Below are 60,948 nucleotides of genomic sequence, written 5' to 3'. Positions count from 1 at the left end.
AGCAGGTGAATGGATAAATTGTGGCTCATCTAGACAATGCAGTATTCAGTTCAGTTCAGTTGCTCAGTCGTGTCCAACTCTTTGCAACCCCATGGACTGTAGCATGCCAGGCATCCCTGTCCATCACCAACTCCCAGAGTTTACTCAAACTCATGTCCATTGACTTGGTGATGCCATCCAACCATCCCACCCTCTGTTGTCCCCTTCTCTTCCCACCCTCAATTATTCCCACCATCAGGGTCTTTTCCAACGAGTCAGTTCTTCACATCAGGTGGCCAAAGTATTGGAGTTTCAGCTTCAGCATCAGCGCTTCCAATGAATATTCAGGAATGATTTCCTTTAGGATGGACTGGTTGGATCTCCTTGGAGTCCAAAGGACTCTCGAGTCTTCTCCAACACCACAGTTAAAAAGCATCAATTCTTTGGCACTCACCTTTCTTCATAGTCCAACTCTCACATCCATACATGACTACTACAAAAACCATAGCCTTGACTAGATGGACCTTTGTCAGCAAAGTAATGTCTCTGCTTTTTAATATGCTGTCTAGGTTGGTCATAACTTTTCTTCCAAGGAACAAGTGTCTTTTAATTTCATGGCGGCAAGTCACCATCTGCAGTGATTTTGGAGCCCCCCAAAATAAATTTTCCACTGTTTCCCCATCTATTTGCCATGAAGTGATGGGACCAGATGCCATGATCTTCGTTTTCTGAATGTTGAGCTTTAAGCCAACTTTTTCACTCTCCTCTTTCAGTTTCATCAAGAGGCTCTTTAGTTCTTCTTCACTTTCTGCCATAAGGGTGGTGTCATCTGCATATCTGAGGTTATTGATATTTCTCCGGGCAATCTTGATTCCAGCTTGTGCTTCTTCCAGCCCAACGTTTCTCATGATGCACTCTGCATATAAGTTAAGTGAGCAGGGTGTCAATGTACAGCCTCGACGTACTCCTTTTCCTATTTTATTGGGAGCTGCGTTAGGCATCACTGACAAAATGGAGGCATGGCCCCCAGCCCCCTCTCCTCATTGCGCAGGCACGGACCCGGGATTAAGGAGTTAAGCCTTGTAATTCTGACTTGTCTTTTCCTCTCCTCAGCTGAGTTGACTGAAAAGGAATATTAAGGTGCTTATTGTTCTTGAGAGGAGCAGGAGAAGGCACAAAGCCTTCTGCAGGTGTGCTCAGAAAATAATTCATAAAGTTAATCATTGACATTTGTTCAAGGACTTTTACAAAAGAGTGTTCCAGGATGAGCACATAGGCTGTAGCTTGAGGCCATGGGAGGGATTGCTATCTGAAGCCTATTTGTGAGGAGAATGTTTATGGCAAAGGAGTTTACTGAATTTAGGGCTTAGAAATAATTAAAACAGTTAGAAGTTAAAGATTTAAGGAATGTTATAAAGTTAGCATATTTTACTACAGCTTATAGAAGTTAGAAATTTTTAGAGATACTAGGAGTTTGTATATTGTCACCCTGTTTATTTAACTTCTATGCTGAGTACATCATGAGAAACGCTGGACTGGAAGAAACACAAACTGGAATCAAGATTGCCAGGAGAAATATCAATAAACTCAGATATGCATATGACACCACGCTTATGGCAGAAAGTGAAGAACTAAAGAGCCTCTTGATGAAAGTGAAAGAGGAGAGTGAAAAAGTTGGCTTAAAGCTCAACATTCAGAAAATGAAGATCATGGCATCCGGTCCCACCACTTCATGGGAAATAGATGGGGAAACAGTGAAAACAGTGTCAGACTTTATTTTTCTGGGCTCCAAAATCACTACAGATGGTGACTGCAGCCATAAAATTAAAAGATGCTTACTGCTTGGAAGGAAAGTTATGACCAACCTAGATAGCATATTCAAAAGCAGAGACATTACTTTGCCAACAAAGGTCCTTCTAGTGAAGGCTATGGTTTTTCCTGTGGTCATGTATGGATGTGAGAGTTGGACTGTGAAGAAGGCTGAGCGCTGAAGAATTGATGCTTTTGAACTGTGGTGTTGGAGAAGACTCTTGAGAGTCCCTTGGACTGCAAGGAGGTCCAACCAGTCCATTCTGAAGGAGATCAGCCCTGGAATTTCTTTGGAGGGAATGATGCTAAAGATGAAACTCCAGTACTTTGGCCCCCTCATGCGAAGAGTTGACTCATTGGAAAAGACTCTGATGCTGGGAGGGATTGGGGGCAGGAGGAGAAGGGGACGACAGAGGATGAGATGGCTGGATGGCATCACCGACTTGATGGACGTGAGTCTGAGTGGACCCCGGGAGTTGGTGATGGACAGGGAGGACTGGCATGCTGCGATTCACGGGGTCGCAAAGAGTCGGACAAGACTGAGCAACTGAACTAAATGGAACTGAAGCAGGCCTATAAAAAGAATTTTATTGATGGAAATGGAGAAAGGGATAAAAATGTTATTTAATAACAGTAAAATAAAGAGGCTATTGTTTTCCTTCTTCTATTTTTATTTTACTTTTTGGCCATATTGTGTGGCCTGCAGGATCTTAATTCCCTGACCGGGGATAGAACTTGTGTCGCCCTGCAGTGGATGCATGGAGTCTTAACTACTGGACCACCAAGAAAGTCTCTCCTTTTTAATTATTAAATGCCTAATATACGTACAAATTCTTTCTAAAAAGACCTTGAAACTTCAGAGAAGAAAAATGGTCTATCCTTGGGTTTAAGTGATAGAATAAGTGCATTCTGGTTTAATAGCATTCCAGAGAGGAAATATTTAGGGCTTTTACACAGTTCAATATTTGTCAACAATGGAGATGACTGACTAAAGAATATACAAATATAACCTGCATTTAATGGTATATTATTCAGAATAGGTGTTTCTCAGACTGCGTGTGGAATATCAAGTTTAAGAATACTTAGCAATATGTAATCAGGAATAAAGAGGACGTGGTAAGGGAGAAAGAGGTGTGTTAGGCGGCTGCAGCTAGAAGAGGGACTGAATTTTGTGATGCTCTAGAGAACAGAACTAGGGAGGCAAACTTTAGTTTTAACCATAAAGAAAAATTTGACCTCTTTGCAAAGCACCTAAAGAATATTAAAAATGGCCTTGCTCTCAAAAAGCTGTGGTCCAGTGATAATTTTGAAGAATCAAATTAAGTAATGTACATGAAAGTACTTTTAAAAATGTCAACTGTGATATATGTGAAAGTTGCTGTTGTCTCCCTGAATTCTTTTTCTCAAAGGAAGTGTGTGAAAGTGTTAGTTGCTCAGTTGTGTCTGACTCTGTGACCCCGTGGACTGTAGCCTGCCAGGCTCCTCTGTCCATAGAATTCTCCAGGCAATATACTAGAGTGGGTTGCCATTTCCTACTCCAGGGAATCTTCCCAACCCAGGGACTGAACCCCAGTTTCCCACATTACAGGCAGATTCTTTACCATCTAAGCCACCAGGGAAGCCCATTTTCTCAAAGCAAATAGATGGAAAAATATTAAAGAAACAAACACCAGAGGGCATTGTGGTAGCGTTTAGAAAACAATGACAGTCCAAGACATTTGAAGACAGTTACTATCTCTTAAGAAATCTTTTTTTTTCCTTCTAAGAAAAAGTGATGGTATTGCTTTTATTCAGGTATTATTCACCCTGTTAACTGGCATTTTTAAAGATTTCTAATTATTGCAGGTCACAATATCCTTAAAAAAACACACCTGTGTATCTTACTATGTTAGAGAATACAAACCTTTACCTGGTGGATTTTTCATTTCATATTTTTCTTTTGGAGGAGTCAAGTTCCATTTCAGTTTTGTTTCAGTGGCTTTGTGCCCTAGAAATACTATAACTTGTATTGCCCCTGGTATTTCAAAAAGTAACATTTTAGGGAATTTTCTGGTGGTTGGTCCAATGATTAGGACTTGGAGCTCCCACTGCTGGTTAGATCCCACAAGCCAAGAGGCACAGCCAAAAAAAAACCCGGTAACATTTTAGAGAGGGATGAATTGAGAGTTTGGGGCTAGCAGATGCAAACTATTATATGTAGAATGGATAAACAACAAGGTCCTATCGTATAGCACAGGGAAATATATTCAATATCCTATAATAAACCATAATGAAAAAGAAAAAAATTTTAAAGTAACATTTAAAAAGTAACAGATGACTATTAGAGCCCTCAAGAAAACCATACAGTTGTCAGTAGTTTGCAGATTATTTTATATGTCTCTAAAGTGCAGGTTTTAAATGGAAGTTTTCTGCATATTAGCAAATGATTTGTTGTTGCATGATTTTTATTGTTTCTGGAATATTCTGTAAAAACAGCATTATTTCTTACTTTAAGAGAGAGCTATTTGGGTAACTTAGACATTAGATGCACATTTGGGAGAATTATACTATTTAAATTCACTAGGAATTTCAATTGGGGACCTGGATGAGAAAAAAGTCCTTTGCTGCTAAAGGAATGATAATGGTTAAGACTTAAACCCCATACGTATCATCCTGAGTTTTCACTGATTTCATAAATATTCCCAGCATCTTTGTTAAGAATAATGAGACTTTTTTTGTTTTTCAAATCAAAGAAGCAGATGTGGAAAAATAGAAGACTGATAGCGGCAGGGATGGTGAGCATGAGTGTTTGGAGAGAGAGAGGGAAACTACTGCTTCACAGCTTAGTTAATTGTTATTAACCTAGTTATTAATTTTACTAATTAACTTTATTATTTATTATAGTTAATAATTAATAACTTTATTAATAATTATTTATTAACTAATAAATAATTAACTTTATTATAGTTAATAGTTTTAATTAATTAATATTACTAATTAAAAATAATATTCCTAATGGCTATTCTAAGTTATTAGAGTTAGATGTTAGATTTGCGTTTCTCTATATAGGAAAAAAAGAGAGGTACAGAAATGTTTTAGAAAAATTTCATTCAAAAGGTCTAATACAAACTATTTGGAGACTTGTTGAAGGAGGAAAGAGACAGAACAGGCTCCATCTTGAAAGCAGGACTCCATCTTGGGCTGGACTGTAGACTTTGAACTATATGCCCAGTATCTATGGAAACGACATACCAACTGGAAAACCAGACCCCCCCGCCCCCATAGAAGAGCCCCAGGGCTCGTACCTAGACTCTCCATCGCCTGAAAGAATACCCTAATTATCTGTGTAACCAAATAGAATCATAAATTCTATTATGCTTATTGGGGTATGACCACAGGCCTATTGATCATTGTTCACTGTTAACTACCTAGGCTTACAGCTACAGCTAAGTCACTTCAGTCATGTCCGACTCTGTGCAACCCCATAGACAGCAGCCCACCAGGCTCCCCCATCCCTGGGATTCTCCAGGCAAGAACACTGGAGTGGGTTGCCATTTCCTTCTCCAATGCATGAAAGTGAAAAGTGAAAGTGAAGTCGCTCAGTCGTATTCGACTCTTAGCGACCCCATGGACTGCAGCCCTCCGGGCTCCTCCGCCCATGGGATTTTCCAGGCAAGAGTACTGGAGTGGGGTGCCATAAGGTATCTGAATCACGGGTTAACTTTGATTGCATCTTTCTTTTCATTTGTTCAGACTAGTTTCAGGGAATTTGGGGAGGCAGGTTTGGGCACGTACACTTAGGGTATGTAAGATTTTCACAAAGACTGGTCGGGGTCCTTGGCTAAAAAGAGACTCTGCCTTGGGCCTGCAGGTGTAATAAACTACACCCCACTATCTACATTGTCCATCTGAGTGAGTTTGTTTCCTGGAAAGCATGGCTACAACATTGTGAGGATAAATTTTGGTATCAGACAAAATGTATCCATTGAGCATTTCTAATAGAAGTGTGGATTCAAGGATTTTTCTACCTTTAAGGAGTTTACCAACATAGACTTGAAAATAACAATGGAAGAAGCTGCATGTGGTAAGATTTCACTGAAGACATTAAGAGCCAAAGATCAGGGAATAAATACAGCTTTGTGGCTGCCAAGATCTGAGAGGAGGTGGGTCTCAAGCTAGACCTAGGAAGGACTGAGGAAGCCAAGGAGAGGAGGGCAGGGCATGAGGAGAAAGAACAGAACTAACGTAGGGAATAGCATGAGAAAGGCCAGCCACACATGGGGTGCATCCTATCCCCCACAATGCCAACAAAGGGAGCCTTAACTGGTGGATTAACTGGCTGCTATTTCTAATGAGAGAGAATTTAAATAAACAGAAATATAAGTTTCTACTTTGAGATATTACTACCTTCCTAGCCAAAGCTTCAGAGAAGTTTATCTTCTCTCAGAGTTCAGTGTGTGGTAAACGTTAAAACAAACAAACAAACAAACAAAAACCCCAAACTGGTAGATTTCAGAAATTATCCTAAACTGAGAAATAGTCTTTGTTACTCTGATCTGAATTATTACCTATCTTAAACTGTCCATTGTAAAATCTGTTAGTATAACAGTTTGAAAACTCTCATTTTGCTTTTCATATTAATCTTATTGTCTATTATGTCTTGCAACTATTTATAGCTCTATTTACATTTATAATAAATACATTGTTCTTTGTCATTTCTAGTTGAATATAGAAAATAGATTAATATAAATTTTTAATAGATTATTTAGTACAAATTTAGTAAATAGATGTTCACATTGTATGTTGTGATAATTCTTAAATAAAAAAGGGGTCTTATTTAATAAAAATGGAAATTAGAGAGTATAAATATATTTTCTTTAAAAAAATATATATTTATACACTCATTTATATAGTTTCTGATATCCCACACTTGTGATTATAGTTTGCAGTGGTGAAGTGGAGCTAAGAGAAATTAACAGGTATTAAAATTATTTAGCAGCTAATTAAGGAAGAGTATGACTGAGCGACTTCACTTTCACTTTTCACTTTCATGCATTGGAGAAGGAAATGGCAGCCCACTCCAGTGTTCTTGCCTGGAGAATCCCAGGGACGGGGGAGGCTTGGTGGGCTGCCGTCTATGGGGTCGCACAGAGTCGGACACGACTGAAGTGACTTAGCAGCAGCAGCAGCAGCAGCAGCAGCAGCTTGTTACTTATTGTAAATTGTGTTACATATATGATGTACGTTTTAAAGATATCTATATCTTATTGTAGTCTACATATCCATAATGATTTTTTTTCTGGTAAAAAGATTTTTATTATGGAAAAATTAAAACATATACAACAGTAGAGAGAGCAGTATAATGAAACCCCATATATTTATCACCCCACCTAAAAAATTATAAACATATAGACAATCTAGTTTTATTTATGACCCCTTCATTCCCCACTTCCAGCTCTCCAGAACTAGTTTTAAACAATGCCTAAACATCCTATGACTCTCTTCATAAACATATCAACTATCAAGGTTATTTAACATAGGAAATATTGATATATTGGGTGTTAACTGTAAATATCTGTTTAAACTCATGGCTATCATTATTCATCATATCAGGTAACGGATTAACTAGACAGGTTCAGATTTAGTTAGCTAGTATTCCAAATTCTTCCTGGTGTTGTCAAAAGAGCAGGACTGTTCGAATGCTGTTAATAATAATAAAACAACAATCAGTATAATTTTCATGGTAAATTTCACCAAAATCCACAATTAATTTTTTTTGTTTGTTTCAAGATTTGGTTTAATATTTCTGTATAGTTACCTACTTCGCTAAGCCTAATTTCTTTTATCTTGTCACCCACTTCCATTCATGACATTACTAATATTTCATATGGTGTTAGTAATCTGGGGAAAAATTGGAGACCCTCACTTGACTCTGGGCAACGTTCTTGTTGCCCACTGATGTTATAGAGAAGGGGGGTAACTGTTCTTGGCTCTCCTGTAGCTTAGAGTAAATTGGGCATCAAAAAAACGAGTGGCTGATGTGTTAGAATGCTGCTTTCGGAGAATTCAAAGATTTCTACTCCTTCAATATATAGAATCTTCTCCTGGACCTTACTGTTGGAGCTGTGAAATCCCTGGCATCAGCAGGTTGCCATCCTATGTACTGTTTTCACCCAGGACCTGGAGCTACACCTTCTGATGGAAGGAGAACTTCTGTGGCCTTTCCACCCCATAAGTCAGGGCCATTGGACCTTAAGAGGCCAACTGGGTGTTGTGTTCCCTCCACTACCTTGCTACTACCAGTTGGTATGGCAGAGGGTCTAACCTCAGTTGTACTTCCTGTTCCTGTATGGCATCAGCATACCTGGATGTATCAGCATCCTTGGGGAGGCCCATCCTCTGCCTTCTCTTTTGCCACCTTTCTAGCTGTGTGGGCAGTCAACTGGTTTTCTTGGTGAGCCAGGGGGAAGCAGGAGACCTCCATTCAGGTGGTCTACCCCTCTGCCTCCATTCTACCACTGATTATCAGGCCTACATGGTATAGTGTGGCAGCCTTGCCCAGGTATTGGTAAAGTAGTACAACATTTTCCATTTTGCTGCTACTTAGCAGTCCTTGTGGATATATGCCATGACTGAGAAAGAGTGCTGGAGAAGCAATGAATGCCAGTAAGGCTCTAAAGTGAAAGTGAAAGTTGCTCAGTCATGTCCGACTCTTTTTCAACCCTATGGACTGTAGCCTGCCAGGCTCCTCTGTCCATGGAATTCTCCAGGCCACAATACTGGAGTGGATAACTGTTCTCTTCTCCAGGGGATCTTCCCAACCCAGGGATCAAACCCAGGTCTCCCACACTGCAGGCAGATTCTTTACCATCTGAGTCACTAGAAAAGCCCAGTAAGGCCCTAAATCCTAATCTAACTCCTAATGTGATGAATACTACTTACAGGGTTATTGAAATTGTACAAGATATTGTGGGGCTTACACAGTCTAAGTTATTCTTTGTAGCTTAAAGAATAATGCTTATTTTTCCTTTTATTATTTTTTTTTCCTCTAGAAAATCTTCACTTTGCAATAGGTAGGAAGTAAAGCAACTTTATATCTGTATGAATTAGTTTCAGGTTAGCTCCTAACCACTGTTAGGACCCCAGAAAAAGACTGAGTGAAGTCAAGATATTAGGAAAAGTGTGGACAGGGAGAGACCCTGTAAAAAGGAAGGGAGGAGAGCCCAGAAAGAGCAGGGAGTGGGAAAGGGACTCATGAGAAGGAGCAGAATGCAGACAGTCATAAAACGAACTCAAGGATCCCTGTGGGAGGGTGGCTCAGCCAGAGCCCACACATTCCGCCCCTGTGCTTTTGTCATTCACTGGACTTCTGCTCATGGATTTCTTTTGCAGAAAGAGCTCTGCAACTTTAAAATAGAGGTCTAAAAGCAAGGGCTATGACAGATAGTTATGGTTACTGTCAGTGCCCACAGATAATTAGAAACATTTGGAAAAAGAACTACCTCTACCTAACTCTTAAAACACCACCATGTGTGCAATGTTACAACTCCATTGTAGGCATGATTTTCTGGCAGAGTCTACTGCCTCCTGGAAGAGCAGAGGCCTTTGCCCACCTGTAGAACTTGTCTGACCTTGATGTCTCTCTCATTGGGCTTGCCATTACTCTTTATACAGAAGATGTCTTCTGTGGCCAATTCAATATAGCTCAGGGGTGTCCAGGTCTCTGCCTTTGACATAGTTTGATGTATTTCTTGTAGTATTCTGGATTCAGATCTTCATCCATAGGCTCCTTCTGTGAGTGTTTTACAGGACTGGATAGCTGCATGTCCAACGTGAAGGCCTCAGGGTAGAGGTATATACACTTTCACCCACTTGATATTGAATGATATGCTTGGTAACTGAACTGTAGGGAACTCGGCCATCCAGGTGCTCAAGCTGCTCTGTGGTCTTGGGAATTTCTTGTTGCCTCATTTCAGTCAGATAAGCACAGCTTGTGTAGACTTTTTACTTTTCCTCCATCAGCTGAGTTTTTGGAGGAGAGTCAAATCTCTCATAGTCTTGATCATACCACTGCTTATAGATATAGGTCTCCCTATCATCCTCTGCCATCAGGGCATCAGAATCCATCCCCTCTCCAAGGCCTAGTTTTCTGACAGAACTTTCTAGACCTTTACTTTGCTGTGGATGTGTGAAAAGCTACATGTCCTCACATTTGGCTACTAGGAACAGGTCCAAGAAGTCTGATGTGATATCATCCAGGTACTGTCTGCATTGAATGCACTTCAGAGGGTGGTGCTTGGAGGACACCACTGTTTTAGTTTGAGCTGTTTTTTCTTTTTCTCAGTTGGGTCTTTGGATGTAGTTTTGCATAGCTTCTCCTCTCTGCTGGCACTTTAATCTTGGACTTCCAGTTTCCAGAACTTTTCACCCTTATCTTTGTAATGAGAAACTTGTGATTTTACTCTTTCAGGTTATTTTTCTCCAGGTCTCTGGCAGCCAGAATCTTTGGGTTGTCTTCTGTGTTTCTTTCCATCTTTCTTATCTCCTTTATCCATTTCAGCCTGAACTTCTGGTTCTGTGTGGCTCCTCCTTAGATTTCTGTTTAGGTATTGGTTCTTTGCTTGACTTCTAAATCTCTTCATCTCTTTGTTCTTCCACTTCCAAGTATGTTTATGGGTTTTACTCTTTCTGGTTCTTCTGCAGCAAGTGATCTAGCAACTGGTTCTCTGGATGTGACTTTATGTCTTTTTTCCTCTTGGTTCTTTTCTTCTTCATTGACAAAATTGTCCAGTTTTGGTCTTTCAATTTCTTCCTCAGGTCTCCTTGTGAAATGAGATGTGATGGTGGTCTGCCTGCTAGTTTGCCTTATAATCCTGGGTGGGCCTAAACTTTGTTTCTCATCTGACTTGCTTTTTCTAGGTATACAAAGTTTAGAAACAAGATTGGGGGACTTGTTTTCCTCTGCTGTTCTCATTCTGCAGTCTTTACCACTTGTTTTCTAGACATCCATTCACTTCCCAACTGAAAGCCTGAGTTCTGTTCTCTAAGGATAGATCTTTATATAAAAAGGATTTGATTTTACCCAAGTAGCCCTCCACTGATAATTCTTCTTTATGTAATTTGCATAGTCACATAACTGCTTCTTTATTTCTATTTGCAGAAATTCATGCAAGAGATTCAGTTTCTTCTTCACACATTCCTTTTCTGTTAAGCTATCTGAAAACACAGGGAGTCTGCTCTCAAACTGCAAAGAAAATCATCTTCACCTCACTCAGCAGGGATGATTTCCTTTTTTTTTTTTTAATTGAAGTTCCTTTTGATATGTTGCAATGAACACATTTGCAAATTAGGAAGTTCATGTAGTAGAGATATTTTCTCAGGTTTCTTCCCCAGGAAATATCCTGGGTCTTCATACTGTGGACCTATTTCCTTCTTTTGCAACATTTATTCTCTGCTTCAGATTCCTGTCATTTAACTGTATGGTTTTCCCCTGCCTCTTTTGTGATATATTTTCTTTTTGTTGCCTGTTTGCATTTTCTCTGTTCAATACTGTTCCTGGTGTTTTGTCCTTTGCTCCCATTGACCAATGCTGTGGTTATTTTAACCAAAATCATTGATCCTAGTCTTGCTCCACAGTTACTAGGGATCCCATAATTGGGACACTTTTATAAATCAGTTCTTAGGGTCTATGCCAAGAGAGGACAATATAGCTGAAATTGTAGACTTGAATTACTTACAGGATACCAATGACAAACCTAGAAAATGAGAGAGTTGGGACATCCTTGAAGTATTGGACATCTGCCCCCAACTGCTCACATTTTCATGGTTTTCATTTGAATCTGATAATTAAGGGCCTGGAGTGGGCCTTCTATGTCAATTGCAGACCACAATGATTCCAGATCTAGGGCAATAATGTACCAAAGGAACCTGACATTATAATCTAGAAATCACTCTCTCTCCAGAGTAGCCCCAACTGAGTTAAAAATTGTTTATGAAGGGGAAAATGTATGTCAGTTTATACCATCACTCTATTTTGGAACAGTGTATGGAAATCAACTCTGAATATTCATTGGAAGGACTGATGCTGAAGCTGAAGCTCCAATACTTCGGCCACGTGATGTGAAGAGCTGACTCATTGGAAAAGACCCTGATGCTGGGAAAGATTGAGGGCAGGAAGAGAAGTGGGCGACAGAGGATGAGATGGTTAGATGGCGTCACTGACTCAGTGGACATAACTTTGAGCAAAGAGAGAGTGAGTTAGTGAAAGAGAGAGAACTTAGCCAGAGACAATGAAAGACTGTCTGGGAGATAGTGAAAGACAAGGGAAGCCTAGTGTGGTGCACTCCATGGAGTCGTAAAGAATCAGACATGACTTAATATACTCCATGTATATTATGGAGATAGAGTAGGAAGATTTTCTCTTTTCCAAATGACCACTATTTAATCTTTTAAGGGTTTTAAGTACTTCTGATAATGTGGAAAGTGTCAGAAAAGACAAACTGGTTAGTTTTCAACATCAAATGAAAATAGAATCATTGTAAAGATTTTTCAGACTGCTCACTCATCTGGTAATTTACCTTTTTCCTTGGTACATTAGGTCAAATGCCTCATTGACTTTGTCAAAAGGTAGGGTATGGGTCACCAATGCATCCAAATCCAATTTCTTATTCTTGTAGTCAGCAGCCAGTTTTGGAACAGAAGTGACACCTTTCCAACCTGTAATTGCCGAAAATGTCAAATAAACACATGGGTCTTGACATGAAGGGATAGTTTAACCAGTGTTTGTCAAATGAATGAAATTTTTAGGTCAGATATGGGTTGTTTTAAATAGATTATCCCCCTGCCATCTTTATTTATTTATTTTTGTATTTTTAATCTATTAAATTTTTTTAAGAGAAAAATTCAAGATTATTTTCTATTTTTAGATAAGGAATTATCTCAGTTTGATCCAAGTCTACCTTTTGTTCCCCTATGTTGGTCTATTTTAATGTAAAATGAATTTCAATTTGCAAATTACAGTTATCCTTCTATAAAAATTCTGTTTACTTTCAAGTAATCAACAGAATAAATAGCTTTCATATAGTCTTCAGATATGTTCTAGGCACTCAATATTTTAAAAAAATAATTTTTCTTTCAGTAACCTTCATTATGATAATTTGAGTACTGCTATGAAGAAAAAAGAAAACAAAAACTGACCACCAAAGCTGGTTCCAGTTAGAGTACGGCCCATTAATAGCTCCATTGCAGAAACATTCAATCCATTGTCACCAACGTTTACTCCAATGATAGTGCATACTCCCCAACCTACTGTTACACTGTCCAGGGCAGCTCTCTGGAAGGTCAAACAAAAAAAGATTAGCTGAGTAGGTCGAAAAGTAGAACATGAACTGCAATGTGGGTATGTTCAATGCTTCAGGGAAAATTTACACAATTCTGCATTATGACCTTATGGTCATAATATAGATTGAGACTTACGGCACTTATGTTCTGTTTCAGATAGCACATCCAATAAAATTCTGAACATCATCAAAAATGATATTTAAATGAAACGAAACATATTTTACTCTGTTTAATACCACAGTTATGCTGAACCTATAGTGTATTTCATTGTATGTCAAGAAAAATACACATACATGAAGTTAAGGAAAGATCTATAGATGATATTGTAAACTCGAATCAACAAGTTTTTGACCATTTACAATGGAATATGCAAAGATATTTGCAATTCCAGAGGCTTAGGATCCAAATTAAGTCATGAAGAGAGAGTGAATAAGTAAATATGAGGCATATACTGGAAACTTAATAGATCTCATTGTAGGATAAATTAAAAGAAATGCTATTTAAAACAGAAGACAAAACAGTTAAACAGAAAATGATAGTGGCTGCTGCTCATCAAACATTTCATCTGCTTCCCTATAGTTTTTAGCTCTCCTGCGGTTACATAGAGTCACGTGACTAGTTCTGGGCTACAGGCTACAGTGATGTGTGCCATTTCCTGGCCAAAATGAAAAAGCCAGTGGGCAACCTGCCAGCTATCCCTTCTGCTCTAACAACCCAGAGAACATCGTGTTAAGATTGTAAAGCCATGAATTAGAACTTCCTTCATAGTTAAGTCATTACATGGAAAACAGGGACCCAGAGGATTTGCACTGATCTTTGCATGAGACAAGAAAAAATATTGTTATCTTAACCACTGCAGGTTTGGAGTTAATATGAAATGCCAAGATTGAAAACATAAATAAGTTTAAGAAAAATATAAACTTGTGGATGGCCATTTCACATAGAAGCCCTGTGGTGTAGTGGAACATTTAAAAATCTTTTAAGACTAATGTTATAGAAGAAAAGTATAATTTACCCCATATCCTTTGCCATGAGTGCTCAGTCACTTCAGTCATGTCTGACTCTCTGTGACCCCATGGACTGTGGCCCGCCAGGCTCCTCTGTCCATGGGATTCTCCAGGCAAGAATACTGGAGTGGGTTGCCATTTCCTTCTCCAGTGATAAAGTATGAAGTGAGTGAAGTGAGTAAAGTGAAGTCGCTCAGTTGTGACTGACTCTTTGTGACCCCATGGATTGTAGCCTACCAGGCCCCTCTGTCCATGGGATTTCCCAGGCAAGAGTACTGGAGTGGGGTGCCATTTTCTTCTCCTTTGCCATAGTACGTAGTCAACTTGATTCTCACTTGTCAAGGTGACTTTTACTTCACAAGGTGACTTTACTTACAGAAGTTCCACTAGAAATACTGTTGCTTTTCATCACTGAACACTATACGAAAGAAGCAGTCTGAAGTACGGTATATTCGCTCCCTCTTCTCTCGTTGTCTCTGTCTGTCTTACTAGGGATGGAAAATGACCTAGAACTTTTAGAATGTGTTTTGAAATCTTTATTTGAATATGTGTTTATTTATAGTTTTGAAAATTTCTAACATTTCTAAATAGCAACTCTTTTACTTTCTACATTTCTTGTATGGCAGAAGCATTTTTGTTTAACGCATATTGTACAGAAGAACCCACAAAGAGAGGAAAACAACACAGGCACTGCTTGTTACCTTAAGGGAGCTGCTTAGATTATTCCCATTTGGGGTTTGGCTGTGCCATGTGGCTTAGGGATCTTTTTTTTTTTTTTTTTTTTTTTTAAACTTTACATAATTGTATTAGTTTTGCCAAATAAGATCTTAGTTGGCCAGGGATTAAACCTGTGCCCTCTGCAGTGAAAGTGTGGAATCTTAACCACAGGACTGCCAAAGAACCCTCCTCTATGTTTTTAAATTTAGTATCTTTCCTATTGCCCTTTTCTCCATTTCTGAGCTTTTCTCCAAGCAGGGAATTGACCTCCATAAATATGACTTAGTTAAATGGGTATTATATGCAAATATAGGGTTTTATTTAGTAGCCTCTGATAACTTTTGATGAGAATTATTTTTAATTCTCAAAATCTTATAAAATTGTCCATTACTGTAAATTTCTAATTGCTTTGTTGGGTTTCTTAGGCTGCTTTAGAGCATTAGAAATAATCAGAATCAAGTTCATACCCATTACTGGAATGTCTTCAACAATCTAGAAATTTAGCTTTCCTTTCCCTTTGTGGAAGGGTAGGCAGCTTATTTTTTGTGGTTAAATAAACCCATCTCTTTTCATTTGGATTCTCTAGTGTGATTCTGCTCCATAATTTAAAATACATTTCTTGGTGTAATAAATAAGATAATAATGGAACCTGAAAGATTTAGATCCGTGGTTCTCAGCTTGACAAACTTGTAATAAATATTAGTACCTTGGTCCCCAGTGCGTGAGAATATCCTAGATATGGGTCTATTCATTGACACTGAAAAACAACTCCCCAGATACTTCTAAAGTTTTGAGAATCTCTGTACTAGAAAAATAAGGTTAAATAGGCTGAATTTCAGTGCTGTGAAACATGTGAGCCGTGGGAAGTGGAGGAATGGATGTAGCACATTGCAGTCCTCAGGTTCCAAGGACAATTTAAATAGTAGGGCCTGAAGCTTTGGCTGCAGAGGAGCAGTGCAGGACAAGGAGCTCTCCCTGCATGAATTTCAGTAATAGCATTTATTGAGTCCTTCCCAGGTGGTGCAGTGGTAACAAATCTGTCTGCCAATGCAGAAGACACGGGTCAGGAAGATCTCCTAGATGAGGTCATGGCAACCCACTCCAGTATTCTTGCCTAGGAAATCCCAGGGACAGAGGAGCATGGTGGGCTAGTCTGTGGGGTCATAAAGAGTCAGACAGGACTGAGCAACTGAGCACATAGGTGCATACGCTTATTAATGGCCAGATCCTCTCTTAAGCAGTCACACTATTTGCAGTGAAACTGTTCTGAGAGGCAAGACCCAGGAAGGGCAGCCTATTGCTCTCAGCAGCTCTTTCCAGTTTCCATTCTCTCCTGGGGAAGACATGTCAGGTGAGAACTGAGGAGAAGAATCAGCAAAGCCTGTTCCTGGGAGACTGAACTACAGAATTGCATTCTTTATAGCCTCCCAGTGCCCAGTTGTGGAGAAGGCAAATGGCACCCCACTCCAGTACTCTTGCCTGGAAAATCACATGGATGGAGGAGCCTGGTAGGCTGCAGTCCATGGGGTCTCGAAGAGTCGGACACGCTTGAGTGACTTCACTTTCACTTTTCACTTTCATGCATTGGAGAAGGAAATGGCAACCCACTCCAATGTTCTTGCCTGGAGAATCCTAGGGAAGGCGGAGCCTGGTGGGCTGCCGTCTACGGGGTCGCACAGAGTCGGACATGACTGAAGCGACTTAGCAGCAGCAGCAGCAGCAGCAGTGCCCAGTTGTGTCCGCCTCTTTGCGACCCCTGGTGTTTGGATGGCAAAGAATCTGCCTGCAGTGTGGAGACCCAGGTTCAATCCCTGGGTTGGGAAGATCCCCTGGAGAAGGAAAAGGTGACCCACTATAGTATTCTTGCCTGAAATTCCTTGGACAGAAGATCCTGGTGGGCTACAGTCCATGGGGTCATAAAGAGTCAAACACGACTGAGTGACTAACATACACACACATTTTGCAACCCTGTTGGCTGTAGACCACCAGGCTCCTCTGTTCATGGAATTTCCCAGGCAAGAATACTGGAGTGGGTTGCCATTTCCTTCTCTAGGGATTAAACCGTCACCTCTTGTGTCTCCTGCATTGGTAGATGGGTTCTTTACTGCTAGTGCCACCTGGAAAGCCTCTCCTTAGAGGAGAGTTTTAGGAGCCAGGCTGAGTGAAAGTGTAAATAAAAAGAAATAGTGTCATAACTATTAATACTTCACAGTTCTCACTAATGAAAGAAAAGTTCTCACTAATTTCTCCATAGACAGAAAATTTAATTGATGACTTCTCTAATCATCTTGTTAAAAAAACAAAACAAACCCTTCCTAATGGTGTCTTTGAGCAAATATGCATTAGGCGAGTATTTGCTGGAGACTAAGGCTGCGCACTCTGGAGGCTAACTAATCCCTACGTTGCCTGTTGGCTCTTTATCCCATCTTTTGGAGCAGAACATACAGGACTAGAGGTGTGGATCTGCAATCATGCAGTTGCTCAGGACCCTGCACTTAGAAGGGCCCTCCTTTCCTGTCCTGAGAGGAGAAGAAATCTGAATGAATCAAAACTGTAGTGTTTAGGAAAAAAGGATTTAGATTTAATTTTGCAGCTTGTTGATTTTTCAATTGAAAATTTCACACATAATTTGGACCTAATTCTGCAGACCATTTATTTAGATCTGATGGACAGAACTGGCTTGTTTGCAGGTTGCTAACCTCTCCTGGCTGTATTTTAATGTGAGAGTGGATACCTTTGGCTGTTAGGAGGGACACCAGTCACCCTCTCTATTCCCTCTTCTAGGACTACCTTTTCTTTTTCCATCACTTCTCATAGGACAATTCTTTTATAAAGTTTTAATTTGTAAGTTTTCTCTTAATGTTTTTGCTGAATTTCATGTGAAAGAATAAACAAATGTTAATAACACATTAATATTAAGTAGTAATTAGCAATATAACAAATAAAAATTAATTACATGTTATGTAATGTATAATGGCATCTAATATATTAATAAGTATTGCTTATATAAAGTTAACTTGCTGCTGCTGCTGCTAAGTCGCTTCAGTCATGTCCGACTCTGTGCAACCCCAGAGACGGCAGCCCACCAGGTTCCTCCATCCCTGGGATTCTCCAGGCAAGAACACTGGAGTGGGTTGCCATTTCCTTCTCCAATGCATGAAAGGGAAAAGGGAAAGTGAAATCGCTCAGTCGTGTCCAATTCCTAGTGACCCCATGGACTGCAGCCTACCAGGCTCCTCCGTCCATGGGATTTTCCAGGCAAGAGTACTGGAGTGGGGTGCCACTGCCTTCTCTGAAAGTTAACTTATATATACATAAATATTAATATTAAATATAAACATATTAATATATTTTCAATGTCAATTATGTCAATAAGCAATATTTATTATATCTATTATAAAAAAAATACATACCATGATTTTAGCTCCTCCTACACACTCAAAGGCAAAGTCCACACCTCCATTGGTCATTTCAACAATGACCTCTTGAATGGGTTTGTCTAGGTCTTTAGGATTGAGGCAGTCAGTGGCTCCAAGGGCTTTGGCCTTTGTAAACTTCTCACTATTGATGTCAACAACTATGATTCGGGAAGCTCCTGATGCTTTACAACCCATTACAGCAGAGAGACCGACACCTCCTAGGCCAAAGATGGCACAGGTAGAACCAGGTGTGACCTGCAGGCAAGAACATTATAAATTAACTTTTCAAGCAGCTGGTCCCATTTTTGAAAAGGGGACAGAGTGAAGTGGGAGCAAAAAAAGGGACAGAGTTAAGTGGGGGCTGCTGCTGCTGCTGCTGCTGAGTCGCTTCAGTTGTGTCTGACTCTGTGCGACCCCATAGACGGCAGCCCACCAGGCTCCCCCGTCCCTGGGATTCTCCAGGCAAGAACACTGGAGTGGGTTGCCATTTCCTTCTCCAATGCATGAAAGTGAAAAGTGAAAGGGAAGTTGCTCAGTCGTGTCCGACTCTTAGCGACCCCATGGATTGCAGCCTACCAGGCTCCTCCATCCATGGGATTTTCCAGGCAAGAGTACTGGAGTGGGGTGTCATTGCCTTCTCCTAAGTGGGGGAAGGAACAGATATATAAAAGCCTGTCTGTTGTAAAGCTAAATGATATAGCTAAATGGGGGAAATTTGCCAATGTGAAAATGTATGAATCACTGGCTAAATTTGAAGAAACATTTGAAGGCTTTAGAATTAGAATTATCAGCTCATAATTCTACAAACCCAAGTGAAAATCGTTCTCTTGTCTTCCTTTTCCCTTTAGTGTTATGAGAACAAAAACTGAAGCCCACACATTTTAAAGGGCTTATTGGTTTCTTTTTAAAATAGATCTTCCCTGGTGGCTCAGACGGTAAAGCATCTGCCTACAATGTGGGAGACCTGGGTTCAATCCCTGGGTCGGGAATATCTCCTGGAGAAGGAAATGGCAACCTACTCCAGTACTCTTGCCTGGAAAATCCATGGATGGAGGAGCCTGGTAGGCTGCAGTCCATGGGGTCGCTAAGAGTTGGACACGACTGAGCGATTTCACTTTCACTTTTCACTTTCACTTTTCACTTTCATGGATTGGAGAAGGAAATGGCAACCCACTTCAGTGTTCTTGCCTGGAGAATACCAGGGGTGGGGGAGCCTGGTGGGCTGCTATCTATGGGGTCGCACAGAGTTGTCCATGACTGAAGTGACTTAGCAGCAGCAGCAGCAGCAGACATGCATGCACTGGCTTTTGCTACTCAGGGAAAAAGAATATATATATTTTGCAAATATTCAGAATACTGTTCTATACATACTATGTAATCTTTACTATGATACTGTAGTATGAGTTTAGTATATTTCCAAATGTATTTCTCCAGAGACTGTTATAAAGTTCGCCAGTAAGTCTAATTGGAAGTAGACATGCATTTTTCTCATTGAAGCAATGTTGTACACAGTTGTGCATAGCTTACAACAGTGCATAAACTGAGTACACTACCAATTGTGTGATACAACTGGACATTTTGTGTAAAAGTGTCTTTAATTGCAGTTTGGGGTGGGGGGGTCATTATAAAGTATTGTTTGTTTTTTTATTTGTGTTAGTCACTTAGTCATGTCCGACTCTATACAACCCCATCGACTGTAGCCCACCAGGCTTCTCTATCCATGGGATTCTCCAGGCAAGAATCCTGGAGTGGATTGCCATGCCCTCCTCCCAGGGATCTTCCCGACCCAGGGACTGAAGCCCAGTCTCCTGCATTGCAGGTGAACTCTTTACCATGTGAGCCACAAGGGAAGGTTATAAGGTATAACCCCACTTAAAAATAGAGCTTTAAATAGTGTATTATTATCTATCTACAGACAACACTCTTAGGACATTTTTATGCTTTCAAAGATCTCTATGAAATGTAATTAATTTGGCAATAAAGGATGCAATCAGATTGATAAGAACAAGGAGTTCTGGTGATGTTGGGGGAATGGTCCTTAATAATTAATCAGAGTTATTGTATCACTTTTCTTCTCAGAGGTAAATTAAAAATTATTAAAGCTCTTGCCTTTTGTCTAGATTACTGACAATTCATTTCTTTTTACTTGCTCCTATCAAATTTATTTCTCTTTTTTGAGTATCTCATGAGGTGGATTAGCTGTTCTTCAGCATCGGGAAGAACAGATTCTGGGAATTTAGGTAAGCTTTGACTAGATTTAAAAGAAAATTATGGCTGAATCTCAAGGGTTAATATCCCTGAAGAAAGACTAAAGTGGTAGAAGGTAATAGTCAACATGGAGTCCAGAAAAGGGCAGGGTGAAAAGGTAGCTGTGGTGGTGGTGGTGCTGGTGATTGTAGCAAAGAACAGTAATTCTTTCCTGTGTCTCCAGTGTTATCTAGAGGAAAATATGCCTTGACTGCCAGGGTCACATCAGCTCTTAACTTCTCCCAACTAACAATACCCTTCCTGTAGGAGCCTTCAGATTATAGTTTGACTTCTCATATAGTCTTAAATTTTTGCTAATGAATAAATGAATGAATGAATTTTTAGAAAGAGATAATATACCGAGAGCCAAGAATAGCATCCCTATCTGCTTGACTGATATAATTCTCAACAAAAAGTTGTATCTTGATATTTTGGCTACTAGATCAGCCTTTTATTTTGGTTCAGCTGACTTCATTTTCTTGACACTGATCAACTCTATGTAATCTTATATAAAAAAAAATAGTTGGATTGCAAAGCTGAGGACCAAGCCTCACCAAGATGTTTTAGGGGTTACATATGAACCTGGCTTTATTCATTCACTTGCTGAAAACTTTCCAAGCTCATACTATGTGCTAGGCACAAGGCTAGGCCCCAGAGCCATCACAACGAACAAGAGAGAATTCTTGTCCTTATGGAACAAATCATCTAATAAGAAGGACAAATAAGTGGGAAATATCTCTGTAGTGTGATAAGAAGGAAGAAAGGGATAAATACAGATACTTTAGGGGAAACTGTGAGGGATGCCCAATGCATGCCTGGGAGGATGGAGTAGGTTTCCAATGGGAAGTGACAAATAAATGGAGTCAGACAGAAGAAGTGGGGGAGCTTTCCAGGCAGTGTTGGTGGGAGCCAGGTGTGAAGAAAAGTCTAGAGGCCACATTTAGAACCCAGAGACTGGGGGTCAGGCCCAGGGGAACAGCAAGCCATGAAAGGAAATAGAAAGAATGACTAGCATATTGAAAGAAAAGGGGAATAATTAAAGGGGAATGAAATCTCCAGATTTTGTTGTTTAGGAAGACCACGCTGGTTGCATTTTGCAGTTTAGAGTTAAGGGATAAAGATTGATGTCAAGGAGATTCAAATAAGGAGGTCACCAGTAGTCTTGCCTGGGAAATCACATGGACAGAGGAGCCTTGTGGGCTACAATCCACGGGGTTGCAAAGAGTTGGACACAACTTAGCAACTGAGCATGCAAAATCCCGCAGAAGTGGTAAAGCAGGGTTGAAACCTACGTGTGCCTGACTCTGGCAGCTCTGTGCTTTCTCTCAGCCTCCCGAAGCTCAGAATGAGGCCCTTGAAATAGGCAGAGCGAGCGCTAGTGGACGGATGGAGAGAGGGAGAGAGGGTAACCAAGGACAGGAAGACAAGAAAGATGGATAGTGTGTTCAGATCTGCCCATGGGGGTGCACTTGGAGGCAAGGGGGTGGGTTCACCAACCGGGGGTGCTGCATGAGGACAGCGAGGGCGGCCTGGGGACCAGCTTCTCAGGTGGCACCAGAGGGAGGAGGAAGTGGGAGTGGATGGAAGGGGAGCCTTTGCTTGCAGGCAGGCAGTACAAATTAAAAAAAAAAAAGAAAAAAAAGGAGGTCATTTGAAGCATCCAAGTGATAGTGACATCTCTCTAGTCTGTCAGTTGAAGAGCTTTGTAAAAGCTTCTAAATTCTAACATGGAATTTCAGGGACACATCTTGCCACCATCAGGGCTGCCATCTGAGATCCTCCCTTGAAGCCACAAAGGGGCAAAGGGAGATGTAGAGATGAATTACTACATTTGAGAGAGAGGAAATGGCAACCCACTCCAATATTCTTGCCTGGAGAATCCCATGGACAGAGGAGCCTGGCTACAGTCCACGGGGTCGGACACGACTGAGCGACTTCACTTTCTTTCACTTTCACTTTCTAATCTGCTGCATCGGGGAGAAACTAGGTGGCTATATGGGTATAGTTTCTGTTGTTTCTTGACCGGATCTGCTGTCCCAGGACAAGGGACATGTTTAGGGGACATGTTTAAGCAGACTGTGCTTAAATCAGGGATAGTCAATAATCTAACATACTAGTAAAGGAAAGGAAATTAACATGAACTGGATGCCAGCTATATGCTAGCCTCTGGGCCAGATGTCTTACATATGTAATATGATTTAATTATCCCACAGCTATTTGTAATAGATATTAACAGTAGAGAGAGAGAGGAGTGGAGAGGTTAAATACCTTGCCTAGAATCACAAAGGTAATAAATGACAGAGCCAGTTTTTGAAGATAAATCTGGCTGCTTTATCATGCTGCCTCCCAGTAACATCTATCTTACACAGCCTGGTGATTAACCATTTTACCTTGGCATTGTTGATGACAGCTCCATAGCCAGTTGAAAATGCACATCCAAGCAGACAAACTCTCTCTAAATTGGCATCGTCCTCTAGTTTGGCAAGGTTGACGTCTGAGACCACAGTGTACTGACTGAAGGTACTGGTCCCCATGAAATGGTAAATTGGTTTTCCTTTGCAGGTAAACCTGCTGGTTCCATCTTCCATTAATTTTTGATCACCCATAGGATTTTTAAAATGCCTAGGGAAAAAAAAGATACAAAAAAGGGAAAGTTGATGGACAACTGATTACTTTCCTGAAAGAAAGTACCTACCTGCTCCCTGACGCAAGCACGTACCCTCCCCACTTTGGACTATTTTCAAGTAAATCTTAGACATCACTGTTTCATCTGTAAATATTTCAGTATGTGTCGCTAAAAGATTCTTTTAATTCTACAGATTTCATTTGGTTGGTATGTCTCTTATGTCTCTTGATTTATAGGTTCTCACCCTACCCCTTGTTTGTTCCCCTGCAGTTTTTTTTTTGTTGAATAAATAGTTATTTGTCCTACAGAATTTTCTTCACTCTAGATTTTTCTGATTATGTTCCTGTAATCTGGTTTAGCATAATTTCTCCATCGCTGTATTTCCCCTAAACTAGTATTTTTGATTTAAATGCTTGATCTGATTCAAATTTTATGTTTTTGTAGGAATATTGCTAAAATAGCGTATGTAGTGTATGCCTCACCTGGAGGCATGTAATAGCTTATCTCTTTGTGATGCTGGAAAGAGCTGATGGTCATTGCCAAAATCTGTTATTTCATTAGAGGTTTGCAAAAGGGTCTATTCATTTTTTGAATATCTGCAACAACCCTGTGAAGTAGGTATTATTGTCTCCTTTTTATAGATGAGTAAATTGAGGCACAGTATGGGGAGAAGAGCCTGGAGGACTACGGTCCATTGAGTTGCAAAGAGTCCGACACGGCTGTAGCAACTGAGCACGCATGCATGCATAGATATGAGTAGTAAAATTTTAGTTTCTGAAATAACTAGTTTCAATTAGCACTAAAGATAAATATTTCGTTTCTATAGTCTAAGAAAAAATAAGGCAATTAAGATTTTTGACTCCGGATCCAGACTGCCTAGATTCAAAATCTAGCTCCAATCCATGTGGCCTTGGAATAAATTACTGTGACGCATTGCATTTCTCTCTCATCCTCTGTAGAAGTGAGAGGGTAACAGGCAGGTAAAGAACAGAAAATCAGTCTGGGATGCCATCAGGTATACCCCTGGTGCATCGTCACCCCGCCTTGGTGGTAGAACCAGGAGGTACGAGTATGGTGCCTGCGTCAGTAAGGGACAGACTTAAGTCGGACCAGGGAAGGAAAGCTTCGGTGGAAAGTCTGTCTACACCCCCCGTCTAGAGCAGGGAGGGACGCCTCCAGTAGAAAGATGGCACTGGTCACTTTTTTTCTCTCTTACAGGTGGGAGCTAACAATTCCAGCTTCACTCTTTTGAACTGTATCCTGAAAAACTGGGATAGATTTGATCCTTAGAGCATAAAGACGATATGCCTGATCTTCCTATGTGATACTGCATGGCCACGGTATCCATTGGAGGAAGGCAAACGGTGGCCAGTTGGATATAATTATCTTAATTATAATACTATTTTACAATTAGACCAGTTCTGTAGAAAACAAAGGAAATGGGTAGAAGTAGCATATGTGTTGACCTTTTTCTCTGCAAGACATGCCAGACTTATGTCCTAAGGGCATAGATTTGGGTATGAAACCTTCAGCTCCCTCCTGTCCTCCTACTTTGCCCCCTTACCCGGGGCTCCAAACTGAAAGTCAGGCCCCCCACCCCGCCCAGAAGGATTGCCTCAATAAAAACCCAAACTGAGATTCAAACTGCCCAAGAAGAGGTCCAAACAACCCCTGTTTCATTATGACCTCAGACTACGCTGGTTTCAAAGAAACTCAGACAGTTGAAGTAAGAGAAGCTCAGACAGCTGTAAGGCGAGTGCAGAGAAAAAGAGAGTGAGCTGGGCAGTCAGGCAAGAAAAAGGAAATTTATTAGAGGGAAAAGAGAGAGTGACTGGCTCTTAAGGAGAACCAGTGTTCTCCCTTTCTGACGGAGTCCTTCTTATACCCCACCAATGAAAAATTCTCTGAAAAGATGGTCACATAGCCAGAGGTCTGGAATCTGGTGGTCTTGCAGCTTTGAGAGGATAAGTGCCAGTGAGATAACAGGATGCCATTTTGGCAATTTGGTCAGTCTCACAGATCACTGTGATTTTATTCTTCATTTGCAAGGTCGACATAATGAGCCATCTTATCAATGAGACCCCATGTGGGCCCTATCATTCCAGCCTTTTTGATTTAGGATAAGGGCCAAAGGTCAATCTTCTGTAACTGCTTCCTGCAGGACAGGAGCATCATGGGGGTAAGATAAGACATTGTGGGGGTAAGATAAGAAAAGGCTAGAATGCGGGCCAAGGGGATTTGTGTGGGGTCGAAGTTTTTGATAATCTGAGTGAGTTAGAAGTAGCTCGTGGATAGTTCAGTTGGTGAAGGCTTGTAAGTGGTCCTGCCACTGTAAGAGTTACCCTGGGCTCTGTAGAGGTGATGAGAGTTGGGGCCTGGGGCCCTGGGCACCTTTAGTCTTCAGTGGCAAATCTGAGGAAGCTGGGCAGAGCTGGGTTGGAGGACTCCTGCTCAGAACCTGGAGGGGAATGTCTGGATCCCTGGAGGTGGATTTGGGCAGCTGACCTTCCAATGTCCCATTATGCCACAGCTGGGACATGGACCTGGAGGGGGCCTTGGCTTTAGGCATGAGCAGGTCCATTGGCCTTCTTTGCCATAGTTGAAGCAGAGTCCAGGTGGCTTCCTTCTTTTGTTGGTTGATGGTGGCTTGGAGCCACATAGGGCAAGGGATAAAAGGTGGCATTTGGTCTGATTTCTTTGGGCCTTCTCTAGCTTTGCCTATTCTTCCCAGTTATTGAAAATCTTAGAGGCTGAATTTAAAAGGTCTCATTGAGGGGTTTGAGGGCCTTCTGCCTTTTTTAGTTTCTTTTGGATATCTGGGGATGACTGGGAGATAAAATGGGTGTTAAGGACAATGGTGCCCTCTGCTGAAGTGGGGTCTAATTTTGTATATTTTTGTAGCACTTCTGTTAACCTGGCTAGAAATTGTGCTGGGTTTTCATCTAGCCCTTGAGTTATTTCCCGGAGCTTATCAAAGTTGATGGCTTTATGCCCTGTCTTTTGAAGGCCCACAATGAGACAAGCAACCATGTGATTACGGGCTGCTCGTCCAGGTCTCCCTGCCTGATAATCCCAATTGGGATCTTCTCGGGGGACAGCTGTTGCCCCTACGGGCTTAGTGTCATCTGTCCTGTGTATCTCATCAGCATGCGCCTGAGAGGCTTGCCATACTCATTCCTTCTCTTCTGTGAGAAGAGTGGAGGAAAGTACGATGTAAATATCATGCCAGGTTAAGTCATAAGACTGGGTAAGACACTTGAATTCTTTTAGATAATTATCCAGGTATGAGGAGAAGGAGCCAAGATGCTTTTCAGTCTGAGACAAATCGTGAGGGAGAACGGGACATGAACCCTAACAATGCCTTCTACTCCAGCTTCTTCCCCTGAAGGGAGGAGTGGAGCAGGGGAAGGAGCGGGGTCCGTGGTGAAGTTTCCTGTTTTAAAGTTGTTCAGGACTGGCTATGGGGAAGAGATCTAGGGTGGTCTGGGTAAAGCCTTGGGACCCTTAGGGTACAGGGTGGGGCTGAGATCTCAGAGCTTATTACAGGCAAGGGGATTGGGAGCGATAGGGGGTAGGCTGTGGTTGGAAGGGTCTAAGGAAGAAGAAGAAAAGTCTGATCAGGAATCGGGAGACATTGTATTAGGAGGATGTGACCCAGAATAGGCTAAGAGTATTTGAGAAGTAGAGCAGGATTCACAGAGAGAGCGTTGAGAGTAGAGAGTGAAGAAAGCCTGAACATAAGGGATTTCTAACCACTTGTGGCAGCAGATGTTATCAAGGTCCCATTGGGTATTATAATTGAGAGTTCTGTTTTCTGGCCATTGGAGCCTGTTATCAAGTCTGTGTTGTGCCAGCCAATGTTAGAATAGTAAATAAGCCTTTTTGGTCTTATCTCCCCTTGGAAGCCCAAGGCTTTTAGGTTTTGGAAAAGGCATCTTAGAGGAATAGATTTTGAGGGCTAGGATTGAGAATTTCCCATTATGGATGAATAGGGAGGTTAGACAAGGGCAAGAGCGAGGAGAAAGGTCTGAGAGAAAAGGCATCCCCATTCTCAGGACTTTCTCAGAGAGTAATAATAGTCTGCTTTGTAATGGGAGTCCCCTATTTCAGAGTCAGATGGGGCGCAAGGCCGAGGGCCCTAGGGCCGTGGAGATCCTCCTGCCTAGCGCTAGGACTTGGAAAAGAGGCTAGAGAGAGAGGATCCGAGGGAATGGGATTTCACTCACCCTTGTAACCGATGGATGAAATGTGGGCTGGTGTGTGGATGTCGCTCCAGCAAGGCAAGTGGAGAGTCCCATCCCGGAGCTCATCTCAGTTTCTTGGCAAGGTCCAAGGGAGGGGACCACCGGAGGTGGGCTCGTGAGAGGAGCCCACCCAGTTGCAGTGGATCTTCCCTCCCGGGTTTTCTGACAATGAGACCCCATGTGTGATAGGGCCCACATGGGGTCTCATTGATAAGATGGCTTCTTATGTCGACCTCACAAAGAATAAATCACAGTGATCTGTGAGACTGATCAAATTGCCCAAATGGCATTCGGTTATCTCACTGGCACCTAAGTTCTCAAAGCTGCAAGACCACCAGATTCCAGACCTCCAGCTGTGTGACCATCCCTTCAGAGAACTTTTCACTGGTGGGCTATAAGAAGGACTACGTCAGAAAGGGAGAATGCTGGTTCTCCTTAAGAGCCAGTCACCCTCTCTTTTCCCTCTACTAAATTTCCTTTTTCTTGCCTGACTGCCTGGCTCAGTCTCTTTTTCTCTGCACTTGCCTTACAATGTGGGAACTGCTGCTGCTGCTAAGTCACTTCAGTCATGTTCAACTCTGTGCGACCCCATAAATGGCAGCCCACCAGGCTCCCCTGTCCCTGGGATTCTCCAGGCAAGAACACTGGAGTGGGTTGCCATGTCCTTCTCTAATACAATGTGGGCCTTATCAACAGCAAAAGCTAAGGGTGACATACAGGATGAGATGGAAGACAGGAGACAAAGAGATAAAGAAAAGTAGGTTTCTCCAATCTATTCCTGGGATCATATGCGCAGAGCAGCCAGAGGGGCTGAGGAACAGCCACACAAGCTGTTGCATCTTCATGAAGCACCCACTGGGAGAAATAATCAGTCTATGAGAGTTAATAAGTCCTTTTCTTATCAAGAAATACAAAGAATCAAGGAGGATCTAGGAGACTGTTTAGAGTACCCAGAAAAATATATTAGCGCTTTTAAGGGTGTTACTCTGCTTTATGACCTTACTTGGAAGAGTGTGATGTATGTCTTGAGACAAACATTAACTCCTGCCTCAAAAACTCGAGTTTTGGGGAAAGTGGTTGCTTATGGAGATGAATGGCTTGGTAATGAATCAGTGGGGAAGATGGAGGACAAGATAGCTGCTCTCCCCACTGAGAATCAGGCGGTCCCAACTATAGAATGAGATTGGGACTGTAACACACCTAAAGGAAGATGGGATCAGAGTCATTTTGTCAGATGTATTTTTGGGCTCAGGCAAACACGTGACTTTAAAATAAGTCTTTAAACTGTGCCAAACTGGCAAACAGAAAACAGAACAGGAAGAGAAGGAAGCTCCTGGTGAATTCCTAGATAGACTGAGGGAAGCCCTTTGCAGATTCACGGAGACTGATCCCAAAAATGAAGAGGGAAGAGTGATCTTAAAAGATAGATTTTTCACTCAATCGGCTCCAGATATCTGCTGTAAAACAGGTATATAGGCCAAATCAGTCTTTAGATAATCTGTTGCAGCAGGCTCAGACAGTCTATTATGGCAGGGAATGTGAGGAAAAGAAAGGCAGAGAATGACAAAACAGGCGGAAACCCTTATAATGGCTGTCCGAACCATTCTTAAACAGCCTGAGAAAAATTCCCAGAAGGACCCAGGTGAAAAGGGATAGGCTTGCTATTACCGTGGAAAGGAGGGGCACCTCAAACAGGATTGCCCTCAGGCATCTAAGTTGCCCTGGCTCCATGTCTGGTCTGCAAGGGACCACACTGGAGGAGAGACTGCCCCCAGAGGTGTAGGTTTCAGGGGTCAAACTCTCAAGACAATCAGGACTGAAGGTACCCAGGGGTCCCCATACAAGCTCCCGTCCTAATTACATCTGAGGAACTCTGAGTATTAATAACTGTGGGGGTGCCAATCCGTCGATTTCCTTTTGGACACTGGGCCAACTTACTGTGTGCTTACTGAAGCCTCTGGCCCACTTTCTCCCAGATCTGCTTCCATAATGGGACTGTCTGGACAAGCCAAATGTTATTATTTCAGTATGCATTTGGGACTCTGCTATTTTCACATGAGTTTCTGGTCGTGCCAGAGTCTCCCTCACCCATTTTGGGGAGGGATATACTGAGTAAAGTCCATGCCTCTGTTTTTGTGAATATAGAGCCCTCCCTTTCTCTCCCTTTAATTGAACAAAATGTAAATCCGAGAGTGTTGGCTGATGGAAAGTCTGTGGTTCGAGCACAAAACGCTATCCCTGTAGTTGTCAAGCTCAAATACCCACATTTATTTTAACATAAAAAGCAGTATCCACTGAAACCTCAGGTTAAGGGAGAGTTAAAACCCATTATTGAGAATTTAAAGGAGCTGGGGCTATTAATTCCCTCTAACAATCCGTGCAACACTCCTATTCTGGGTATAAAGAAGTCAAATGATAAATGGAGACTAGTTCAAGATTTACAAACAATAAATGAGGCTGTAGTTCCTTTACACCCCATGGTGCCTAATCCTTGTACTCTGTTGTCTGAAATTCCTGAATGAGTCAAGTATTTTTCAGTCATTGATTTGAAGTTTGCTTTCTGAGTTAAACCTATATTAAATCATCCTCTACCTATGACTTTAAGACAATTGAGAGGATTTTTTTGGAATTGTAGGGTACTGCTGCATTTGGATTCCCAGTTATGGGGAACTTGCCTGGCCTTTGTATAAACTTATAACTGAAACTCAACAAGCCCAAACTGACAAGCTGCTTTGGTCCCCAGATACTCAAAAGCTTTTAAGGCTCTTCAGACTGCTCTCCTGCAAGCTCCAGCTTGAAGCTTGCCCACAGGGTCAGAAATTAATTTGTCACTGAAATAAAAGGTATGGCCTTGGAATTTTTGACACAACCCCAAAGGCCTCACCAGCAGCCTATAGGAGTGTATTCTTAAACTCTAAGGTTAATATTTGGATAACAGTTGGCTTCTTAAATATCAGTCATTGTTGTTAGAAGGACCAATAACTAATCTTAAAGTTTGTGGAAACTTAAATCCTGCCTCTTTCCTTCCTGAAAAAGAAAATGAAACACCCGATCATGATTGTTTCCAATTTCTAACTTTATGCAGCTCGGGAAGATCTGACGGATACCCCATTAGACAATCCTGACATGGAAATATTTACAGATGGTAGTTCTTTTGTTCGGGATGGGAAGCATAAAGCAGGTTATGCCATGGTAATGGCTGAACAGGTTTTAGAAGCAAAATCTCTCCCAGGGAACGAGTGCTCAGCTAGTGGAGATTGTGGTTCTGGCTCTCGAGTTAAGCAAAGGGCAGCAAGTAAATATCTACATTGATTCTAAGTATGCTTATTTGACTTTACATGCTCATGCTGCAAATTGGAAAGAAAGACAATTTAAAATAGCAACAGGAGACCCTATTAAGCACATTTCAGAGAGACTTTTAACTGCTATATATTGTGCGAAAGAAGTAGCTGTTATGCATTGCAAAGGGCACAGCAGGGACAGGAGTAAAGGGTAATCAGCTGGCTGTCAAGTCAGAAAGGTGGCACTTAAGGAAACCCCTTCATGACAGAGGCCTTTGATCTGGACAGGTCCTGTGGATAAGGAAAACCACAATATACTGAGGAAGAATTAGAAAGATATGAGAAAAGAGGAGCAAAGTTTATCATCCTTTGATAAAGGATGGTTACAGTCTGAGGATGGATGATCAGTAATTCCTGAAAATGCTCAATGGAAAAGTTTTCCTAAAGCCTTGGAATTAACTAATTATGTAACTCAGCTCTTAGCTTTTCAACAGGCATTAAAGGAACTCTGGGAGGTAACTCCTGACCCAGCCTCTGAGTCAAAAAAGCTTCTGTTTGAGCCAAGAACAGAGGTCCTGATAAAAGTACTGGGATCTGGGGGGCCAATCCCTCTCTCTAGGAAGGCCCTTACCAGGTTATTCTTTCTTCTCCCACAGCTGTCAAAGTGCCAGGAATTGATTCGTGGGTGTACCACACTTGAGTTAAGAAGTAGCACCCTGACCAGAACTAAGTGATGTCATTTTATGCCTTTACTTTCTATGTCTTACTTTGTACTTTTCAGTACAATAATCTGAAAAGTACAGTACAATATTCAGTACAATACAGTACAATTATTCAGTACAATAACCTGATCATCTATGTGAGCCTGATTCTGCTGACTCCAAAATTCCTGAGTCTGCTGTTTGATCCTCAAGATAATGCCTTCCTGTCCTGGGCTCACTCCCACACTGCATTCCACAATCGATGTAATTACTGGGTCTGTGGAGTGCTCCACTCTTCATCAGTGGATAGCTTCCCATGATGGGAGTCCTTCCACTTCAGGAAAAGGACTTACTGCAAATCTGTGACCACTTCAATGACAACAATTATATGTGATGCCTCATTAATCTGATGACATCTAACAATCCTAAAATCAACAGGTGCAACACTTTGTACCTTAACTATGGACATAATGTGACTTTTTGCTTATTGTTCTGTTTTTGCTGTTTGCTCCCTGCATCTGTAACAGTGTAGCTGGATTTCTTTCTAGTTACACGAAGGTTTTTAAGTTACAAATGGTTGACTCAAACTCCTGTTGACTGCGGCAGCTTCCACCAGCTACTACTTGAGGCCCCTGGATCAGAGACCCTCAATATGAAGGTTAGGAGAATATGTTGCCTCATCAATTTAGGGACAATGCCTCTTACCAGCTTGGAAGCAGTTACGGAACGAGAATGACTCCCCTTTCCCTAGGCAACATAATTCTCCTAAAAGAAAAGGCGGGAATAATAGGGTAAAAGGCAGGAAGGCTAGGGGTCTCCAAACAGAGGAAATGGGCTGCAAGAGTCAGACATTTTTTATCTCTCTCTGAAGTGGCAGAAGGAAACAACTACAAGTGTCAGATTTTTTTCCCCTTCTCTATACAAACTTAAAAGGTTTCTCTTAAAATTCTGTGTTGTCATGACAATACCTGGCTCCACCTGAACTTAACTTTTCTCAAACCTTGAGCAAACCAATGCATTTTTCTTATGGAAATGTTTCTCTTAAGCTACGTTAATGAACTATGTATTTACCCTAGAGTCTGTCTTCAAGTAGGTTCCACCTAACACTCAGAGCCCAATATGTTTTACTCATACAATTGTTCTCCTAATCTATGTTAATGAAACCATATATTTGCTTGGAAACCTGCCTTTGTTCAAGATTCACGGCAATGGTTTTATGGCCCGGGATGACTCACCTTGTGCCAATGTTATCTCAAAATGCATGTTGTGGGTGAGAGGCCTGGTACCACTCTGAGTTTTGAGACATTTCCTTTCTCTAATTAGCAGCCTGCTAGAAACTATATAATATCCCCTTAAAGACTAGCGGGGGGGGGTCGGGAGAGGCACTCTGTCTGCCCTCTTCTGATATCTATGACAGAAGTTTTCTCTCTTTTATACTTTAAAAAAACCTTATTAAAACTCTGAGTGATCAAGCCTTGTCGCTGGCCCCAGACTGAATTCCTCTCCTCTGGAGGCCAAGAATCCCAGTCTTTCATGGCTCAGCAATAACCTTGAGTAGCTATTATTCTCAATTTGGCACTTATCATTTTCTTTACTATATTCACATAAACCATAAACAATACAGTATATGGTATTGTTATTGTATATGGCTAAATATATGTCATAAACTTGCTTCTTTCCCTTACCATTATAAGTGTGAGATTATTCTGGGTTGAAACATTCAGAGCAAGTTTAGCCATTCTCACTTTTATGTGGTAATTCCATTGTGTTACTACACAGTGATTGTTAATATGTTCTCCTATTGATAGACATTTGTCATATTTTCAGTTTCTTGTTATTACAATGTGGCAGTGATCATACTAGTACATGTCCATTTGTGTGATTTTGCAATGGCTTCTTATACACACCAAGAATTGGTGGGTACAGAATATGAACATTTTCAACTCCATTTAGGTATGCCAATGTACTGCTCAAAATATTTGTACCAGCTATCTTACTAATAGCTTATAGAGCTTACTTGAGTTTTCCACAAAAATTTGTGCGTGGACTTAGACAGAACTTGCATTTTCCACATTGAGGTGCGTGGAGTGGAATTACTTTGTCACCTAGAAAAAAAAGGCCAAGTGTTGGATGATGCATGGTTGTTACTTATAGTTTTCACCAGGCGAATTGGTGGAAAACACTATTCTTTATTGTATATATCTTATATTCGGTAGGAAGTATAGGTAGCTACAATACTTTGTTAACCTACAAGATTGCTGATTCTCCCAAGTACTGCATATGTTATCTTTTTTTCTTTTTTTCTCTGCTGGACAGTCTAGCAACACATCTGTATTGATACCTTCAAGTGCAGAATCCTGTCTGACACTTTGTTGTCCTTGCAACACTCTGCATCATGACTATTATTTACTATGTCATGCCTATTATTTATTACATTTGTAAACACCTTAATTATAGGAGATAGGGCAATAGGCTTGATATGGAGAGTAAATTATATATCATCTCCATGTTTCACCATAGTTCACTCAAATTCTACATTTTTCTACTTTTTATTCAATTTGAATTTAACAAAGACTTCTAGCCTCTGATGACTAAAGTCCAATAATGATAATTAACATTTGTTCAACCTTTAGTATGTGTCAATCACCATTCTAACTGCTTGCATATATTATCTCTTTAATTCTCAGAATAACTCTTTGAGATGGGTACTATTATTATCCCCATTTTAGAAAATGGAAATCTAAACTGAGTCACAGAAAAGTGACTTAGCTGACTAAGGTTACACAGCCAGTAAGTGGCAGAGCTGTGCCTTAATTGGCTGGACTTCTTTGAAGATTCCAAATTTTGAAGAGCAATTTGCTTCTATAATCTTGTTTGGAATAGAAATGTGATGAGACATTAAAGCCCTCAGCTTGTCACATTTCTCGGGTCTTGGACAGACCGTGTTATAGCTCTTAGACAAATTAGCGTTACAGCTCTGCGTTACAGCTCTATTTCATTTAGAAAATAGCAGGAAAATCCATCCTCGAGGCGTGAGGGCATGCTGACCCAAAGATGCGAAGAGAAGAGTGCCCCAGCGTGCGGGAGAGAGAGAGACCCCCCGCCCTTTGGCTCCTCTTTTTATGTCTTTTCCTCTCCCCTGGGCCTGCCCTGTGTAAGTTGGGCTAGCCAGGGGTGCTGTTTGTTCTACCTGAGGTCCTCACTGTGGTCCTTGGACCTTCCTTTGTTCTATTTTCACGGACTTGTCCTTTCCTTGTTTTTTAGCCACCGCCATTCTGGACTCCTGTTTCCTATTCTAACTACCTAACAGAAAGATACTAATATACCTCTCAATTTGGAACATCTTCATTAAAGGAAGAAAGAAGGATATGGTTAATCCTAGATAAGTGACAATTGCATAGCTCATATTCCAGTATTTGGTGGATCTGTTACAACATGTAAAGTAAATAATTTCGGCTATTGTCATGCTTTATATATATTTATCTTACAAGTTCCCAAGAAAACATTTCAGCTAACATTGACATATGCATAATATTTCCCACTTAAGCTACCTAAGGGTCTTCATTCTTTATATATTAAAATAGTTCTGTTTTATTTAGAGGAGGTTGCTGTAAATTGTCATCTGTGCCCCCACGGAGGCTTTGGTGTAAGCTCACTTTGTAGCTTTGCTTCGTAGGACAACTTCTCAGTGCTGGATGTAAATAAAGTGACTGTGTTTTCCAGATTTCATTAGACAGTTCTGACTGCAGATATTCTGCCTCATTGTTAGATTGTGATAGATTGTGTGTCTTAGTTTCGCTTTGGAAAAGATGGTCCCCTTATGTAAGTAGAGATTGATTATAGCATGCAAAGGCAAGACTGTAGCAGAATTATCCCTGAAATACCCTGACGTTTCCGTTTAGTTGGAATCAGAAATTAAAATACCTGGTTTGAAGTTGGTCACTCCTGGCCCAATACTTTCCACAATTCCTGCAGCCTCATGGCCAAGAATCACTGGGAAAACCCCCCCTTCAAATTGAGGATGGAGAATATGGGCATCAGAATGGCACAGGGCGGTGGCAATTATCTGCAAAGCAATCACAGACTTGAGTCCTGTTTCTGTAATTATATCAATAGGGTTGTTAGGATAATTTTAGGCCAATGACACCTTGAAACTTAACAACACTCATTGAGGTCAATAAAAGAACTGCATTTTGAAAAATAAAAAGAACAATTAAAAATATATTAGGATATATTCTTTCCTCTTATGCATCTTTGTTTTCTTCCTTTCACTGTCCCTGAAAAATCACACAGAGAATTGGCAGTCACTGTCTCTAGGAGGGGAGAAATCAAAGGTAATAAAAGTCTATTAGAGGGAGTGCAGGGAACACAGGCTTCCAGGGCTTGTTCAGCCTTTATTGAAACTAAATGAAATACAATTGAGGTAATAAACTTTTATAGTTAAAAGAGCTGTATCAAATAAAGGATTATCTTAATTAATTAGAAAGTATCCCTGCATTATTCTTCAAGATTCTGTTCACGAGGATATCTCATTCAGTCTCAGGCAAAATCTCTTACTGGGTGATCCCGAGGAAAAATATAAGCCAGGTCAACTGTAGGGAAAATAGAGAAATTGACCCACCTTGTCACCTATGATGCCTCTCTGCTCAGTACCGTCTCTTCTCCCTGTTCTCTCGCTTCTGTTCCCTCCTGTGAGCACCCAAGACCCTTAGCACTTCAGATCTTTTCTTATTTTGAACCAAACTCTCAATCTTCCTTTTAAAACATCTGTCAATACCTGGCAACTGGAAAACAAAAAGAAAACCTACCTAATTCTAATCTAATGTAAATTCCTGTGTCTGATTCTTATAATTCATCCCTCCTGGGAATAAATACCTGTTTTTGATGTGAACCTAAAAACGTAATTCCCCACAGTGGGAAACTCCTGAGACTCTCAGTCAAACCACATAGGTCTGACCTGACCAAAGCCAAGTCAGAATTTGGTGTCTTGTTTATCCTGCCCTGGGAAACTCCATACTCACCTGGATTCGAACTTCATGATCCTTGGGGGGAGCTACCTCAACCTCTTCAATGCTGAGGGGCTTGTTTGCTTCCCAGGCGATAGCTGCTTTGCATTTAATAATCTGAGAAAGAGGGAGAAAGGTGGAAAGGGCGAGGGGTAAAGAACAGAAGGGAGGAAGAAAGACAGAAAGAAAAATATCGTGGGAAAAAGTGAAAGAACATGTTGATACCATTATTTCATGAAAGAGAGTTTTGGGGTTTGTGGCTGGATGTTATACATAGTTATTGTAAAGACAAGGGACCTTAATTGACAATAGGAAGTCAAAGTCTACATTATAGTCATTGCACTTTTAATTTTTGAAAAAAACAGGTGTTTTAAAATTTACCTTAATGTAAGGCCTTGATTTTTTCCCCTCTCCAGAACAGAGAGGATAAATTTATAGGATTTGGAGAGAGTAGATGACCAATATGTATTTTATGATTGAGCGATTGATTTATCAGCTCTGCATTACCTGAATCCTTATTGCTAGAGCAAATGTGTTTTACAACTTTGCTACTCAAAATGTGAACCTCCTTGACACTAGCAGTTATTAACATCATCTGGGAATTTGCTAGAGCTATAAGCCCTGTCCAAAATCCACTGAATCAAAACCTGCTTTTGAACAAGATCCCCATGTGATTCATTTGCACAAAAAAGTTTAAGAGATGAGGCTTACATAATTATTAAATTTATCAGTGGAATGTACATTAAAGATTTTGTCCCTTTGAAACCTGGATAAAAATATATGAAAAGAAATTAAGCATTAAAGATTCTATAATCTATAATTTTAGCCCCTTAAAATTTTATTTTTAATTTTAAATATAAGTAATATCGAAGGAAAATAGAAAGAAATAAACCTATACTTCATTCTAATGCTATTATGTTTACTTTTGGTATGATATTCCTAGTCTTTGTTCACATGAACACGTATTTTTGATACTTGTTATGCAATTTGAACTGTATTTTAAATATCATTAGTCTTATTATAAATTAAACATAGAAATGCAAATAAGAAAAGAAACAAAACCCATCTGTAATTTTGTCTTCTACTTTATGATTTTGAGGTAGATCCTTTGAGCTTTTTCACTTGGGACAAAATTGTATGTAATATTTTATAATTTTTTTATACTTATTAATATACAATGAATATTTTTCCATATTCTTTTCTAAAATTTTAACAAATACAAATTTTATGATTATGGCACAGGTACTGAAATCTCTCTTTTTTGGGCTGCTATAAATAGTATTTAATTGAACACCCTTGTAGTAAGCATTTTGGCAAATTCAATTATTTTCTAGAGTAAATTCCTAGCATGGAGGTCACTCATATCCTTTTGATCATCTTTATTTTTTTCTTCAGATTTATTAAAATATGATTGATATACAGCCCTGTTTAAGTTCAAGGGGTATATAGGATAATGATCTGACATACATATATGATGAAATGATTACTACAGTGGGATTAGTGAACATCCATCATCTCATATAGACATAAAATTAAAGAAAGAAAAAAAATTTTTCCTGTGATAACTCAGGATTTACCTTCTTAACAACTTTTAAATATAACATTCAGCAGTGTTGATTATATTTACCATGTTGTACTTTATATCTCTACTACTTATTTGTCTTATAACTGGAGGTTTGGAAGTTTGTACCTTTTGACTACATGCAATTCTTTCTCTCCATCCCCCTCCACCCCCGCGCTCCCTGCCCCCGCCCTGCTTCTGGTAACCACAAACCCGACCTCTTTTTCTATTTGTTTTTGAAGTATAATTGGTCTCTGCTTTTTTAATATGCTGTCTAGATTGGTCATAGCTTTTCTTCCAAGGAGCAAGTATCTTTTAATTTCTTGGCTGCAGTCACCATCTGCAGTCATTTTGGAGCCTAAGAAAATAAAGTCTCTCACTGTTTCCATTGTTTCCCCATCTATTTGCCATGAAATGATGGGATCGGATGCCATGATCTTAGTTTTCTGAATGTTGAGTTTTAGAATCATTGGAAGGAATGATGCTGAAGCTGAAACTCCAATACTTTGGCCACCTGATGTGCAGAACTGACTCATTGGAAAAGACCCTGATGCTGGGAAAGATTGAAGGTGGGAGGAGAAGGGGATGACAGAGGTTGTGATGGTTGGATGGCATCACTGACTCGATGGACATGAATTTGAGTAAGCTCTGGGAGTTGGTGATGGACAGGGAAGCCTGGCGTGCTGTGGTCCACGGGGTCACAAATAGTCCGACACGACTGAGTAACAGAACTGAACTGAACGTTCATTGTGTGTGTGTGTGTGTGTGTGTGTGTTCGTGTGTGGATATACCACATCCTCTTTATCCATACATCTCTTGATGGGAACTTAGCTTCTTCTTCCGGCTGGCCATATGGCATGCAGAATCTTAGTTCCCTGACCAGGAGTTGAACCCCTGCCCTTGCAGTGGAAGTGCAGAGTCCTAACCACTGGACCTCCAAGGAATTCCCTGGGACTTAGCTTTTGATCAGCTTTAAATTGCTGCTTTCTGAGAGCAATACCCAAGGAAACTTCTTTTAGCAGATGTATAAAGAGACATGCTGCTAAGTCACCTTAGTCGTGTCCGACTCTGTGCGACCCCAGAGACAGCAGCCCACCCGGCTCCGCTGTCCCCGGGACTCTCCAGGCAAGAACACTGGAGTGGGTTGCCATTTCCTTCTCCAGTGCATGAAAGCGAAAAGTGAAGTGAAGTCGCTCAGTTGTGTCCGACTCCTAGCGACCCCATGGACCACAGACCACCAGGCTCCTCTGTCCATGGGATTTTCCAGGCAAGAGTCCTGGAGTGGGGTGCCATTGCCTTCTCCAATAAAGAGACATGCACACACACAAAATCCCAAAAGAATTGATCAAAGAAATGGTATATTTGCTTACTTTTCCCTTGGTGCCCATTTTCTTCGGGAAATTTGCCTTGGAAGTTTCTCTCAAAGTTTCTCTCTGATTTAAGAAGCTCTTCTACTTCTATCCAGGGTGTTCCATATCCTGTAATGAATTGACTTTGAATAAATACCATTTCAGCTCTTGTGTTCTCCAATCATTTTCTCTCCTTTTTGTTTGCTGTAATCTGAAACTTTGCCCTTCTATTCACGTCATCATTTGTGCTATCTTGTTTCAGCTGCAAACCCTCATTTCTTCCAAATGTTATTGGGAGATTTTTGTTTACTTGTTTTTTTTCTTCCTTTATTGCAAAATATAAGATAACATAGAAAAGGTCATTAAACTTATTGGATAAGTCAGCAGATAATTATAAAGGTCATTAAAGCTATTAGATAAGTTATCGTATAGTTATAAAATTAACAAACATCTCCAGTGCCTCAGAATCCCTCCTATATCCATCCTTCTCTTTCACAATGCTAGTAATAATTTTCTTGCATTTCTTTTATGATTTATGCTTCTCTATACAATATAGTTTAGTTTTACAGATTAGAAGTTATATGGATAGAGTCATAGGGCATGTGTTCTTTCATGGCTTTTTTCCCTCTCAACTATTTTTGTGAGATTTAGCCACATTGGCTGTAGCTACACTTTATTTTAATTATTGTAGAGTATTCCATTATATGAATACTGTAGAGTATTCCATTATATGAATTGACCACAATTTTTTCATCCATTTTCTGTTTTATAGTGAATCAGGATTGCTTAAAAATTCCTTTCATGTATTCTTGTTGTGTTTGTGCTTGAGTTTCCTTAGGGAAAGTTCAGGGCTTTTATGCACCCAACATACCCTATTAAGGTGAAGCCAACTGTTAAAATATTGAAATACTTTTCATCCTGTTGGTAAAAAGCCATAGTATTCTACTATCTTCTCCAGAGAGATAGTAGAACTATCTTTATATTAGTTAAAACTTTAACTAATATTCTATTATTGACTAAGTTTTTCTATCACAATGTTTAGAAGTACGATTTTTACTCTTCGTTTCTACTTTCTCACTACTCATGGTTTCACTTCTCTACTTGTCTGGTTTCCATCTCTATATTTTAATTGAAAATTCTTTGGAAAATTGTCAGTGGCCTCATTTTTTAAAAAGTGACCTTTAAAAATTTCTTTCTAGTGTTTCTTATTTTATTTTTATGACTTCTTTCTCTTTAATCCAAACTTCTGCCAGGAGTTTCTGTGTGCTCCTAGATGTTTCTGTTTTTTTAGATGTTTCTATTTTAATAGTGTTCACGGAATAATTTCATCTTCTTTCTTGACTCCAGGCTCCTTTCTCTAGCTTGCCTGTTTTGGCACTAGCATCTCCAATCTTCTGAAACCCCGCTTGACCTTGCTTTCTGCATTGTTTACAAGCTTTGTATATTCTACCTCTCGTGTGCCTTTCATTTCCCTTTTTCTGTTTTTATTATTACATGTAGACAAGATAGATAAGAGTAATCTTACTTATTGCTTATGTCATCACAATAGCCTTTTTTTAAAAACTGATTTTCCTATGCAGAGCTGCCTCTGCCAGTCTGTGTTTCAAAATGTTGTTAGATGAGTACTCTCTCTCTTTTTTTTTTTGGCTATGTATCTAGGGTTCTTTATTCTCCACAGAGTGATACATGCTAAGGTGGGTTGGGCTTGGGCCGATGTCCCCATATGTACAGAACTGAATAAAGTGGGTCTCTGAGAAGAAGTCTGATTTGCCTTGATGTGGAGGGGAGCTGGGGAGGATGGAGATGAATGTGACAACCACGATGTGTTCAGTCCTGTGCTGGTTCTGGCCTGGAATGTAGGGAGTTATGGCAGCTCTAAGGGTGGTCACTACCAGGTAGGGGTGGCCTGCCAGGCTTGGAGGGCCTTTTGTACCACATCTTCCCACTGGGCATCTGATATCTCATGAGCCCAGGTAGGAACCCCTGGTGCAGGCAAGCTTATGCCAGCCATTGTCCTTTTCATCAGCTCTACGTGTTCTGGGTCCATGGGAATAGAGCTGTGGTTGTTCAATGTTGTATCTCCCTGCTCATCTTCGTCCTCACTTTCTAGTGGTGGGTCCGGCAGGCGAATGAAGCCCCAGGGCCTGGGTCCGATCTTGAATATCAGCAACTACATCTTCTCCATCCCCCACTGGTGCCAGTTCCACCTCCTCTTGTTCAGGATCTTGGTTCAGAGGCTGGTAGGAGTAGCCAGCTGGGCCTGCCCCTGTTTCCTCTTGTTCTTCCTCTGGTTCCTCACTGCTCCAATCCTCTGTGCCTTCCGTGGGGCCCTGATGTGGTCCCAGTTTCTCAGTCTGATTGGGGAAGATACGTTCAGGACCCACGGTGTCTCCCCCTAGAACTACTGCTGCCATCGGGCAGGGGCTGCTCAGAGCCCACGACCCAACCCTAGATGAGTATTTTCAACAATTTTTACTATATCATTCTCTTCATCTAAAACCATCAAGAACTCTCCTACTGAATTCTCATTCTGGCATTCAAGACCATTTATCTACAACCCAGTCTGTGTTTCAGAACTTATCTTCCAGCTCTCCTCCAATGTACTGTGTGCCTGCCTTCCTGCCTCCATGATTTTGTCTAAACTGGTTCCCCTGATTAGAACACCTACTGCTGCCAGTTCTTCCTACTAAACGAACATATTCTTTGTTTTTAAAGATTCATTTGTTTTTGCTTATACTGGGTCTTCCTTGATGTGTGCCAGCTTTCTGTAGTTGCGGTGGAGTGGGGGAGCTACTCTTTAGTTGCAGTTGCGTGCTCCTCATTGTGGTGACTTCTCTTGTGAAGCATGTGCTCCAGGGTGCCTGGGCTCAGTAGTTGTGGCCCATGCCCTTAGTTGCCCACAGCATGTGGGGCAAGGGGGGCATGATCCCTTTCCAGACCAGGGGTCATTGAACCAGTGTCCTCTGCATTGGTAGGTGGGTTCTTAACCTCTGGGCCACCAGGGAAGCCCTGAACTTATTCAGGACCTTAAGAACATATTCTTAAAAAAGATCTTTTTTTTCTTTGAATCTCTACAGCATTCATTGTGTTTCCATCTCCTTACTGCTCACACATAGATAGCTACATGAAGCAAAACGACTCTGTCTCCAGCCTCCAGTGTCCTTAACTATAATGATTGTATTTACTTACATTTTACACCCTTCACAGAGTACTTCAGAGTCCTGAAAGATACTAGGTACTTAATAAGTGCTGGGCAAATTGAGTATTTACCTTGGAAACCCAATATGCTTTAACATATTTTCTGAATGCTAGGTATTTACCTTCTTTCTGCCTTTCTTTTTGTGCTGCACTTTGATGAGCTTCTTTGAAGATGGGGACTGTCTTTTATATTCTTTCATAAAGAACCTGCTAAGAAGTGTTTTGAGTGGAAACTGGGTAAGAGATTTCGAATGGTAGAACCCTGGGATTTTGAATGTGAAGGTGTCTTCCAATTCTAAAATTAATATTGTAGATTCTTTCCATGAGGATGGCTTTACCTTTTCTAACAGTTGATTTTCAGACTTGTGTTGTTCTCAAAATTTCCAATGTTATATATGTTTAAAAGTATAATCTCTCACCCATTGAATTAATATATACATTATTTTAATAGTAATTCATTAATCTCAGTATAAACACCCAAACAACATATTTGGGATCCATAATGGTTCAAATTGAATTTGTTCTGTTTCTGCAAAAACTAGCTCTTGCTTTTTAATGCACATTTCCTCTATTTCCTATATATAATTATGCTTCTTTGATTTTAGTTTTGTTTTTTTTTTGCAAGTTAAAATATCTGATATCAGTTCTTTCAGTTCCTCAGTCATGTCCAACTCTTTGTGACCCCATGGACCGCAGCACGCCAGGCCTTCCTGTCCATCACCAACTCCTGGAGTTTACCCAAACTCATGTTCATTGAGTTGGTGATGCCATCCAACCATCTCAACCTCTGTCGTCCCCTTCTCCTCCCACCTTCAGTCTTTCCCAGCATCAGGGTATTTTCAAATGAGTCAGCTTTTCACATGAGGTGGCCAAAGTGCTGGAGTTTCAACTTCAGCATCAGCCCTACCAATGAACACCCAGGACTGATCTCCTTTAGGATGGACTGGTTGGATCTCCTTGCAGTCCAAGAGACTCTCAAGAGTCTTCTCCAACATCGATTCTTCGGTGCTCAGCTTTCTTCACAGTCCAACTCTCACATCCATACAAAACCATAGCCTTGACTAGATGGACCTTTGTTGGCAATGTAATGTCTCTGTTTCTTCCTATGCTGTCTACATTGGTCATAACTTTCCTTCCAAGGAGTAAGCGTCTTTTAATTTCATGGCTGCCATAACCATCTGCAGTGATTTTGGAGCCCCCAGAAATAAAGTCAGCCACTGTTTCCACTGTTTCCCCATCTATTTCCCATGAAGTGATGGGACCAGATGCCGTGATCTTAGTTTTCTGGACGTTGAGCTTTAAGCCCCTTTTCACTCTCCTCTTTCACTTTGATCAAGAGGCTCTTTAGTTTCTCTTCACTTTCTGCCATAAGGGTGGTGTCATCTGCATATCTGAAGTTATTGGTATTTCTCCTGGCAATCTTGATTCCAGCTTCTGCTTCTTCCAGCCCATCGTTTCTCATGATGTACTCTGCATAGAAGTTAAATAAGCAGGGTGACAATATAGAGCCTTGATGTACTCCTTTTCCTATTTGGAACCAGTCTATTGTTCCATGTCCAGTTCTAACGGTTGCTTTCTGACCTGCATACAGATTTCTGAAGAGGCAGGTCAGGTGGTCTGGTATTTCCATCTCTTTCAGATTTTCCACAGGTTATTGTGATCCACACAAAGGCTTTGGCATAGTCAATAAAGCAGAAATAGATGTTTTTCTGGAACTCTCTTGCTTTTTCGATGATCCAGCGGATGTTGGCAATTTGATCTCTGGTTTCTCTGTCTTTTCTAAAACCAGCTTGAACATCTGGAAGTTCATGGTTCACATATTGCTGAAGCCTGGCTTGGAGAATTTTGAGCATTACTTTACTAGCATGTGAGATGAATGCAATTGTGCAGTAGTTTGAGCATTCTTTGGCATTGCCTTTCTTTGGGATTAGAACGAAAACTGACCTTTTCCAGTCCTGTGGCCACAGCTGAGTTTTCCAAATTTGCTGGCATATTGAGTGTAGCGCTTTCACAGCATCATCTTTTAGGATTTGAAATAGCTCAACTGGAATTCCATCACCTCCCCTAGCTTTGTTCATAGTGATGCTTTCTAAGGCCCACTTGACTTCACATTCCAGGATGTCTGGCTCTAGGTGAATGATCACATGATCATGATTATCTGGGTCATGAAGATCTTTTTTGTATAGTTCTTCTGTGTATTCTTGCCACCTCTTCTTAATATCTTCTGCTTCTGTTAGGTCCCTACCATTTCTGTCCTTTACTGAGCCCATCTTTGCATGAAATGTTCCCTTGGTATCTCTAATTTTCTTGAAGAGATCTCTAGTCTTTCCCATTCTATTGTTTTCCTCTATTTCTTTGCATTGATCGCGAAGAAAGGCTTTCTTATCTCTCCTTGCTATTCTTTGGCGCTCTGCATTAAAATAGAAATCCAAAAAAGAGTGTATATATATATGTGTGTGTGTGTGTGTGTATATATATATATATATATATCTGATTCACTTTGCTGTATAGCAGAAACTAACATTGTGAAACAACTATACTTCAATAAAAATTAATTAATAAAAAATTTGCCTCTAATCCAACAGCTAATATTCTCAGAAATCACCAATCACAACTGTAACAGAATGTGCATGTCAAATGGGATATAAGCTTGCCTTCCATTATTAAACTGACTGTGTAGTCAAAAATGTCTATAAGAAAATAAAATTATGCTTCTATATCTCAGTGGAGTTCAAATTATGAAATTCATGTTGTGTTTCATGTCAGCTTTCCTGTTAACATATTAATTTCAAAAATTATTGGCTGTGCTTAATATCAACTCCTGACTTTTAATAAAGAAAGCCTAAATATTAAAAAAAAATGTAGGCTGTAATTTCTTAACATTTCCCTCATTTGTCCTTCTAGTCACATAACTACCATTGTAGTTTATTTCTTCAGTATTTCTTCTTTGTTTTTAAAAAATGAGATAAATTCATTTAGCATAAAACTCAGCATTTTGACCATTTTAAAGTATGCAGCTTAGTGATTGTTAAGTATATTTACAATATTATGCAGCCATCATGAATACTAATTCCAGAATTTTCATCACCCCAAAAAGAAACCCGATACTTAGTAGTTTATTTATCCCTTTGCCTATCCTTAGCGCAACCACTAATCCACTTTCTGCCTTTGTAAATTTGCCTATCCTGGACACTTTATTTAAATGGAATCTTACAGTGTATGGCCTTTTGCATTTTCACTTATCATAATGTTTTCAAGTTTCATTCATATTGTAACATGCATCAGTATGTCCTTTTTTATTGCCAAATAATATTATATTGTATGGATATACCACTATTTATTTATATTTTTTCAGTTGATGAATATATTTTTTCCCTTATTGGCTGTTACAAATAAATATTCTGCTAAAATATTCATGTATGTTTTTTCATGTAGAAAACATCTTTTCAATTCTTCTGAGTATATAGCTAGGAATGAAATTGCTAAGTTAACTCTGTGTGTAACTTTTGAGCAACTGCCAACGTTTTCGTCATGGTTGCACCATTTAACTTTTCCACTAGCAATGTATGAGGCTTCCAGTTTCTCTACTCTTCATCCATACTTGCTTTTTTTTTTTTTTCTTTCATTGTAGCCATCCTAGCAGGTGTGAAATAGTATTCCTCACTGTTTCTTGAATGGTATTTCTCTCACAACTTCTTCATTGACCTCCTAGTCTCTTACTTCAAAATAGATTTCCAAAGGGACATTAAAATCATTTAATTTCCTATTCAAAAATCTAAATGGTTGCATAATAGATCTATCAAATTAGATATGAATTTGCTATCCTGTAACTCAAGGATTTTTAACCTACTAATATGTATGGAGCTACACTTTAGGAGCTAATGCATTAGTTTTCAACAAAGCTGAAAAGTTCAGCTGTCACCTGATTATCTCTTGCTGCTGCTGCTAAGTCGCGTCAGTCGTGTCCGACTCTGTGCGACCCCAGAGATGGTAGCCCACCAGGCTCCCCCGTCCCTGGGATTCTCCAGGCAAGAACACTGGAGTGGGTTGCCATTTCCTTCTCCAGTGCATGAAAGTGAAAAGTGAAAGTGAAGTCGCTCAGTCATGTCCGATTCTTAGCGACCCCATGGACTTCAGCCTACTAGGCTCCTCCATCCATGGGGTTTTCCAGGCAAGAGTACTGGAGTGGGGTGTCTTTTTACCCTCCTTTGTTAATTTTGTTTCCTGTACCTCCACTTCTGTAGGTGAAATTACTACTTTTCCTTCAAGGCTTATCTCAGAAATCATCTTCCAATTGAAGCCTCTTCTGATCTTTCCATTCTTTCCCTTCTTTTGAACATCCAGGGCAATTGGTATGTTTTTTACACCATCTATCCTATTCTGCCTTATAATCTGAAACACTGAGTTCTTTCCTTGACCTTCCTCCTTAGTACAAAGACTTACTCATCTTGTGTCTCTGCAGTGCCTTACACATATAAAATATTTAATAATGATCAACTAATTTGAAATTGTTCAATGGTTTAACAGATATTAGATGAACTTTTTGAGGTACAGAATGCTGTGTGGTACTGAAATGTAGCAGGACCCTATGCTCCTTCTTCCTCATGTCCTCTGCCAGCCTTTTGTCTGTGGAAAAACTTTCAGTTCAGTTCAGTCGCTCAGTAGTGTCCGACTCTTTGCAACCCCATAAATCGCAGCACGCCAGGCCTCCCTGTCCATCACCAACTCCTGGAGTTCACTCAGACTCATGTCCATCAAGTCAGTGATGCCATCCAGCCATCTCATCCTCTGTCGTCCCCTTCTCCTCCTGCCCCCAATCCCTCCCAGCATCAGAGTCTTTTCCAATGAGTCAACTCTTCGCATGAGGTGGCCGAAGTACTGGAGTTTCAGCTTCAGGATCATTCCCTCCAAAGAAATCCCAGGGCTGATCTCCTTCAGAATGGACTGATTGGATCCCCTTGCAGTCCAAGGGACTCTCAAGAGTCTTCTCCAACACCACAGTTCAAAAGCATCAATTCTTCAGCACTCAGCCTTCTTCACAGTCCAACTCTCATATCCATACATGACCACAGGAAAAACCATAGCCTTGACTAGAAGGACCTTTGTTAGCAAAGTAATGTCTCTGCTTTTGAATATGCTATCTAGGTTGGTCATAACTTTCCTTCCAAGGAGTAAGTGTCTTTTAATTTCATGGCCGCAGTCACCATCTGCAGTGATTTTGGAGCCCCCAAAAATAAAGTCTGACACTGTTTCCACTGTTACCCCATCTATTTCACATGAAATAATGGGACCGGATGCCATGATCTTTGTTTTCTGAATGTTGAGCTTTAAGCCAACTTTTTCACTCTCCTCTTTCACTTTCATCAAGAGGCTTTTTAGTTTCTCTTCACTTTCTGCCATAAGGGTGGTGTCATCTGCATATCTGAGGTTATTGATATTTCTCCCGGCAATCTTGATTCCAGCTTTTGTTTCTTCCAGTCCAGCGTTTCTCATGATGTACTCTGCATAGAAGTTAAATAAGCAGGGTGATAAAATACAGCCTTGACGTACTCCTTTTCCTATTTGGAACCAGTCTGTTGTTCCATGTCCAGTTCTAACTGTTGCTTCCTGACCTGCATATAGGTTTCTCAAGAGGCAGGTCAGGTGGTCTGGTATTCCCATCTCTTGAAGAATTTTCCACAGTTTATTGTGATCCACACAGATTAAATTTATTTTATCCACACAAATTAAATTTATTTATTAAATTAAATTTTCCACACACTGTCTGTGTGGAAAAACTTTGGCCAAAGGATAAATTTAATCAGAAGTGAGAAAAAGCAGAAGCAAAGAAAAACAATCTGACAAGACTAATCATGAAAATTTTGCACCATGTTTTATGTCCTTGGATATGTTCCAGTGTCTCTTGGTTTATAGTCTATGGGAACTTGGATAGAATTTGTACTCTGCTATTGTGTGAAAATTGTATAATTTAAATTATGTTGTATTGGTTCATGGTATACACTATCCTACTTTTCTGTGTATTCATTCTATTAATTTTTGAGAGTTTTATATTGAAATGCCAACTAAAAGTCTTATTTTAAAAAAAAGGGGAGGGGGGGACAAGATGGCAGAGGAGTAGGTGGACGTGAAATACATTTCTCTCCACGGATACATCAAGAATACACCTTCAGACACACAAGTGCATGCAGAACACTAGCTGAGAGTGGACAGGAGTACCTGACAAGTGGAAAAGAATATATAGAACCATGCAAAACTCAGTAGGACAAAGGAACTAGGGGGAAAAACAGGAGTGTTAGTAGGACTGGACCTGCCCTCAGCGGGTGGGGGACCTGAAGCAGGGGTTCAATCCCCACACTGGGGCAACTGTCTGAGTCAGAGGAGAAACATTTAAGGCTGAGAGTGGAACAGCTGACCTGTGGCAGCCTAAATGGAATGAGAATCAGACGGTCCTTGCCACAGCCATACATACCCCAGACAGGAACCCTGGTTCCCTGGAAGGTGCAGTGGCTGGGAGCTGGAGTTTAGGGATTGTGGAGCAATCCCAGAGTGAGGGCTGCTGTTGACTGCAGAGAGGCAGACTGAGGGGATGTGAGGGAGGAGATCGTGGTGGGAAATGCTGGTGGAGGAAAGCCAGGCAGCCATGGAAGCAAGGCAGTACTGCTAAGTCTACACGCAGAGGGTGGAGCCATCACCATAGCCTCTCTCTCCTCACATGCCAGCATCGGCAGGTGAACAATAGAAAGGCTGGCCCATCAAACACGTGATGCACTGAACTATGGAGAAGGACCCCACCCACGGTGCCCCTTTAAGTGCCTGATGCACTGACCAACAGAGAAGGACCCAGGCAAGGGAGCCCTTTAAGTACCTGAATGGGCAGAGCTATGGAGAAAGACTGGCCAAAGAGGCCTTCTGTTTGTCAGCTACAGTTCAGTTCAGTTCAGTCGCTCAGTCGTGTCCGACTCTTTGTAACCCCATGAACTGCAGCACGCCAGGCCTCCCTATCCATCACCAACTCCTGGAGTTCACTCAAACTCACGTCCATCTAGTCGGTGATGCCATCCAGCCATCTCATCCTCTGTTGTCCCCTTCTCCTCCTGCCCCCAATCCCTCCCAGCATCAGAGTCTTTTCCAATGAGTCAACTCTTCGAATGAGGTGGCCAAAGTACTGGAATTTCAGCTTTAGCATCATTCCTTCCAAAGAAATCCCAGGGCTGATCTCCTTCAGAATGGACTGGTTGGATCTCCTTGCAGTCCAAGGGACTCTCAAGAGTCTTCTCCAACATCACAGTTCAAAAGCATCAATTCTTCGGCGCTCAGCTTTCTTCACAGTCCAACTCTCACATCCACACATGACCACTGGAAAAACCATAGCCTTGACTATATGGACCTTTGTTGGCAAAGTAATGTCTCTGCTTTTGAATATGCTATCTAGGTTGGTCATAACTTTCCTTTTAAGGAGTAAGCATCTTTTAATTTCATGGCTGCAATCACCATCTGCAGTGAGCGACAAGAGGCTTGAAAAAAGACTTTGATAGGGCCATAGCTCCTGCACCTGAGGCAGTCCATGTCCCTGCACACTTGGCGCCACCAGGGTCCCTGCAAGCCAAGCATCTGTGCCACCCTCATGCTCAATTCTCACTGGGGCAGAGCTGCCACAGGCAAAAAATGTCTTGCATCTGTGTGTGCAGGGTCACTTCAGTCATGTTGGACTCTTTGTGACCCTGTAGACTGTGTGGTCTGGCAGGCTTCTCTATCAAGGAGAGGGTTTCTCCAGGTAAGAATGCTGGAGCGTATTGGCCAATACTTGTTGCTGTACCCTTCTAGAGCACTATATTTCCTGTTGCCATAGCTGTCAACTCCTCTGAGTACCTGGTGCTGCCAGAACCCCTGCGACCCAAGCAGCTGCACCACCTCCACGCTTGGCCCTCGCAGGGGCAAACCCAAATCCTTCAGGGAAGCCTCAGGAGCAAACCCCAGTGGATGACTCACATATAGAGGTGGAAATAAAACCATAATTGAAAACCAGGGGCAGTGTGGCTAAGGAAGAAGACCCAAAACCTTCCCACTAGCTGTACAAGCTGCAGATTAAATCCACATGATCAACTAGGCAGACTCTGTGTCTATGGAATATATAAAAGGACATTGAGAACTCCCACAAAAGAAAACACACTAGTTCTGATAGCTGTGGGCATTGGAGGCAAGAATACACAGGAGTAGGATCAGATTAGAATCTGAGCTGCCCCCAAAGCAGGTCCAGAGATCAGCACAGCGTTGGAGGGCATCCTAGGGAGGTAAGGTGTCCTGTGACTCCCAGAGAGGGAAAGAACTCTGACAGAAGTGACTCAAGAAAAACACTTATTATTCTTATGTTTTGACTTGTTCTACAGATTCTTTTGGATTTTTTTTCTTTTTCCCCCCCTTTTTTCCCTCCCCTCTATTGTAGTTGTCAATTTTATTGGCTCTATGGAATCCAATTAAGCTTTTTTATTCTCAGTCACATTTTTTATTGTTATAAACCTCTGCCTCTATGTTGGACTTTTGCAGTTCTGTGGAGTTTCTCTCTCTCTCTCTCTCTCTTTTTTTTTTCTTTTCTCTTTTTCTAATTTTAATTTTAAAAAATCGATTATTATTTTTTCTACATTTATTCCTTTGTTTGCTTTTCCTACTGTTCTTTCCCCTTGCAGTTAATCTTTAATGTATATAAATATTCTTTATCTATCTCTATTTAACTTTTCATATCTATTCTTTCCTTCTTTTCTTTCTCTCCTTTCCTCTCAACATATTTGTTAGTTTTATTTCCATTGCTTTATTCCCCAATTGACACCTTGCTTTAATTTTGTTTTCTAATTCATGCTTTAGTTAGTTTTGCTCTGGTAGATATAATTTTTGGTTTCCTTCTGGGTCAATCTATTGTACTTTATTTTTGTTGGACTGTTTTGATTTTGCTTATGGGTGTATATATATGTGTGTGTGTATATTCACTCACACTTTTTTTGTTGTTATAAACCTCTGCCTCTACATTGGGCTTTTGCAATTCTGTGAAGTTTTCTTTTTTTCCCTTTTTTCTTTTCTCTTTTTTATAATTTTAATTTTAATTCTTTTAAACCTATTTTTTTCTACATTTATTCCTTTGTTTGCCTCTCCTACTGTTCTTTTCCCCTTGCAGTTAACCTTGTGGTTAATCTTCATCTACCTCTGTTTAACTTTGCTTATCTATTCTTTCTTTCTTTCCTTTCCTCTCAATATATTTGTTAGTTTTGTTTTCATTGCTTTATTCCCCCTTGGCACCTTGCTTTAGTTTTGTTTTCTAGTTTGTACTTTAGTTAGTTTTGTTCTTAACTGGTGAATATAATTTTTGATTTCCTTTGTTCATTGGGTCAGTCTACTGTACTTTATTTTTGGTGGAGTTTTTACTTTGTTCATGGGTGCGTATGTGTATGTGTCTATTCATTATTTTAATTATTATTTCATTATTTTGTAACTGCCATTTGTCTGGGGTTCATCTTTGGTTTCTCATTTTTGGATATTTAGTTTAATCTCACTGAATGCCATAACAAACCACTTGTGGAATCTTTGTTCCTGACCAGAGATCAAGCCCTGAGTCTTTGGAGTGGGAGCACTGACTCAAAGACCCTAGACTACCAGAGAACTAACCCTGCTGCTGCTGCAGAGAACTAACCCTGCTGCTGCTGCTGCTGCATCGCTTCAGTCGTGTCCGACTCTGTGCGACCCCATAGACGGCAGCCCAGCAGGCTCCCGCATCCCCTAGGGTGTATCAAATAGTGAGAACTCACACAAAGGAAACCTCTTGAATACAAGACTCAGTATCACCCAACCACCAGAAGCACCCTGTGTAGGAAGTCTCATCTACACAACAAACAAAACAAAAATACAAACCCAATCATCAGTAGACAGGAGTACCACCTCACTCAGCCTTGCCCATCAGAGGCAAAACAAACAAACAAACAAAAACTCAGCACAAATTTCACACTATATGAAGCTTACACAAACCACTGGACCAAACTTAGGAGGGTAGAAACCAAAAGGAAGAAAGAATTCAACCTTCTTCAAGGAAAGAATTCAACTTTCCTTGAAGCCTGGGAAAAGGAGACCTCAAACACAATAAGTTAAGAAAAATAATGAAAAGGCAGAGAAATAATACAAAATGAAGGAATAAACTAGAAACACAGAAGTCCAAATAAATGAAGAGGAAATAGGCAAACTACCTGAAAAAGAATTCAGAATAATGATAGTAAAGATGATAAAAAACCTGGAAAATAAAATGGAGAAAATGCAAGAACCCGTTAATAAAGACCTAGAAGAATGAAAGAATAAACATACAGAGACAAACAACATAATTACTGAAAAAAATACTCTAGAAGGAGTCAATAACAGAATATCTGAAGCAGAAAACGAATCAGTGAGCTGGAAGATAAAGTGGTAGAAATAGCTTCTGAAGAGCAGAATAAAGTAAAAAGAATGAAGAGAATGGAGGATAGTCTCAGAGACCTCTGGGACAATATAAAACACACAAACATTCTTATTATAGGTGTCCCAGAAGAAGCGAAAAAGAAAGGGTATGAGAAAATTTTTGAAGATGTTATAGTTGAAAATTTCCCCAAGATGGAAAAGGAAATAGTTAATCAAGTCCAAGAGTCCCATACAGAATAAATCCAAGGAGAAACATGCCAAGACACACAGTAATCACATTAACAAAGACTAAACACAATGAAAATATTAAACGAAGCCAAAGAGAAGCAACAAGTAACATACAAGGGAAATCCCATATGCTTAACAGCTGATCTTTCAGCAGAAACTCTACAGGCCAGAAGTGAATGGCAGGATATATTTAAAGTACTGAAAGGGAAAAATCTACAACCAAGATTACTGTACCTGGCAAGGATCTCATTCAAAATTGATGGAGAAATCAAAAGCTTTTCAGACAAGCAAAAATTAAAAGAATTCAGTACCACAAAACCAGCTTTACAACAAATGTTAAAGGGAGTTATATAGTCAAGAAATACAAGAGAAGAAAAAAGATCTACAAAATCAACCCCAAGCAATTAAGAAAATGGCAATAGGAATATATATATCAATAATTACTTTAAATGTAAATGGATTAAATGCTCCAACCAAAAGACACAGGCTGGCTGAATGGATACAAAAACAAGACCCCATATATATGCTGTCTACAAGAAACCCACTTCAGACCTAAAGATGCATATAGACTGAAAGTGAGAGTGTGGAAATATATATTCCATGCAAATGGGAAGCAAAAGAAAGCAGGAGTAGCAATCTTCATATCAGACAAAATAGACCTTAAAATAAAGAAGATTACAAGAGATAAGGAAAGACACTACATAATGATCAAGGGGTCAATCCAAGAGGAAGACATAAAAATTGTAAATATCTATGCACCCAACATAGGAGCACCTCAATACATAAGACAAACACTAACAGACATAAAAGGAGAAGTTGACAATAACACAATAGTAGTAGGAGATTTTAACCAATGGGCAGATCATCAAAACAGAAAATTAATAAGGAAACACAAGTCTTAAATGATACATTAGATGAGATGGATCTCATTGATATCTTCAGGACATTCCATCTAAATGCAGAATACACCTTCTTCTCAAGTGTACATGGAATATTCTCCAGATAGACCACATCCTGGGTCACAAATCAAACCTCAGTAAATTAAAAAAAATTGAAATCAAATCAAGCATCTCTTCTGACCACAATGCTATAAGACTAAATATCAATTACAAGAAGAAAACTAAGAAACACAGACACATGGAGATTAAACAACACGTTTCTAAATAACCAACAGGTTACTGAAGAAATCAAAAGGGAAATCAAAAAATTTCTAGAAACAAATGACAATGAAAACACGACAACTCAAAACCTATAGGATGCAGCAAAAGCATTTCTAAGAGTGAAGATTATAGCAATACAATACTACCTCGAGAAATAAGAAAACCATCGAATAGACAACCGAGCTTTATACCAAAAACAACTGGAAAAAGAACAACAGAAAAACCCCAAAATTAGTAGAAGGAAAGAAATGAAGATCTGAGCAGAAATAAATGAAAAAGAAATGAAAGAGCCAATAGTAAAGATTAATAAAACTAAAAGCTGGTTCTTTGAGAAGATAAACAAAATTGACAAACCTTTAGCCAGACTCATCAAGGAAAAAAGAGAGAAGAATCAAATCAACAATATTAGAAATGAAAAAGGAGTGGTCACAGCAGACAATGGAGAAATACAAAGGATTATAAGAGACTATTATGAAAAACTATATGGCAATAAAATAGATAACCTGGAAGAAATGGACAGATTCTTAGAAAAGTTCAATCTTCCAAGACTGAACCAGAAAGAAATAGAAATTATGAACGAGCACTGAAATTGAAGCTGTGATAAAAAAATTTCCCCAAAAACAAATGCACAGGACCAGATGGCTTCATAGGAGAAGTCTATCATTTAGAGAAAAGCTAATGCCTATCCTTCTAAAACTCTTTCAAAAAATTGCAGAGGAAGGAACACTTCCAAAATCATTCTACGAGGCCACCATCACCCTGATATCAAAACTAGACAAAGACAACACACAAAAAGAAAACTACAGGCCAATACCACTGATGAATATAGATGCAAAAATTCTCAACAAAATTTTAGTAAACAGAATTCAGCAACACATCAAAAAGCTCATACACCATGATCAAGTTGGGTTTATTCCAGGGATGCAAGGATTCTTCAATATACACAAATCAATCAATGTGATACACCATATTAACAAATTGAAAGATAAAAATCATATGATACTCTCAATAGATGCAGAAAAAGCCTTTGACAAAATCCAGCACCCATTTATGATTTAAACTTTTCAAAAATGAGCATAGAAGGAACCTACCTCAACATAGTGAAGGCCATATATGATAGCCTATGGCAAAGATTATTCTCAATGGTGAAAAACTGAAAGCATTCCCCCTAAGAGCAGGAACAAGACAAGGGTGTCCACTTTCACCACTCTTATTCAAAATAGTTCTGGAAGTCCTAGCTACAGCGTTCAGAGAAGAAAAAGAAATAAAAGGAATCCAGATGGGAAAAGAAGTAAAGCTCTCACTGTTTGCAGATGACATGATACCTTACAAAGAAAACCCTAAAGATAGTATCAGAAAATTACCAGAGCTAATCAGTGAATTTAGCAAAGTTGCAGTATACAAAATCAATACACAGAAATCACTTGTATTTCTGTATACTAACAATGAAAAATCAGAAAGATAAAGTAAGGAATCAATCCCCTTCAACATTACAACAAAAAGAATTAAATATCTAGGAATAAACTTACCTAAGGAGACAAAAGAACTGTACCTGGAAAATTATAAGACACCAATGAAAGAAATCAAAGGTGACATAAACAAATAGATATTCCATGTTCCTGGGTAGGAAGAATCAATATTGTGAAAATGGCTATACTACCAAACACAGTCTACAGATTCAATGTGATTCCTATCAAATTACCAATGGCATTTTTCACAGAACCAGAACAAAAAATTCATATGGAAACACAAAGACCCTGAATAGCCAAAGCAGTCTTGAGAAAGAAGAATGGAGGTGGAGGAATCAACCTTCCTGGCTTTAATTATACTACAAAGCTACAGTCATCAAGATAGTATGGTACTGGCACAAAAACAGAAATACAGACCAATGGAACAAGACAATGGAACAAAGCCCAGAAATAAACCAATGCACCTATGGGCACCTTATTTTTGACAAAGGAGGCAAGAATATACAATGGGGCAAAGACAGCCTCTTCAATAAATGGTGCTGGGAAAACTGGACAGCTACATGTACAAGAATGAAATTAGAACACTTCCTAACACCATACACAGAGATAAACTCAAAATGCATTAAAGACCTAAATGTAAGACCAGAAACTGTAAAACTCTTAGAGGACAACATAGACAGAACATTCAATGACATAAATTGAAGCAAGATCCTCTATGACCCACCTCCTCAGTTCAGTTCAGTTCAGTCGTGTCTGACTCTTTGTGACCCCATGAATCCAGCATGCCAGGCCTCCCTGTCCATCACCAACTCCTGGAGTTCACTCAGACTCATGTCCATCGAGTCAGTGATGCCATCCAGCCATCTCATCCTCTGTCGTCCCCTTTTCCTCCTGCCCCCAATCCCTCCCAGCATCAGAATCTTTTCCAATGAGTCAACTGTTCGCATGAGGTGGCCAAAGTATTGGAGTTTCAGCTTCAGCATAAGTCCTTCTAATGAACACCCAGGACTGATCTCCTTTAGGATGGACTGGTTGGATCTCCTTGAAGTCCAAGGGACACTCAAGAGTCTTCTCCAACACCACAGATCAAAAGCATCAACCACAGTTTAAAAGCATCAATTCTTCGGCGCTGAGCTCTCTTCACAGTCCAACTCTCACATCCATACATTACCACTGGAAAAACCATAGCCTTGACTAGACGGACCTTTGTTGGTAAAGTAATATCTCTACTTTTCAATATACTATTTAGGTTGGTCATAACTTTCCTTCCAAGGAGTAAGCATCTTTTAATTTCATGGCTGCAATCACCATCTGCAGTGATTTTGGAGCCCCTCAAAATAAAGTCTGACACTGTTTCCACTGTTTCCTCGTCTATTTCCCATGAAGTGATGGGACCAGATGCCATGATCTTAGTTTTCTGAATGTTGAGCTTTAAGCCCTTTTTCACTCTCCTCTTTCACTTTTATCAAGAGGCTTTTTAGTTCCTCTTCACTTTCTGCCATAAAGGTGGTGTCATCTGAATATCTGAGATTATTGATATTTCTCCTGGCAATCTTAAAGAAAGGAAAAGCCAAAGAATGCTCAAACTACTGCACAATTGCACTCATCTCACACACTAGTAAAGTAATGCTGAAAATTCTCCAAGCCAGGCTTCAGCAATACGTGAACTGTGAACTTCCAGATGTTCAAGCTGGTTTTAGAAAAGGCAGAGGAACCAGAGATCAAATTGCCAACATCCGCTGGATCATGAAAAAAGCAAGAGAGTTCCATAAAAACATCTATTTCTGCTTTATTGACTATGCCAAATCCTTTGACTGTGTGGATCACAATAAACTGTGGAAAATTCTTCAAGAGATGGGAATACCAGACCACCTGACTTGCCTCTTAAGAAACCTATATGCAGGTCAGGAAGCAACAGTTAGAACTGGACATGGAACAAGGGACTGGTTCCAAATAGGAAAAGGAGTTCGTCAAGGCTGTATATTGTCACCCCACTTATTTAACTTCTATGCAGAGTACATCATGAGAAACGCTGGACTGGAAGAAACACAAGCTGGAAGCAAGATTGCTGGGAGAAATATCAATAACCTCAGACCCACCTCCTAGAGTAATGGAAATAAAAACAAAAGTAAACAAGTGGGACCTGATTAAACTTAAAAGCTTTTGCACAGCAAAGGGAACTATAAGCAAAGGAAAAGAAAGCCCTCAGAATGGGAGAAGATAATAGCAAATGAATCTACTGACAAAGGATTAATTTCCAAAATATACAAGCATGTCATACAACTCAATACCAGAAAAACAAACAACCCAATCAAAAAGTGGGGAAAAGACCTAAACAGACATTTCTCCAAAAAAGACATACGGATGGCTAACAAACACATGAGAAGATGCTCAACATTGCTCATTATCAGAGAAATGAAAATGAAAAGGACAATGAGATATCACCTCCTACTGGTCAGAATGGCCATCATCAAAGTCTGTAAACAGTAAATACTGGAGAAGGTGTCGAGAAAAGGGAACACTCTTACACTTTTGATGAGAATGTAAATTGGTACAGCCACTATGAAAGATGGTATTGAGATTTCTTAAAAAACTAGGAGTAAAACCACCATATGACCCAGCAATCCCACTACCTAGGCATATACATTGAGGAAACCAAAATTGAAAAAGGCACATGTATCCCATTGTTCCTTGCAGCACTATTTACAATAGCTAAAACATGGAAGCAACCTAGATGTCCATCAACAGATGAATGGATAAAGAAATCATGGTACATATACACAATGGAATATTACTCAGCCATAAAAAGGAACACATTTGAGTCAGTTCTAATGAGGTAGATGAATCTAGAACCTATTATACAGAGTGAAATGAGTCAGAAAGGGAAAGATAAATATCATATTCTAACACATATATACAGAATCTAGAAAAATGGTACTGAAGAATTTATTTACAGGGCAACAATGGAGAAATAGAGAATAGATTTATCAACATGGGGAGAGGGGAAGAGAGGGTGAGATGTATGGAAAGAGTAACATGGAAATTTACACTACCATATGTAAAATTGATAGCCAATGGGAATTTGCTGTATGGCTCAGGAAACTCAAACAGGGGCTCTGTATCAACCTAGAGGGGTGGGATGGGGATGGAGATGGGAGGGAGGTTGAAAAGGGAGGGGATATATGTATATCTATGGCTGATTCATGTTGAGGTTTGACAAAAAACAACAACATTCTGTAAAGAATTATCTTTCATTAAAAAATAAATTGATTTTTAAAAAGTTAATAAAGAAATGAAAAAAAATTGGGGGGGGGGAGACTAAATGATAATAGCTGTAATTAACCATAGTTAAGGACCTTTAGTTCCTCTTCAAGGGCTACAGATAATATTCTGAGCCATATCCTGTGAGCTGTCTTACAGATACTGAAATCACCATCAGGTAGAAGTTAACTACGTTGACAGACTGTGGCCATGACATAAGCTGTCACAATTCCAAGAACTGGCCTTAAGGAAATGGGAACAAACCAACCTGAAACTGAAGATTAGCTCTACTTAAGACAATCAAGATGACACTGGTCAGACCACTTCTGACCAATTTCAAGATGATTTTTGGAGATCTAGACCCACAAGTATGACCTAAGGCTAAATCTCAAAATCACCTTAAGAAAATTTTATTTTGTACTTTTACACAGTAAAAATTTTCAATCCTTCCTTTATGGCGTTTTACAAACCAATATGAAATAAAAGTCTTTCATATTATTAAAAGAAAAAGATGAATGTCAGAGCTGACAGTGCTGTTTCAGAATATAGCCCCCTCCCTTCATCTATAAAAGCTCTGGCCAACTGATTATCAGTGGCCTGGGGTGGGAGGAGTTGGCCTTTGGACAGGAGTTCCCACCCCTCCCCACCCCGCCACCGGTTGCCAGCATCCAAAATAAAGCAAACTTTCCTTTCCACTAACCTTGCCTGTTTGTTGGCTTTGGAGCAGCAAGCAGCCAGACCTCACTTTTGGTTATAGTGCTATGTATTTGGCTTATTTATTAGGTAAAAGAGAAACACCCTGTCTTCAATCTAATCAGAGAAATAGGACTGACATATGAAACCTACAGAAATATGTATCCATAAATATAATAACTTTAAACCTGGCTTGAAGGGGAGGAATCATACTGATGAATTGGAAAAGTGGTGGGTGAAATAAGACAGATTCCTGGAAATTAACTTGAAACTATAAAGGACAGTATTATTTGGGAGAGCTGGAACACAGTAGAAAAAGGGTGTAGTTTGTTCAGTAAACCTAGTAACTTAAGTTTCAGGTTTAACAAACATCTTGTTTGTTGATTTTAATTATTTTCACCAGTGTTCCTAATGTCATTTGTTAAGTGGCTTAAAAGTTCAATGACCCATGTTGTTAAGAGACTTTCGTTTTCCCATAAGGGTTTTATAGAGCAAACAGGCCTGAGGTCATGGGTCGTGATTTTATAAAGATAGTTTAATTTATGCCAGTGAGAAGATACTAAAGTAGTAATAACCAAATGACAGAGCATTTGCTGGTGGTGAAAGCAGTTTTGAGTGAAATGGTGATTTTGTCTTCGGGCAGTAAATCTGGCTAGCAAGATGCAGATGTGTGGCTGTCTCTGATTCTCTTCCCAAGAGGAGATTGGGACACTCCTCAGCAGGAGTGGCAGCACTCTCCCAGCCCCAGAGCACTGTTGCTCTGCATTGCTGCAGTTTTTCTCATAATCTTACAGTCAAGACTGTTTAATAAAAAGAAAGATATTTCTAATCTGAGATGGTTTGGGCTAAGACAGAACAGTTACTTTTGGAGGTATTTTCAAAATGCATATTAACTATTGCATTTTTTTCTTGATTGAGGGGAGGGGTGGTGGTGGGATGGAATAAATGGAAGTCGGTAAAAATTACAGAGAAAATTAGCTATTTATGTATTTTTGGAGATGATTACTCTTACACTTTAAATAAGTTTATGTGATTCATCTTTTTAAAGTATATTTTTGAATACAGATTAATATACTCACATTGCATGAAGTAAACATCTGGCCCATGATAATCCTACTAATTTTAAAGTCCTAAAAAAACAGGATGTTCTTTCATCTAGGGATAAGGTAGTTCTGAGAAAAGAGGCATAAAATTAAACTCATAGGTGGGGCTTCTCTGGTAGTCCAGTGGTTAAGTCTCTGTA

At 40.1% G+C, this 60,948-nt stretch overlaps 1 protein-coding gene and 1 pseudogene across 1 annotated transcript; both read right to left on the bottom strand.

The window, feature by feature from the left end:
* Nucleotides 1-7,125: 7,125 nt before the first annotated feature.
* On the bottom strand, nt 7,126-39,442 carry ADH4 (alcohol dehydrogenase 4 (class II), pi polypeptide). The gene is made up of 9 exons (XM_019962414.2): nt 39,287-39,442; nt 36,371-36,472; nt 35,274-35,415; nt 33,367-33,454; nt 22,888-23,119; nt 18,245-18,505; nt 12,964-13,099; nt 12,345-12,483; nt 7,126-7,469 (listed from the first exon to the last, which is right to left on the bottom strand). The coding sequence occupies exons 1-9, from the start codon at nt 39,302-39,304 to the stop codon at nt 7,445-7,447; spliced, it is 1,143 nt and encodes a 380-aa protein (XP_019817973.1). The 5' UTR covers nt 39,305-39,442; the 3' UTR covers nt 7,126-7,444.
* Nucleotides 39,443-41,153: 1,711 nt separating this feature from the next.
* On the bottom strand, nt 41,154-41,679 carry LOC109559990 (male-enhanced antigen 1 pseudogene; annotated as a pseudogene).
* Between the last annotated feature and the right edge of the window lie 19,269 nt (nt 41,680-60,948).

This window comes from Bos indicus, chromosome 6, assembly GCF_029378745.1.
Source record: "Bos indicus isolate NIAB-ARS_2022 breed Sahiwal x Tharparkar chromosome 6, NIAB-ARS_B.indTharparkar_mat_pri_1.0, whole genome shotgun sequence".
NCBI classification, from domain to species: domain Eukaryota; kingdom Metazoa; phylum Chordata; class Mammalia; order Artiodactyla; family Bovidae; genus Bos; species Bos indicus.
Note: the sequence above shows the minus strand (reverse complement) of the source record. Positions and strands in the feature narration are given on the sequence as shown.

Coding starts and splice junctions, on each gene's coding strand:
- ADH4 (XM_019962414.2), bottom strand. Junction 13,100..18,244: donor TAGGAGGAGCTAAAATCATG/GTATGTATTTTT, acceptor TTGACCTTCCAG/AGAGCTGCCCTGGACAGTGT. Junction 7,470..12,344: donor CTAATGTACCAAGGAAAAAG/GTAAATTACCAG, acceptor TATTATTAACAG/CATTCGAACAGTCCTGCTCT.